The following is a 72,089-nucleotide window of genomic DNA, read 5'->3' as shown; positions in this document are numbered from 1 at the left end:
ATAAAGAGTCAGTTTGAGAAGGGGTAAATGAATGATTCTTAGTCAGTGGGCTTAAGACAGAACATGTTTGCCACTTAAAGTGTTTTCTAACCTGTTTCCAAATTTTAAAAGTATTAGAAACCACTGGATTGTTTAATCGAGGTGTGGGGGTGGTGGATAAGGCTGAGTAAAGTAGAGCTGGCCAAGAGGAAGGGGAACATGACTTATTTTCCATGTCACCCCAATCTGTTAATTCCTCCTTTATCCCAAAAGAAAGTGCTCTTATATTACATGCCCAGTAATACAACTGAAAATGTGGTAAACTCATCCCTCCTTTCATTTTAATTCTTTGTAAATATATCTTCTTGATTCTAGGATTTGTTTTATTCCAAATGTATTGGGTAATCATTCTATCTATTTTCTTAAAAAATGATTTGTTAATAAATACTGGGATACATTGGAAAAGAAAAAGATATTTGGGCAAAATAGTCATTTTTACTGTGTTAATACGGCCAGCTAACGAAAGAGGAAGATTGGTCCATTTTTTAAAGAGTCGTTCAGTGTTTTCATATAGTTTTAAGATATTTTCTCTAAAGAGTGAAGAAAAAATGTTTTGTAATGGTAATCCCTAGATATTTAAATGAATTTACTACTTTAAAAGGAAAAGTTAAAAATGATTCTACTTGACCTTTAGGGTTTATTGGATATATAACGCTCTTGGAAAAGTTTATCTTATATCCTGAGATTTTACCAAATTGATCTAAAATTGAGATGATGGCTGGTATTGATTGTAGGGGATTAGAAATATATAGTAAAAGGTCATCCGCATAAAGTGACACCTTGTGTTCTCTTCCCGCCCTCACTATTCCCCTGTAGGCCATAGATGTACGTAAGGCTGTTATGGGAAGCAGACGGACAAGGAAGGTGAGTGAATTATTAACAATGTTTATTTGCAACACATGAGCACATAAGAAGAACGGAGGAGAAGTGAGTGGAGTCCGGTTGTGCGGATGATCCTTGGTGGCAGGCTGGATGACTGATACTGAGGGAGACCGAATGCACACACCAGAGGGCTTGCGGGGAAGACAGACTGATGACAAACACAAGGCAGACAGGACACCGGGAACACTGGACAAACTAGGAGAGACAGAGAGCAGATAAGTACAATATACTGAGATCGAATGTTAGTGATTACCAGGAGGTGTTCACTCAGAGTCCGCTTCGTAGGAACGAGACCAGACACTGAGTGAAGTGAGGTGTGTGCTTATATAGTGACTATAAGTGATTGGGTGCAGCTGTGTGTGGTTAATACTCAGGTGATGGTGATCTTTGCGTGATGCTGGTGGAAGAGCCTGGCCAATCCGTGACATTACCCCCCTCCCCAGGGCCCGCTCCTGAGGGCCTATACCTCCGACGCCGGGGTGGTCTACCACGTCCACGAGGTGCTGGAAACTCGGGGTGATTGGAGTGGAACTCTTCCATAAGTGCAGGATCTAATATATCTGATCTGGGGACCCAAGATCTCTCCTCTGGACCGTATCCCTCCCAGTCGACAAGATATTCCAGTTGACCACCACGACGTCGGGACCGTAGAAGGTCCTTGATCTTGTAGATGGATCCGACTTCCGACATCAGTGGGGGAGGAGGTTCCTCTTCATGGCCAGGCTCTGTGGAGGGAATCAGAGGGTCGTGAAAGGGTTTGAGGAGTGAAACGTGGAATGTGGGGTGGATTCTATATTGTGGTGGTAACTGTAACTTAAACGTGACGGGGTTGACCTGCTCCAGGATGGTGAAGGGACCAACAAATCTGGGACTAAGTTTTCGGGAGGGCAGTCGCAAGCGGATGTCTCTGGTGGAGAGCCAAACTTTCTGCCCCGGCGCATAGCTTGGACCTGGGATCCTCCTCTTGTCGGAGACCTCCTTGGCTCTGCGAACTGCCCTCTGGAGATGGTGATGAGCATCGTCCCAGACCCTCTCGCTCTCCCGGAACCAGTAATCCACTGCGGGGACATCAGAAGGTTCGCCATCCCAGGGAAATAGTGGAGGTTGGAAGCCCAGAATACACTGGAATGGCGTAAGTCCGGTGGTAGGTTGCCGCAGGGAATTCTGGGCGTATTCCGCCCAGCCCAGAAACTGGCTCCAGGAGTTTTGATGACCGTGACAGAATGTTCTGAGGAACCGCCCCACTTCTTGGATCTTCCTCTCTGTCTGGCCGTTGGTCTGTGGATGATAGCCAGACGAGAGGCTGACGGTCACACCTAGGAGTCTGAAGAAGGCTTTCCATAGTCTGGAGATGAACTGGGGTCCTCGGTCCGAGACTATGTCTTCAGGTAACCCAAAGCATCGGAAGACATGGTTGAATAGGGTTTCGGCGGTTTCTAGGGCTGTGGGCAGACCCTTCAAGGGAACCAGACGGCAGAATTTGGAAAATCGGTCGACAATGACTAAAATGCAGGTATTACCTTCAGATGATGGTAGATCTGTCATGAAGTCAACTCCTAGGTGTGACCAGGGGCGGTTTGGGATGGGCAAGGGATGGAGTTTACCTGCAGGTAGATGGCGAGGACTCTTTGACATAGCGCACTCTCTACAGCCTTGAACGTATCTCCTCACATCCCTCGCCATGTGCGGCCACCAAAAGCGTTGGGATAGCAACGAGAGGGTGTTGTTGGTCCCGGGATGCCCTGTGCCCAAAGATGTATGGGTGGAATGAATCAGATCTACCCGTTGGTTTTCAGGAATGAAGCGACGATTGGGGGGACAGCCCGGCGGAGTCCTGGATTCGGGAGTGGCGATGACTGTAGGAGCGGACCAGGTGATTGGACAGACCGTGATCTGTTCTGGGAGGATTCTGGCTGGGGTCTCCATGATTTCCGGCTGATCATATATACGGGAAAGTGCGTCCGCTCGGATGTTCTTTGACCCAGGTCGGTAAGATATTGAGAATTGGAATCGGGAGAAGAACAGGGACCATCGGGCCTGACGAGGACAGAGTCTTTTGGCTTCTTTGAGGTACTGGAGATTCTTATGGTCTGTAATCACCTGGAAAGGATGTTTGGCTCCCTCCAGCCAGTGTCGCCATTCTTCCAGGGCAAGCTTGATAGCCAATAGCTCTCGGTTTCCGATGTCATAGTTTCTCTCCGCCGGGCTGAGCTTCCTTGAGAAATAGGCGCATGGATGGAGTAATGCTGGTGTACCTTGATGTTGAGACAGGATGGCTCCCACTCCAGTTGTCGAGGCATCTACCTCGACCACGAACGGGATTTCAGGATCGGGGTGAGTCAGGAGTGGAGCTTGAGTGAAGGATTGTTTGAGGGTTTGGAAGGCTGCATCGGCTTCGGGAGGCCAGGAGAGTTTCTTGGGGTGGTTTTTGAGTAGGTTGGTCAGCGGAGCGGTAATGAGACTGTAGTTGTGGATGAATCGTCTATAGAAATTGGCAAACCCTAGAAATCGCTGGAGTTCTTTAATGGTTGTTGGTTTTGGCCAGGAGACAACGGCAGTCACCTTCCCCTCGTCCATGCGAACCCCTTTCTGATCAATAATGTACCCCAAGAACTGAACAGACGGTAGGTGGAAGGAGCATTTTTCAGCCTTGAGGTACAATTGATGGTCTCTGAGGGTTTGTAGGACCTCCGCAACGTGGTGGCGGTGTTCGGCCTCACTTCGGGAGTAAATCAGGATGTCATCAATGTAGACTATGACGGAGATATGGAGGAACTCCCGGAGGACTTCGTGAATGAAGTTCTGGAATACGGAGGGGGCGTTGACCAGACCATAGGGCATGACCAGGTATTCGTAGTGTCCTGTAGGGGTCACAAACGCCGTCTTCCACTCGTCCCCCTCACGTATTCTGACCAGATTGTAGGCGCTGCGGAGGTCCAACTTCGTGAAGATCTTGGCGGATCGTAGTTGTTCCAGGGCCGCAGGGACGAGAGGAAGGGGATACCGGAACTTAATTGTTCCTTGATTCAGAACTCGGTAATCGATGCAAGGACGCAGCCCTCCATCCTTCTTGGCCACAAAGAAAAAGCTTGAGGCAGCGGGTGACGTGGACTGGCGGATATACCCCTGACTCAGTGCTTCCTGAATATACTCCTCCATGGCCTTATTTTCCGGAAGGGACAACGGGTAGATCCTACCTTTGGGCATAGGAGCGTCTGGCAGCAGGTCTATGGCGCTGTCCCATGGCCGATGTGGAGGTAGCTGGGAAGCTCTCTTGGGGCAAAAAACGTCTTCAAATGCGGAGTAGATCTTCGGGATTTGAATGGATCGTTTATTGACTGGACTTTCGACAGACGTGACATAGATGGTAAGTGGTTTCTGAAGTTGAACAGGTAGGTCGGGAAAACATCTGGTTTTGCAGTCCTCACCCCATTTCTTTATTTCTCCTGTGCCCCAAGAGAGGATGGGATCGTGCTTCACCAGCCACGGGCGCCCTAGAATGATGTCCATGGATGCACCCTCCAGAACCAGAAATTGGATCTCCTCCTTGTGGAGCAATCCCACTTGGAGATAGATAGGCTCACATTTGCGATGGATACGTGCCTGGGAATGGATTGCGTTGGTTATGGGTTGGATCTGGTAGACGTGCGTCGAGGCTTCGGTGTTAAGATGGAGGTGGCGACAGAGGGCGTACGAGATGAAATTTCCAGCTGACCCGGAGTCGATGAGGGCCGTGACTGAAACAGATACAGAAGGGGTAGTTAACTGGACATTGGTGGTGAGAGGATGCATTTTTTCAATGGGAGAACTGAATACACTCACCAAAGGACGTGCTGGACGAATGGGACAGTCCAGCCTGACATGTCCTGCGGCACCACAGTACATACATAGACCCCGGGTCAGCCTCCTCTGTCGCTCAGTGATGGTGAGTCTACCAGATTCCACGATCATTGGTTCAGGTTCTGGAGGGACTGCTGGCTCTGGCGAACGGATGAGTGCTTGGGGAACAGGTGGAAGATCGTGCTGGTAGGCCCTCAGACGATCGGAACAGCGGAGGGATTGTTGGATGAATTTCTCCAACCCCAAGGTATCGTCGAGGGCTGCTAGCTGTAGTCGGAGGCTGGGCTAAAGTCCGAGCCGGTAGGTGGTGAGGAGAGATCGCTCATTCCATCCGCTAGCAGCAGCCAGAGTACGGAACCGGAGCGCATAATCCTGAGTGGACATGGCTCCCTGTTTGAGATGGTATAACTGTTCTCCAGCTGCTACTTCTGCATCTGCGCGACCAAAAACCTCCTTAAAGTACTTGATGAAAGCTTGAATGGAGCTGGTTACTGGCCCAGACTGTTGCCAAATGGTTTCTGCCCACCGAAGAGCCGATCCAGAGAGAAGGGAGATGATGAATGCGATTTTGGACCGATCTGTGGGATATAACTCAGGTTGCATGGTGAATATGAGAGAACATTGCAAAAGAAATCCATTGCACTCCTCCGCCCCGCCAGAGTAGGGCGCTGGTCGAGCCATGGGACTGGATGAGTGGGTGGACGGTGAAGAAGTGCTCGGTGCTGGTGGTGCTTCGGGAAGTGGAGTAGATGGTAATAAAACTCTCTTCAACGAGTCCACCAACTCTTGAATGGGATCGTGAGTGCTCATGCTGTTGATTGTAGAGGTCCGGTCTTCTGTTATGGGAAGCAGACGGACAAGGAAGGTGAGTGAATTATTAACAATGTTTATTTGCAACACATGAGCACATAAGGAGAACGGAGGAGAAGTGAGTGGAGTCCGGTTGTGCGGATGATCCTTGGTGGCAGGCTGGATGACTGATACTGAGGGAGACCGAATGCACACACCAGAGGGCTTGCGGGGAAGACAGACTGATGACAAACACAAGGCAGACAGGACACCGGGAACACTGGACAAACTAGGAGAGACAGAGAGCAGATAAGTACAATATACTGAGATCGAATGTTAGTGATTACCAGGAGGTGTTCACTCAGAGTCGGCTTCGTAGGAACGAGACCGGACACTGAGTGAAGTGAGGTGTGTGCTTATATAGTGACTATAAGTGATTGGGTGCAGCTGTGTGTGGTTAATACTCAGGTGATGGTGATCTTTGCGTGATGCTGGTGGAAGAGCCTGGCCAATCCGTGACAAAGGCTATTGCTAAAGGTTCTATTGCCAAAGCAAATAGAAGGGGGGACAGAGGACAACCTTGTCTTGTAGATCGCTCTAATGGAAAATAACTAGAACTGTTATTGTTTGTTTGCACAGAGGCTTGTGGATGGACATATAGTAACTTAATAAATGAAATAAAGTTTGAACCGAATCCAAATTTAGCAAGGGTGGCAAAAAGATAATTCCACTCTACCCGATCAAAGGCTTTTTCAGCATCCATAGAAATAAGTATTTCAGGTTGAGTGGGACTATGATTAGATGTATAAATAATGTTTAATAGTCTTCTGATATTAAAAAATAAAAGACGATTCTTAATGAATCCTGTTTGGTCTGTGGAGATAACTGCGGGAAGAATTTTCTCAAGGCGAGTGGCTAGAACCTTTGCCAAAATTTTTTGGTCCACATCAAGAAGACTGATCGGCCTATAGGAACCAGGATCTAGGGGATCTTTGTCTGTTTTGTGGATTAAAGAGATATTAGCCTGGTAGAATGTTGGCGGTAAACAGCCCTTATCAAATGATTCATTAAAAACGTCCAGAAGCATTGGCGAGATTTGATCACTAAATTTTTTATAAAATTCGGTTGTGAAGCCATCTGGGCCCGGGGCCTTAGAACATTGCATGTTAGTTATAGCCTTTTTTATTTCCTCAATTGTCAGTGGCTGTTCTAAAATTTCTTTGTTTTCTGTGTCTAATAAGGGTATATTAAGTGATTCTAGAAACTGGGTTAAATCAGATGGGTTGTTAGTAGATTCAGAGGAATATAATTTGACATAAAAGTTTTTAAAAATATTATTAATTTCTAATGGATCGGATATAACTTGTCCTGTATTATTTTTAATTTCCATTATTGTTCGTGATGCTGCTATTTCCTTAATTTGCCAAGCTAGTAATTTACCTGCTCTCTCTCCGTGTTCATAATATGTAGCCTTTGCCCGTATCAAACGATTTTTTATTTCTGTAGTGGATAATAATTTAAATTCTGACTGGAGAGAGAGCCTTTCCTTATATAGTTCTGCTGATGGGGAAATTGCATATTTTTTATCTATTTCTAATAGTCTATTAGTCAATTTAGCTTTTTGTTCTCTTTGCTGTTTCCTAATTGAGGCACTGTGAGAAATGATTTGTCCACGCATATATGCTTTAAATGCTTCCCAAATTGTAGATTTGGAGACATCTGTTGTGTTATTTGTCTCCAAATAGAATCCTATTTGAGCCTTGGTTTGTTCTATAAAGTTAGTTTCTGCTAATAAGTTATTATCAAATCTCCATTTAATCATGTCGTATTTCGACTCAAACTTTATCTTAAGAATTAAAGGGCTATGGTCCGATATTACCATTGCATCATAATCACAATGTGTTACCTCTGGCAAAAGTTTGTGATCTATTAAAAAATTATCTATTCTTGAAAATGTATGATGAACGGGTGAAAAAAATGAATACTTTCGTTGGTTTGGGAAAGTGTACCTCCATGGATCTATTATTTTAAATTTGTTCATAAACATTTGTAGCAATTTGGCTGATTTTGGCAAAGGTATTAACCTATTTGATGATCTATCTAAGATAGGATCCAGCACAAAATTAAAGTCACCTCCCATAATCAATTGGTGAGTATCTAAATTAGGCAGGATATTCAAAATAGAGGATATAAATCGATCATCATCAATATTGGGGGCATATATATTAACAAATAATGTTGGTGTGTTGTAAAGTTGTCCCGTTACAATAACATATCGTCCATTTGAATCCGAAATTACTTTTGTGGCCGTAAATGGTATACCTTTCTTTAATAATATTGCCGTACCTCTAGACTTAAAATTAAAATTTGAATGGAAAATTTGTCCGACCCATCCTCCTCTTAAACGGTTCTGGTCTTGGTTCTTTAAATGAGTTTCTTGTAAAAATACAATGTCTGCCCCTAATCTCCTAAGATGAGCTAAAACATTTCCTCTTTTTATTGCTCCATTAAGACCCTTACAGTTCCATGAAATAAACTTCTTAGTCATGATCCGAGTTTTGAGAAATATTGTGAGAAGCAGTTTTTAGAGTGTACAGGGAAAAAGAATGAATAAATAATATAAATAATATAAAATAAACAAGAGAGTTGGGGGGAGGAGGGAGAGAAGAAAAAAAGAAAAAAAAAAAAAAAAAAAAAAAAACCTGAACCAACAAAATCTGAACAAGTTGAACATAACTCTGTCCATTGTGTGTATGAACATCACACAAAAAACAGCAGAGTAAGTTTAGAAGATTTCTGTTGTTAACGTTACTTATTACTTCAACCAAAGGGTAGTAAACCATTTGACTTACCACTTAGCTCCTTTACAAAAACAAATAAGGTACTCATTAGACCAATTTACATGTACTATTTTCACTTTACTATAATCATTGCGGCTCTTTTTTTTTTTTTTTTTTTATAAATAAAGTTATGTATATGTCCAGCAATATATTAATGTTATTTTTTCTTAAGTGTCCAAGTCTGATAAAAATAAGAACAGACACCGCATTTCTTTTCAGTCAGATGATCAAGCCTCACAGTTCAGCAATCTAGGTTTGAGACTTCTTTTCCAGAAATTTATCAGCTTCTCGAGGGTGCTCAAAAGTGTACCTGATTCCGTCCACAGTAATTGTTAATCTGGCAGGGTAAAACAGACTGTAGGTTATTCCGGCGGCTCGCAGCTTGGCCTTGACTGGATTGAACGCAGCGCGAAGTTTGCCGACTTCTGGACTCATGTCAGGGAAGATGTGTACTGGGGATCCCTTATAGTAGAGACGGCCTTTATGTCTGGATAACTTAAGAAGTTTCTCTTTGTCCGCATAATAGTGGAAGCGGACGATTAATGCCCGGGATCTCTCTCCCGTTGTAGGTCTCGGAGCAAGGGTCCTGTGCGCTCGATCCACCATCATATTAGAATCCCCAAGTTCGTCAGCTCCAAACAGCTCCAGTAGCAGGTCTTTGATGAATCGAACCGGATTTCCCGCTTCAACCCCTTCAGGGACTCCAACGAATCTTAAATTTTGTCTCCGGCTACGATTCTCTAAATCCATACACTTCTCTTGTATTTTTTTGTGTTCTTTACTAATGCGTTCGTAAGACTGTTCAAGTACTGCCACTCTATCCATCGTGTCACTCAAAGTTTTTCCCATCTCTGTGCACTCCTTCGCCGAATCGGTTTGCGCTTTGTGCAAGGTTGCCAGTTCCGGGAAAATTTCTTCTCGTAGCGCACGCAAATCCTCTTTCATCTCTTCGCGGTTTTTTTTGCATCTCCAGGTGGAGGTTTTCCATTTGTGATTTAATGTCCTTAATCACCGCTTCCCGATGAGTTTGTAGCTCTGATCGGAGTGTTGTTAGCGAGATGGGAGAGCCGCCGTCTTTGTCATCCATTTTGTTATCACTGCCTTCTGCTTTTGTATTACGTTGAATTGACGATGTAACTTTCTTGCTCGAACTCGATTTCATGTCGAAAAGTTCGTTATTATGATTATTTGACTGACCTGTGAAGATCTCACGGGGTTGATAGGTCTGTTGAGAGATAAATGATTATTTATTTGAGGAGCTCCCGTCTTTCTGGCTCACTCCATGCGGGCGGAAGCGGAAGTCCCTGATTTGTTTTTTTAACATGAATTCACATGTAAAAAAAATATAAATCGAAAATAATAAATTGTTTCTAAAACTGAATCCTGACCTTACTTGACTGCTGGACTGCTCCATGATTGGGGGTGTCAGAGAAACTTGCGTATATGTTTTAATTATGTTAAAATTTAATTAGTTAGACCCTCACAATAGAAAACATCATAGAAAACGATGTTATCCTCCTAAGGCTTGAATGTCCACATACATGGACAGCATATTTTAGCTCATAAGTGGCTAATTAAAATACTTGGTTTTATATTTTGTTACAGACACACAGTGTCATCCTGCAACTATTTTGCAGCATATGAAATGTCCCAAATACTAATTTTAACTGCAGTCCAAAATAGAAAATAAAAATGTTTTACTCTGATAGTCAAAGCGATTAAAAAAAATTTCTGTTATATATGCATTAAAAAAAATTTCAGGAAAGTGTTTTATGTAAATTCGGACCACGAGTCCACATATATGGACATCATTTTTCTCTAAAAGTACATTGTATCAAAAGATGATGCTTAGGTTTTTATTCTAGTTAGATTCTAATAAGCCCAAATAGCAAAGAGAAATTAAAAAAAATGCATGTAAAAAACACCTTGGGCCTTAAGAGATTTTGTGTAGAATTTATACTTCTAGGTTTTTATTGGGCTGCCCCCAAATTTCCTGGGGCCTTAAGCGGCTGCTTACTTTACTTACTGGCTAAATCTGCCCCTGCTCTGAAGGGATTAGAGCAGGATGAGCCCTTCCGAATTGAAGGCAGTGTGTGACACCAAACAACTTCCCTGCTCAAAGGATGAAGGCCTGAAGTGTCCATCAGTTATATTTGTAAAAACCCTTCAATTTTTTAAATGGCCATTCGAAAAGGCCAGTTTTGAGCAGTTTGGTTTGGAACAACACTACAATATGGCAGCCTTCAAAGGGCAATATATACCATTTGGAATGCACCATGAATCTTTGCATCAGCTTAAGGCAAACTGTGTTTCAAGTCCCATTTGAGAAATAATTCATTAGCAAAAATGTATTAATTATTTTAGATACTGTTTTTTGGTAGCACTTTATTTGATATATGTTTAATATACAAAATATGTACTCACAGTCGTTAAACTGGGTAAACCTTCCCGTTAACCCAACCTTATATGACCGATTATTGTCTTAGGTAAGTACACTGCCAGTACACAAAATGTAAAATTGAATGCAACTTTACATTTTTTTAAATAACCACAAAAAAATTTTGTTTTTATTTGGTGAACACATATCTATTTAGTTTTTAGTTTCAGTTTAAATTAATTAGAGTTTAGCAGAGTTATCAGAACATGACCAGTGTCAACCAAAGCAAAGATAAAACATTTTTAGCTTTATGTTTATATAGAAAATATGTTTGTGTATATAATCATGCTCTGGACTGATGTGTTTGGTATTTCTCTAAAAAGCCACAGGTCAGATTTTCCACCACAGAATGAATGCTTATTAAATCTGAAAACAATTATTAAAATATCCCAGAGTAGTTGGTGGTCCATTCCGCTGTGGCAACCCCTGATAATATATATATATATATATATATATATATATATATATATATATATATATATATATATATATATATATATATATATATATATATATATGTTTTTTTTTTCCAGTAATTTTATTGTTTGTTTTATATGGTTTTTGTGTTTCATTTTTTGATTTCGAGATATTGAGTTTTACATCATTTATTCAGTTAATGACTTTTGACAAATAGTTTTAGTTTAGCTTTTGTTTACAAAAAAAAAAAAAAGAAATTCACACCCCACAACATTTATACTGAAATCCATAAAAACAATTTATTATTTAATCGTACATCTTACAAAAACTCATGGGCTCACAGCACGTAGACCACCTTAGGGTGCACGATTCATACCATTTTACAAAGATGTAGAAAAAGATGAAAAAGTGGTGGCTAGTATCATACAAAGGCCAAGGCACTGTCAAACAAAAGAAAAAATCCTAAACAGAAAGAGTATGAAACTGTATTCAAACAAACAAGAGAGAAAGAAACAAGCATATAAAAAAGTTAAGATTATAGGTCTGACTAACCATGGTGAAAATACAGTACTGAGAAGACTTTGCTGAGAGGAAGAGCTCAACTCATCTGTTTGTAAGCCTGGTTTACTAACCCTTACACACTACATGTCTTTTACACCAGTTCCAACCAAACTAATGGTGCCTCGTCAAATCCCAGATGAGAAATGAATCTGCTTCTTTAGAAAGTTTGACCGGTTCCTTCATTATTCAACAATGAAATTATTTGGTTGTGTAAAAACAGATCAGCATGGCTCAGTAAAGTTTAAAATGATTTTAGGTCACTAGTTTTGTCCATCCCTGCTGTAGGAGGAGCTTGCTAAAACTCACACATACTGCAGCCAGAGTGCTGATTGGCTGGCTGCTCCACTCAACTGCTGCCTTGCCACTTCACAGGCTTTAGAGGCTCATCTTGTACCTGGAAATACAACTCGCAGACATTTGGAAGCCCTTGCAGTGGAGACCGTGAACCAAGAAAGAAGAGGAAGAGAGGAGAATTATCAGCGGAATGCAGCCTGAGCCCATTCCTTCTCTTTTAAATGGTGTGTTCCTCCCATTAAAATACATATATATTAATGATCAAACATCATAAATGTTTATCAAATAGAATTTTGACTGCATGCACAATTATCTGACAAAGAAAAACAGATTATGAGTCCTAAATCAGAAATTGAAATAATGCTAATAAATTAAATCACATACCGATATATTCTTTTCTAGATAGCCAGATAGCCCCAAACTAAAAATAAATACCTAAAATGAACCCTAAACCTAAACGCTTGCGCATTAATCTTTCATTCTCAGTGCAAATGTATTCAAGATTTGAAGCTGAACAAGAAAGAGCACAGACTCTGGAGTAAAAAGAGTAGCTTTAACCATCTGCAGCTGGCTGAACTCTCACTCTTTCCTCCTCTTTCATTGGGTTGAGGCCGTTTCACCTCTCAATGCTTTTTGTCTCCAACTCTTTCTCTTCCCTCTGGTCTTTCTGTTAATCTTTTGCTGGTCTGCTTCACCCTCTGTTCACCGTCTTAACTCTCTTTTATCTCTCACTTTATCCACCTTCCTGCTACTTCACATTTTGCGAATCACCAATGCTGTGGTGATAACTCCAGCGAGGAAAACTCCGATTGTCTGCCAGGTGGGGGTGCCAAAATAACCGCGGATTCCGTCCTGGAGGAGAATAACAAATAAGGTTTCAGTGTGGAAAAGTGCAAGTGTAATAGTTTCCCTTCATATTCGGTTTCACATTAAGTTATACGTTCATGTCCTTTTGTTTATCATGGAATCAATCGATTTGGTAAATATCCCACCGACACTTAACATTTCACATGACTTTAAAGAACTGATTGAGTTACAGTCATGACTTACCCATCCACCCTGTTCCCTGATCCAGTTAATGACGTGTTCCTGAATGTAGGACATCGTCCAGCTTATGATGGTTCTGATGATGTCAGGAACCCTGGTTGAAATAGCCTAGAAGTACAAGAATAAAAAAAAGACATATTTAAAATCTATCCCCAAATTACTTTCATTCATTAGCAGAGAACTAATGCATCTTTAATTAAATAATTCATTCATTCATTTTCCTTCAGCTTAGTCTCTATTTCAGAGGTCGCCACAGTGGAATAAACTGCCAACTATTCCAGCTTATGTTTTATTCAGCGGATGCCCTTCCAGCCGCAACCTAGTACTGGGAAACACCAATACACTCCCACACATACACCACGGCCAAATTAGTTGATTCAATTCACCTATAGCACATTCTTTGGATTGTGGGGAAAACCGGAGCAGCTGGAGGAAACCCATACCAACACGGGGAGAATATGCAAACTCCACACAGAAATGCCAACTGGTCCAGCCGGGACTCAAACCAACAACCTTCTTGCAGAAAGGCTGCAGTGCTAACCACTGACCCTACATAGATGATACTACAAAGTGTGTATACAGATTATTAACAGAGGCCGGAGAACAGCAAACTAAGGGATGGAGGTGTGTGGCTAAGCGGCATCATCAAAGAATGAATGTCATTCTAAAGCTAAGCAAATAATCCAATCCTGATATAAGATTACCAAAATAAACAGTCCTTTTTAGTCGACCTAATGCTTAGACTTAATTTAACCTGGTTAAATTAAAAATGGTTAGAGAGTTGGACTTGGGATCTAAAGGTTACATGGTCGAGTCCAGACAGCAGCAGGGATTGCAGGTGGGGGGAGTGAATAACAAGCACTCTCTTCCAACCTCAATACCACGTCTGAGGTGATTCCCTTGAGCAAAGCTTCAGATGTGTTTTCATGGGTGCCGCTTTGGATAAAAGTGTCTGCTAAATGCACAAATGTAAATGTACTATTAAAGGGAACCTATTTTGCACCGTTTCTAAAGATTTCTTTTGTCTTTTGTGTCTGCAGAGTGTGTCTGTAAAGTTTCAGCTGAAAATACCGATCAGATTATTTATTATACCTTTCTGAATCTTGGAAATTTGAGATGTAACATGCACGCACGCCTGTTTTAGCACAGCAAACATGACAGGATACACATTAATATCCACTGCTGTATGGATATCCGTTATGTTAAATGTACAAAATAAACCTGATTTAACGACCACAAATTACGATTGAAGCATCTTCTTTTATAATTGTACAGACATGCTGCTGTGGTGATGAATTACAAAGAACAGAGAGTTGCCCTTTAATTCAGTATACTTAAAAAAAGATTTAAAGATTAAAAAAATAAGAGTAAAATGTTTGTGTTGATTTAATTTGTGGATTATTCAGATGTTGAAAAAATATGCAGCTTAAGTCTGGCCTTAGACAGAGAAGCTCACTGTTCCTGATGCATAAAATACTGGAAGAAAATTCTAAATACTGCTCAGAGATATAAAAGTGTATGTATAAAGAGAACTCAGAAGAGTTCAAATGGTATTATTGCTTTAATAAGTATATTAAATACCAGCTCTTTGTTTACAGTCGTAACCAAGGAAACACTAATATTCCTATTGTTCAATAAGTCCCATATTTTGCCTGTAGAGAGTGAATTTGCATTTCTATTCAGCATTTAACTTCCCAAAAGTCAAATCATTATCTAGAAAATCATCTTTATATCTTAAAATTATATAATGCACTTTCATTTTTCAGAAATGTATAGCTAATTTGCTTGTAAACACTGGAATTGGCAATAAAAAAAGCTTGATCAATGGATCACTAAAACCTATGCAAGCCCTCACCTTGATGACAAGGCGACAGGCAAAGTAGAAAAGCGCCACAACTCTTCCCCAGTTGAACTTGCCATCAGAGAAGATCTCACGGGCCACTCTGATGAAGACGTCTTGAGTCGGCTGAAGATCAGAGTTGTTTAACATGCTAAAGCAAAACCACAATAGAGACACATGGATGAGTTGCAGCACATTGCCATCCAGTGGGCCTTTCTGATCATAGCAGGAGACGGTGGTGATGTCATCATCATTACCTTTGCAGCTGCATGTTTCCATCCAGCTCATCCCCAATCTGCTGCAAACACTGCGCGAGGCGTTTATGGCTGGGGTCACACAGCTCCACGCCCCCCAGCTGACTCCGGGTCACTTCAGCATCCCTGTCTCCATGCCGACGAACACGCTCATACACAAAGCTGCAAGAGGCAGAGGCCATGAACAAAAACAAATGCAGAGAGCACAGAAAATGAGGTGGGGGGATAAAAACGATACTCACTTGTTGAGAAGTGCAGCTCCCAAGTCAAGTATCTGGTCATTGCCACTGCCTTCAGAATTACAGAGAATTTAAATGATTTAAATCAGCACGATATATGAGAGAAACTCATGCACTTGTAGTTGAAAGAAAAGGAGGTTTAGCTGATTAAGTATAAACATAGTAAAATATGTATTTAATGCCATATTAAAGTTGCTATATTGATCTCAAAATAAACAGTAAATGCAGTATTAAATTGTCTTAAAAAACTGTTAAATCAAGTAAAAATATTGTTTTGTTTTAAAATTCTGATGAAATAAGGGAAATTAAGAGTTTAAGAGTTTTTTTTCCTCAAAACAAGCAGGATTGCCTGCCAGTGGGGTAAGTTAAATAACTTTGAAATGTAGATATGAAGACTAAAATTCTAAGTAAGAAAAACTTTTTTGTTGTTCTTGTATGAATCTTATAAAATTCATATAAATTCTGTATTTATATTTCATAAACACAGTGTTTAAATACAATTCTGTAGCTCCTGGTTAGGCATGGGCCGCTATAAGTTTCTAACAGTATGATAACCTTGGATAAAAATATCACGGTTTCACAGTACTGTGATTACTGCTCTACAATATATCATTTTTAATGTCTGGGTAAAAACAAGCACTTTTGTCTACTTTGAACACAATGGCTGCATCCAAAAATCACATACTATATAGTGTGCTAAAAACAGTATGCGAGCCGAGTAGTATGTCCAAATTCATAGAATTCATTCAGAATTTTATTTTATTCTAAAATATTTTATTTTGAGAAACATTTAAAACATTTTGGAGCCGTAAACATGTCAGGGTAAATAATTGAAATAAATCATCAACCTGCTGTCTTTATTAGTTTCAAAAACACTGATTTCTTTAGAATTTAAAACGGCATCTTTGGATATCTTTTCTGCTGGAACCTTGACTTTTCCAACCTGTGTTATACCTTGAAAACTGTTATCATCCCATGCCTACTCCTGGTCAACTATAATGCAGACTTAACATTGCATAACTTTGCGATTTGACTTGTGGATTTGCACACTGCAATATCTATGCTGAAATTATATTTTGTGCAGCCCTACTGCTTAGCGTGTAAATTAACTGATAATCAAAATAAAACCTTATAACAAATGTACATTAATATGCTTTTTTAACCAAAAATATTATTTAAAATGCAAGGCTAAACTTGTTTTGTGATAAAGTAAATTTAAAGTTTTACGTTAAATAATTTAGTTCTGGGGGAAAAAGAAAAAAGAAACAGGCAAGTAGAAAATAATATTTATAATGATTCTTTGAGGAATATCAAAGTAATAATATTATCTAAAGCATACTCAACTTTCTGATACTGGTGTTCCTATTATGCAATTAAATGGAATTTAGCTTTTTTGAACCATTTTCCATATGTATTTTCAATGTTTTATGGTTGCTTTTTTAGTTAGATGTAGTACAGTGAGGTTTTATGACACCTTGAGTTCATTTTTAAATCAAACTATTAAATAATGAATAAGCAAATATTACTCAACAATAAACAAGTTATTTTACCTAACTTACAAAAATATATTAGACATTTTTAAAAAAGCTTAGTGCAAAACTTTTATTACTTACGTGAAATTAAATATATTTTAAGTATTTTTTCCCCATTGTGAACACATTTTTTTTTTCATACTAAAGAAATTCACAAATTGGTTTTATGTCTTTGGTGACCAATTCAACATCATCTTAAATCTTTGTAGAAATCGTTTTTTAAGCAATAACAATTAACTCCTTAATTTAGTACTGGGTACACCTCATACAGTTTGTTAGATGCATTCGTTCCATTAGCCATGCATCATAAATGTACTGAATCTATATAGGCTTAAATATCAGATGGTGGTATTTTGTATTTTCCATTTTTAACTGAACTGCTGTTTTAAAAGCCCAGAGGTGAACTTGAAGTCGAGCAGATAAGCACCTGACAGTGGAACTGTTCCATATTGTTTGCTACATGACTCAGCAGTGTATGTATAATTTAACACATTTGGTTTCAGTTTCCTGGTGAGTAATGCTGATGTAAAGAAACTAATATGCATGAATTTTCTATGGAGAAATAAAGTCGCTTAAACTTAAATAATGCCTCAAGCGCAAGTTATAAAAGACTCTCTCTTGAGTACTGTACACACATTTGACTATTCAAATAAAACAAAAGGGCTCAGAAATACCTCAGATTGCTGAACCTTCACTTCACACGAACACACTGCTGTTTCTAGCTGTTTACCGAGACAGCATTTTCTGCATTTCATACATTTTCGATCCTATAGACACAACTGATTTATATGGTGCTTTGTTAATAAGTTAATTTTGGCTTTTGTTTATTTATTATTATCTGGCTGGCTTAATCTGGCTTATGTTTTAATCGCATGAAACACCATTTTAAATTTGTTTTATTTTATCTTTGCAAGTTTCTTCTCATTTAAAATGTCATTTGTGTGAATGGAAAGTTTCTAAGATGGCTGTACATATTTTGTGGTTAGGCGTCACATTGAACCACATTAGTTTCCATGAACTTCAACCCCCCCACCCCACCTCCCTAAAATAAAAAACTAAATCTGTAATCACAGGCACTTATGTCTTATGTAAATAAAAGAAAAGTGATTTTACAAACTTTAGAGAACAAATTTTTGGAAAAAGTTAAGAGACTCTGGATTTTCTAGGCAAAAGTTTGACTACAATGTTTTATTACTCTATAAATGTTTGATAATTTCAAGTAAAAATATGGTCATTTAGACCAATAAATAAAGAAAGCTGTTTAGTAAAAGAAACATATTAATTTATTAAAATTTATGAACTCTTCTTAACTTAAAACGTTTATATAAATGGAACATTTTATTTGATTTTGCTCCAAAAATGCTCCAAATGATCAAAAAAAGACATCATTAGTTTACAAAATAAAATAAATATATTTTACTCAAACACATAAATATAAACCGGAAATTAAATATCAATATATTCTTGAAATAAAGAACAATTTTTCATGTTATATATATTTGCCAACACCTACATATACACTCACCGGCCACTATTTCTAGTACCGGGTTGGACCCCCTTTTGCCTTCAGAACTGCCATAATCTCCCATTCCACCACATCCCAAAAGTATGGTCTTCTGCTACTGTAGCCCATCCAGCTCAAGGTTGGACGTGTTGTGCGTTCAGAAATGCTCTTCTGCATACCTTGGTTGTAACGAGTGATTATTCGAGTTACTGTTGCCTTTCTATGTCTGGCCATTCTCCTCTGACATCAACAAGGCATTTACAGGCATCAACAAGGCACAGAACTGCCGCTCACTGGATATTTTCTCTTTTTCTGACCATTTTCTGTAAACTCTAGAGATGTTTGAGCGTGAAAATCGCAGTAGATAAGCAGGTTCTGAAATACTCAGACCAGCTAGTGTGGCACCAACAACCATAAATCACCTTTCTTCTTCATTCTGATGCTCAGTTTAAACTACAGCAGATCGTCTTGACCATGTCTACATGCCTAAGTGCATTGAGTTGCTGCCATGTGATTGAAAATTCGGGTTAACGAGCAGTTGGACAGGTGTACCTAATAAAGTGGCCGGTGAGTGTATATTACATGATATTATAAATATTATTTCAACATAAAGGTCTATAATTACCTTGACAGTCAACATAACATATCAATGAATCAAAACCCTCATAAGTTGTTAGACAACCTCAATGACCTTTCATGACTGTCTGGCACGTGATGTAACAGATCTTGTTATACAGCTTATCAAGTATGTTTGTGTGTTTCTTATCAAGTATGTTTGTGTTTCAAACCATGAAAACAGTGAAACAACAACATATTATTACGATTCAACAATGACGTAATTTTGTGCCTTTACAACAACACTGTGCCTTTAAACAGGCATCACCCCAGCTCAGAACATTGTTTACAACCCCTGCTAACAGCAGTAAAAAGATGATGTCATACTTTGGATATTGGGCATGTGAATAACCAACACGCACGCACAGAGGCTCTGCCAATCACACAAATGTTTTTAACCACTCGATCGTTCAAAACATGATTCCCAATAATCTGTTTATTATTAAGCAAAGTATGGTAAAAATGCTGTTTGGAATGCGGTGCCACATTCAGATGCTGCCAAAAACACGACATTAGTTTTATTGCTGGCTTGTTTGATTGCTGTCTGTCTGTCTGTCTGTCAGTGGCTGTGAGCGGATGATGATCGGTATTTGTACAGACATGTTCCTGACTAGACAGCGGGGCTGAGACTGAACAGCACTGAGCAAACTCGTATTTTACACGAGAAACAACCTTCTGTTGTATATGAAAGCGTTCGTCTAGATGCTATATTAGTCGTTTGAGTTACGAGACGGACAAACAGGCGAAAATCATTAATAAAACATATAAGCGGCACTTACCCGTATCGCCTCCACCCGACGGCGCTGCCATATTAGCATGAAAATATGCGAAGACGCTTCCGCCGCGTGACGACAATATTTTACAGGAAGGAAGTCAGTCTGATTTAGCGCGCTTCAAATGATCACACGAATTTAGAGGAAACATTCTTGAGCTCGTATAAACTTATTATTGATTTACAAGAATTTCTGTGTAATTCTGTGTTTTTATTATGTAATTAATAACACATGGAACAAATTGCATATTTATTCTCAGTCCGGGGTTCACAACAACTGCATTTTCCCCCTCGAGTGTGTGTGAACGTATTCTTTATACTAACGTTATATAAATCATACATGTAAACCATAAAGGCTAGATATTAAATATGATTCAAACACAAAACACATACTTTTAAAAGTGCATTTTCTTTACATATTCTGTATATAGAACCTTGCAAGCTTTAAAAAAAAACAAAAAATAAGAGTCCACTTAAAAAATTTAGTTTCTCTGGATTGTGCATGGGAGTGAGTAAAATGTTGATATACACATGTTAAATATTGTTAAGGTATGAAGGAACACTATTATTCTAAAGCATCATTATTTTCTCAAAATTTCACACAAACAAAAGATATATATATATATATATATATATATATATATATATATATATATATATATATATATATATATATATATATATATATATATATATAGTAATTATCAACAACTGTTACGTAATTCTATGTGTTTACTTTAATCTATAAAATTAAGTAACACTGGCTTGGAATAAGCTGACATGTTGACATAAAATAATATATCTATTTTTTTAAGTTTACGAGGTCCTGTTACTTTTTTAATTGAACCAGCACAATTCATATATATAAAATTTCCTTGCTCTGTTAAACATCATTTGGGAAATATATATATTTTTTAAATTCAAAGGGGGCTAATAATCCTGATTTCAGCTTATTCCAAGCCAGTGTTACTTAATTTTATAGATTAAAGTACACACATAGAATTACGTAACAGTTGTTGATAATTACTCACCCCTTTGATTTATTAGATCATACTTACGCTACTTATCTTTGTTTTTTGTACTCCCATCTGTGTATATTCATATTATGAAGAGTTATATTTATTATTTCTGCCAGCATCCATTGCTTTTAAATTAAACGTTATGTCAAAGAGCTTAGAATCTATGACATTAAAACGATTCAAAAGTTATTTTATTGTAAAGGATATAAGCCCCGCCCATGCTTGTCGTCATATCCGTGAGAGACTCTCTTCCGTCTGCCTCGCGCATGTGTAGTCCTCTTTACGACTCGGCTGGCGAAGATGGCGGACACTCAGGTATGTGACTCTGAACGGCGTGGTCGTGAAAACGCGTTCAAATTAAGGTTAAACTTCAATCGAAAGCCGTACGTTCTGGTGGAATAGCGTAAAATAAATGCGCATGGAGCCAGCCATGTCTAAAATACACCTTATTCAGCTCTATAATACGCGTTTTCTGTTCCGGCTAATGTGTAGGAAGTGTTGCTGTACGGGAACACGAGCGGCCTTACTTTACTACACCAGCAGAACGTGGCTTCATAAACACTGTTCAGAGTTATAAGCAGATAAATTAGCAGTGTTTAAGTAAGCTGGGGTGTCTGATTAACTCTCTGTAAGTAATAAAATAGACCAAATGGAGCAATGCATTTTTTCTCTTCTAATGCTGATAGTAAAAAGAAATACTTTCATTTTGTAACGTCATAAACCAAAAGCACATTGCTAGGTTATTTTTAAGGATTCGTACACATGTACTAAATACCCACGAAGCTGCAGATGATGTTTTTTCTCACGATGGTCTTCCAAGTCTGTCAGGCTCTGACGACACTGCCTTATGGCTTCACTGATGCAGCATAACAGCCCTAAACCATTAGGCTAATAACTGGAAACGCTCGACTTTGATTAATCTTTAGAAGACGACAAAAAGCAGGCTTTTATTACTATAATGTTATGTCAACACAAGGATTGTGACTGACTCTGCTTGCGCTTTTCAGAACGAGAGGGCTTATCAGAAACAGCCCACCATCTTCCAGAACAAAAAGCGGGTTCTGGCAGTTGAAGGAAGTGGCAAAGAAAAGCTCCCTCGTTATCACAGAAACGTTGGATTGGGCTTCAAAACCCCCAGAGAAGTGAGTTTGTGTTTGTATGCATGAGTGTAACCTTGTTGCAGATGATGTCTTTCTCACGATGGTCTTCCTAAACTCTTAAAGAGCTCTGAGGAAACTGCCTATGGCAATGCTGATGCGGTGGAGTATAAATGTAGTTTAACCCAGTTAAGTTCAGTTGACTGATGTTCTTGTACTTTATTTTCACAGGCTATTGATGGCACTTATATTGATAAGAAATGCCCCTTCACTGGAAACGTGTCCATCAGAGGCCGGATTCTCTCCGGTGAGTCTTTGTGGTCCTTGGCAGGATAATTGTAGTATTGTTGGGGTGCAGGTGATGTCTTTTCTCACGATGGTCTTCTGAACCCTTTGGGTTTTGAGGATGACGCCTTTTGGCTTTACTGATGCTTCCCTGTCATTTTGGGAAATCAAAGCTTAACTGTACATCTCAATTACGATACACAACATGAACTTTTTGATGTTTTTTTTCTAGGTGTGGTGACCAAGATGAAGATGCAGAGGACCATCGTCATCAGACGGGACTACTTGCATTACATCCGCAAGTACAACCGTTTTGAGAAGAGACATAAGAACATGTCTGTGCACCTCTCCCCATGCTTTAGGTAAAATTCCTGCTGTGGTACTTTCATTTAGTTGGCTAAATTATAATCCAGATGCGTTCAGATGAGTTTTAGGATATCATCTGAATTTGTAGACTGCTGCAAATGATGTTTTTTCTCACGATGGTCTTCCAAGTCTGTCAGGCTCTGACGATACTGCCTTATGGCTTCACTGATGCAGCAGATAATTTAATATTATTTTTGTGGTTATAATGGGTTTAAGATGCATGTTATTGGTTAATCCTTTATTTTTCCCCTTTGTATATCACCAGTATTAATAATGTTCTCCATTTATTTAGGGATGTGACTGTAGGTGACATTGTTACGGTTGGAGAATGCCGACCTCTTAGCAAGACCGTGAGGTTCAACGTCCTGAAGGTCACCAAGGCAGCTGGAGCCAAGAAGCAGTTCCAGAAGTTCTAGAACTGTTGTTTTTACAATATGGCTCCTCTGTGTTGTTGGAAAATTGAATAAAAAAAAATAAAAAAAAGAACGTTGCTTGATGGTTTATACTAAAGTCTCTAATGCCTTAAGCACAAGCATACTTTATATATATATATATATATATATATATATATATATATATATATATATATATATATATATATATTATATAATATAATTTTTTTTTTTTTTAATGGCCCTCGACATTTCATTCTTTTGGATGTCCTTTATTTGATTTAAATGATCGTAAATGTACTTGTTTATATAGCAACACTTCACAGTCTCAAAGTAGGTGCACTTGAGGTTTAATACATTTTTTATGTGTTGGTTGATGGCAGAAAGAGGTTTGTTAGTTTTTTTTGGTGTAAATGCATAATACTTGCACTTTGCAACTTTAATATTAATTGAGAACTCATTTAGGTGTCTTAGTTATTGCTGAAATGAACATTAACCCCAAGTACACAAAATGCAGGGTTTCACAAGTCATTCATGTTGTCCCAACGCAAATTAAGTTATAAATTTAAGTAGATTGATCACAAAACAATTAAGTTCAACTAAAAAAACCACAAGAATTTCAGCTCATTTAAAGTTTGGAGAAGCAGCAAAAATATATCTCATTTACAGTTGGCTCTGATTTACCGTTAATATAAACAACTTTATTTTTGGGAGTTCCATTTGCTTCATAAGTTTAAGTTGGCACTGGCTATTTGTTTTTTAGTTTTAGTAACTCAAGTGGGTTTCACTTAGTTCAAGCCAGCATGTCTTATTAAAATATACATGGTTATTTGTATGTTTTTGTTATTTATTATTTTCAGAAGGATAAGATCTTTCTGTATTCATTTGCCATTACTGCTAGGTATATTAGTGCAACTCAGTGGTGTTCAAACTTTATTTTGAAGGTCCGCCTTTAACTCTTTTTGGAACCCTGATGCACTGGCACCTCAAAAGGTGGTTTTCAGTCTATTCAGGCTTATTCATATGATCTACACTAACAGTATTTACACCAGTTTGCTGTAATTAGACCAACCTGCACATTAGGAACAACCTCACAGTAGACAATACTAAAATAACAGCAGCATGCAAATGAAGAAATCCAATGGACCACCAACACAATAATCACTAAATAAAAAGGAAACGTTGCTTATTATTAAAACGTTTTATTACGCACTAAAACGGGGATATTTTTTAACATGACATTGAAACATTAAATCTTTATTACATAATTTGAACAGTCGTTATGTCGATCTAGTATAATGTGAATGAAATGGAATACTTGTATAGTGAAAAGCGCATTATTTTAGGCGCCGATATTTTAGGATAAACGGACACTTCTTACCTTCTCGAGTAGTTTGTTGTACGCCAGGACACATCCAGCAGATGGAGCCACTTCCCCGGTGTTTTACGTGACAACAAAACACGTCGCTCGCCTACGTCACTCACGTCGTACGTGTTTGAACGTGGCGGCGCGAAGAAAACGAGATTTATACTCTACATTCGGTATATTTCTCTTTCTACACATCTAACAAGATCAACACCTTCAACAGGCAGTTGTTTAAGTTAGAAACTTTCTTCTGTCGTGATACAGATGTGCTCGTATTATTAACAGAGCAGGCATGACAGCCACGGTAAGCTACAAACAATTAGCATGTTTAACTTGCATGAACTATTAACTGTAAATCTAAAATCAACATCTCCTTTTCATTGAAGAAATAATTCACTAAACATTATTGTATTGATATGTTTGTTGACACAGGCTTGTAGTAAATGGAAGGGGTTGTTCAGCGTTGGAGAGTTTGAAGATGAGGTTTGAAGTGTATTTTTCATTCGTTTTAAAATTAATTTAAAATATTTTAATGCAGTTATGACGCAAACTAAGTTTACAGTAGTTTACAGTGTCTAGTTGAGTAACACGTATCTTGTAGACATCATATAGTGGTTAGGGATTATATGAGCGATTGTGTATTTAAGTATTTTCTTCTAGCTTTTAGAAATGTTATTCACAAATGACAACAATGTTGAACTTAATTTTCGTCTATATTTTCGTATATATAAGTATTGTACCCCACAGAAATATATAGCAACTGTTAAAAACTTGATAATAATGTACTGTAATCAAATTTATCGCATTGAATTTGACCCAGAAATGAACATTTCTCACCATTTACTCTCCCATTTCATCTTCATTCCATCTTCCACTTACTTCCAAGTGCAATATGTCACTTGAGTCTGGGTAAATGGTGAAGAAATGTTAATTTTTGGGTTATTTTTTGGGGGGAGTTGTTTTTGTTTTTCATAATATAGCAACATGTAAATGTAATTTTAAATTGAAATAATATTTGAAAATATTTTTGCTATTGTATTTCACTTAATTACATACACCCAGGGCCATTTATATCAAAGTTGATATTTAGCTGCACCATATTGGTGTTTTGTAACAGTTTTTATGAGGTGAGTTGTTAGCTCAACCCCCAATCTGGAGGACAAGGACATTCATACATACATACATACACTACGGACAGTTTAGCTTACCTAATTCACCTGTACCACATGACTTTGGACTGTGGGGGAAACCAGAGCACCTGGAGGAAACCCATGTGAACATGGGGAGAACATGCAAACTCCACACAGAAATGCTACTGACCCAGCCAGTGCTTGAACCAGCGACTTTGCTGTGAGGCGACAGTGATACCCACTCCGCCTGTTATTGTATTTTAAATCATCTTAATGCAAGCTTAATAAACAAAACGCATATACTGCTGCTCATTGCTAGTTCATGTTAGCCCGGTTTCATTAAATAACATTTAATAAAACATTAGTCAAATACCAAGTTATATTTGTTGACGTTGAATTTGTATCTTTGCTTAGTCATCATTGATTTTTCATCTGCAGGATTTGCTTGAAGCAGATTGGATGTGTCCACCAAAACCCACATCTTCTACCACTCCTTCTGGAACTCCACCATCTGCATCCTCGCATGTAACAGCTGAAAAATCCAATCATGCTCAGCAGAGTTGTGTTGGCATGTCATCAGATTCTAGTTCTGTGGCGACTCTTCGTATCCCAACATATGGCACTATCAGTCTCCTACCAAACCTCACTTGCCATCAGCCGCTCTCTTCCTCAGTTTCTTCCCTCCGAGCGCCTGCGTCGTCCCTGCAACATTCCTTCAACCCATTAAACCTCCCACCCCCAGCACCCCTCAGTGTCCCGCAGAGAGACCTCCCTCCTCAGGATGACTTTGACGACTGGGATGTGGATTTGGAAGAACTGGACAGCATTCCTCAGATGATTTCTGAGCCACCAAATAATCAAACCTCACAACTGCGCTGCATTTCGCCTGCTAAACGAATGAGACCGGCAGCATCGGGGATGTTCTCTTGTGGCACATTTGCTGCAACCTGCTCATCGCCAATTTCACAGCCTTTAGTCAACACCTCATTTGCATCCACCGTTCATGTCCCCATGCATCCATCCACCCCCATTCAGAATCAAAATCACATGCACCGCATCACACAAATCTCACGGTTTCCCAGACCCATGACTCCCAGGCCTCCAGGAGTGTCAGCTGTGTGCCAGAGGAGCATTTCGACCCCGAGGACCCCACTTCAGCCCAAAGGATCTCTTTTTCACTCTGTGTCCTCCACTGCTGATTCCTCTTCCACATTTACACCTCGTCCTCTCAACACACCTGTCCTGACCAATCACCTGGTCCAGCTGGTGTCTGCAGCTAATAAGACACCCCAGAGACCACAGAGCCGCATGATGCCAGCCAAAGCTCGCCGTTTCCCCGGGCCAGCAGGAGCATTGCCACAGCAGGTCAGCCAAACACCGTTTCAGCTGATTATTGTTAATTACACCAGTATGTACTGCCTGATGTACTGTTTTGTTACGTGTATAATAATGTTCCTTAACCTGGGGTTCTCTTTCTGTATGTGGAATGTTCAGTTGGAGTTGATTAATTATGATTTGACACAATCCGGCATAGTTTTGTTCTTTAAAACTCACCCAGGAGTTGGTCATAGAAACCTGTTCGAGGAAAAGGCTTATTTTATATAAACATGATTGGATTCTGTCATTTTAAGCAAAGGCGATTAAAGTTTCTAATAACGAGAGCTGGGCGATTTGAAATCTCGTTTAATTGAACATTTTAACATGGTTACGATTAGTTCACCGACAGGTTTTGTACAGTAAATATGCTTACATACAGTATTACAAGTGGGAGAATGAAAGGTGCATTGTTTGATTTTAAAATAATTGAACGAAACACACTATCTATTATCTATGACTATTTATTGAACCTCAGCGTTGAACAACTGAAGTTTAAAACACACATTGCCTAAAATCAACAGTCACTTATTTTTTTATAAAAAAGTGAAACTAAATAACTTGTACTTTTGCAAACAAAATAAATTATTTTCAATGTTTTTCATATTAAAAGTAGAAAATAAGCAGTATCTTTTTTTTAAATAAATTCATGTATATCCTGTAAATAATATTTTAAACAGTGCTTTCCTTGAGTCTTCTGTAAACAAAGATTTTAATGTAAATAATAATTTTATTGTAATGGAAAATATGCTCTCTCTGGTGCAGCTTCTAATCATTGTCAGTGTAGTGCAAATATGCAATGTGTATTTACATATTTTGAAGGATGCACGAGACTATTAGTTTTCGACGTAGATGTAGATAATATTTCAACAATTGTACTGTGCTGCTTTCAAAAACTGGACGAAAATGTAAGAAGTTTGTTTTCATTCAAACATCTTAATTTTAAATCTTATACAAGAATTATGACAAATAATGCACATTTTATCAATATTTCAGAAACCACATTTGAATATTACCAGTATTGAATTCAATGAATCGTATTAAAGTTCTTTAAACATGACAGTTTAAAGCACTTTTTTTTTTATTACTCATTCAAAACATAATTTCTGATATTGTGATGTAAATATCAGGGTGTCCGTAAGGGTCTTAAATTTCCTAAACAAAATTTTAGCCCTTAAAAAGTCTTAAATTCACAGATATATTGTCTTGTCGGTCTTAAATAATTAATCAGGTCTTAATTTTAGAAGTTGTCGAAGTAATATTACCCAATCCGGCAGACACCCATCCAATTACCAACAATCTTTCTAAAGTTTTATATAGATGCATATTATTTTATATATCTATTAAGTTTATTGCAAAGAGATGATTATTTCACAACAGCTGTTAGACATTTTACTGAAAATTTGTTTAATTAAATTACCTACTCGGGGAAAAGAAAGCTAAAAACAATTATACAATTCCTCTAATAATAATAGCAATATATCCCTTTAAATAATCTTCCATTTACACAAAAACTATTTACAGAAGTAAGTATTAGTGGACAAAATATTTATAATGAAACTTAAGGTTTTAAAACAGAAATGCATTAGGTTGAGTTATACTCATTTGGACTAAAAGCAAACATATATATATATATATATATATATATATATATATATATATATATATATATATATATATATATATATATATATATATATATATATATATATATATATATATATATATATATATATATATATATATATATATATATATATATATATATTCTGAATATTCGTGTAATTTTCTTCATAATAAATATACATTTAACACATTAAAATATGTGGTTAAGAAATAAGTATATTTGTTTTTTTTCAATTCCATTGATCCACATTTAAGTCTAAATCTCATTCATAATGGTCTTGAAAGTCTTAAAATTAACACCATGAAATATTAAATGTAAATGAAATGTTAAGTACAAAAGGACTTGGCACTATGCTGGGGTGTGAATTACAAAGGTGCTTGATTTTAAAATTATTAGTGATTTAAAACTTACTTTAATTTGGTGTCTGTGAAAAAGTGGGAATCCTGTAAATCTGTAATCAATGTAATCTAGTCCTTCAAAATAAACACAAGCACATGCAGCAATCTAAGATAAATCCATCCAGACCATCATTAAAGGATACAGGATATATCAGATAGTCTCTGATTTAAGCGAGGTGCAATGAACCATTCCCTGGAATTTTTGTATTCTCATAGATTGCTCATTGTTTGTGTGGCTTAATTGTCTTGTAGGTCAGTGGGCAGAGTCTTGATGACATTGTTGTGTCAGTTCCTCAAACACCTGCACATGGAGCTGTTGCACGTCTAAGAAGTGAGGTATGTGAATGTAAATTCGAAACTCTTGCTTGTGAATTTGAGGTTTGTGGTGTTATATTTTACTATTATAGGTATTGTATCTTATTTTACTAAAACTAAGCACGCGATTAGATCTTACTGAAATTATTTACTGACAAACATACATAAAATAAAAAGAATACTCTCATAAATTTTTTTTTTGGCATAGACTCAAAAAGATATTAATCCATATTGACATGTCATCATGACACAGTTGCTGCAGGCTTGTGGTTTACACGCCCCTAATGTGTATCTTCCGCTCTGACACATTTCAAAGGTGCTGTATTGGATTTAGATCTGGCGACTACAGAAGCCATATTTGAGTTGAGTCTATTGTCATATTCAAGAAACCAGTTTGTGATTATTTGAGTTTTGGGTCATGGTGTCTTGAAGTAGCCATCATGAGGTTGATTCATTGTGGCCATAAAGGGATGAAAACTGTCAGCTACATTACTCAGACAGTCCATGGTGTTTACATGATGCTCGACTGGATATATTTTCTGTTTGCATGCTTGAATAGGTTATCTAAATCATTCTTGAAAACTGCCACCAACAAACATGCCACAATTAATGTCTCTTGAATCACCTTTCTGCCATTGTTATTAACTTATTAACTTTCTGCAACTTATTAACTCATTAGCTTGCCATATGATTTTCTGATTAGATATTTGTGCAAAGAGCAGTAATTAAAGTGGCCTGTGAGCATACTATAAACGGATGGATAGATCAGTTTTAAACACTGTTGTTATAGGGGCAAAAACAAAATGTACAAAAATTGCTTAAACTTTGAGTAAAATTCAATCTAAGCATCAACATCTTTATCTAATATCAGCTGATAGCACCCAACTAAATCTAAAATTGTTTGATAATTGGGTAACTCCTAATTTTAAGGTGTCCTTGTTGCATAATTCCCATGTACTTACTATAGTATATACAAAAGCTCCATGCAGCTACCCCTGACAATATCAATAAATAGTTACACCTTAGAATCAAGTGTAACCAATCAAAGCTCCTAATTAAAATGCTACAATGATAATTTGTTCTTTTTTTTCATGCCATTATGTTTTAAAGCTCTACATTTTGTGTGTATTCACACACATTCACACTTTTGTCTCAAAACGCCCTCAGACTTGCACTGCTTTTCTCAGCAGGTCTCCAGCTCTCAGGTGAGTGAGGAAGAGGAGTTCAGCAGGGGGCCGTGGGCAGTGATGAAGGCTGAGATGGGATTGGATGAGAAGAACCCTTCATGCTTCCTGCACTCTTACAGTGTTGTCATGGTTCTTCGCAAGGTGAGCTATTTAAATCTCACGGCACACTGTATTACAACGAGCTTATTTTATGGTTTGTGCATGCAATCTTGTTAAGCATAGAACATTGTTGGTCTGATGATTTCTTCATTTTACCCAGATTCGAACAATAAACATTTGCATTGCTTTTATTTACGCCTGAAGTGGAAATCCATGACTGTAATCAGGACAAATGAGGATTCTCAGCTCCCTAAATGATTAACACAAACATAATCACCGTTGTCATCAGTCACCTTAAAGTGATTATTAATGTAATTTTAATGTGTTTTGCCCAGTGTGTCATAACGATCCTCTGCTAATGGTACACGTGTGTTAAATATTCATTAGGCTGACAAATGCTGATTAGTTTTTCACTTGATTCATTATCAGTGGCCTTGAGGCTGAGCTGCAACTTATGTTTTTTTCCCATTCAGTTTCTTTCCTTTTCTCGTGTTCTCTTGGTGCTGCTTTGTAACTTCTCTCTCTCCCTCTCAATCCTCCAGGCTGCTCTCAGACAGCTAGCTAAGAATAAGGTCCCCAATATGGCTGTGGTCTTGAAGAGCATCACGCACACACATGCAGATGCAAAAGCTGTCTTCAGGGATCCCACAGGTACTACAGATAATTAGGGTGGGATGTACACCACCAGCCAAGTTTTAGAAGACCAAAATTATCTAATGACTCAACAAAATGAAAACTGTATTTTAGCTGTTTCAAAGTGGCCACTTTTTTTCATAGTCAGCATTTATAGAGAACATTTTATAGAACGCATTCTAATGTGCACATCTGTTGCTTAGTTTCTGTTGCTGTTATTATTATTATTATTATTATTATTATGTTATTTTGAATATTGGGAAATGTAATATTTAGCCAATTGATATTTTTGTGAAAACTGATTTTTTTCTGTTAGTAGTTAGAACATAAAACACCTTTTTAAAATGTTAAACTGGCTTTAAACTTAAATTGCTTGCTTTTACAGTCTAGTTGAATGATTATTCACTTTATCCACTTCAGATGTTTACTACTACTACTACTACTACTGCTACTAGTACTAGTATAGCCTGTCTTATGCGTATAGTTAATTATCTTATAGCATATGTTAGTTATGATTAGTTTTTTTTTTTTTTTAAACAGCCCCAGTGCCCAGTGTTGTGTTTGTATTTATGATTAATTCATGTAGCACTGTGGTCCTGCGAGACACGACATTTCGTTCCTCTGTATGTCTACACATGTAGCGGAATGACAATAAAGCTCAACTTGCCTTGACTTACCAGTACTAATAGTACTAGTTTCACAAAAAATATACAGCATCTACTATTAGCTAATCAAATATTTATTAATTATTTTAGGACAGCAAATCAACATATTAGAATGATCTTTGAAGGATATTCAAATACAACACATTTGAACATTTCCACAGTATTTCTGTTTTCACTATATATTAGACATCAAATGAAAGCAGCTTTGCTGAAAATGAAAGACTTATTTCTAAAAGATGGAAAAATTGTATATTTTTTCAACACTTTTATCCCCAAGCATATGAGTACTTGATTTGTATTAATGATTAGCTTTTATATATTTTCATGTTCATGTAAAGAAATTAATACTAGGGTAAAAAAATTATATTTATCGACAACAGTAATTTTGTAGTATTTAAGCATATATTTTTAGAAATTGGCTAAGTCTATAATATATAAATTAAAGTTCCATTTTCAGTGGTTCAATTGGTTCCCATGTAGGACTGGGGGATTAAAATCAAAATCTAAATTAATTGAACATTTTAACGAATAGTGAACAATTATTTTATTTATTTGTCCTTCTAGTTCACTGACAAGTTTTGTACAGTAATATGCTCACAAATTACAAGTGAGAGATTTTTGAATAATGGGTGCATTGCATTTTAAAATAATTGAAGGAAACGCACACTATCTACTATCTATGTCTATTTATTGAACATCGACGCTGAACAACTAAAATTAAAACATACATTGCCTGAAACGAACAGTCACTTTTTTCTTATGCATTTTGGAAAGAAAATAAAACATTTTCAGTGTTTTTCTTATTAAAAGTTGAAAATAAGCAGTATCTCCTCTAAATGAAATAACGTTTGTGTAATCTGTAAATAATATTTTAAACAGTGCATTTCTTGCAAAAATTGACCTAGAAAAGTTGTATCGATTATTGGTTCTGATTGTCGATATCGATTACTTTTTGATTAATCACCCAGTCCTATTCCCATATCCATCTCTCTCACACCAACACAATCATGTTTACTTTGAAATCAGGAGCTCCCTGTCTGAACTGGAGCTCTTGCTCTGATTGCACACTCTTGTTTGACTCCTCTCTTTCTGTTTCATTTTCTTTATGAAGGTGAGATGCAGGGCACAGTTCATCGTCAACTGGTGGAAGAAAGACAGGGAGAGCTCAAAACAGGAGCTGTGTTACTACTCAAACAAGTAACTATCTTTTAGACCTCATTATAAATGCACTTACAGTAAGTATGCAGCATCAAATGACCATATACTTGGTTTGATTGGCCAACCTGGGCATTTCTGATAAACTGCCATGTCATATCGACTCATTGTATGTCTTCTCCTCAAAATCAATAATCTACATTGTCTGAGTGAGGTAAAAATTAAAACTAGCCTCACACAGGACAAGAAACACTGTGCCAAATTGCACTGTGCCACATTACATCCTTAAAATACGAACACCGTATTTTCTATGGATGTGCAAAAAGTGCTTACATTTTTATTAAAATTTTACACTTTAACAGCTAAGTGCCTAGGTCTGTATTCGACTATATTCTGATTATAAAATAAGCGTTACACCTTAAGAGCTGTTAAAGGAACTGTATGAATCTGAAGATACACATCAAACTTTCACTGTTTTGGCTAGCTTAAAGCGTAGACTGTAGAAGATATTGACGTAGTATCTGTAAAGTCACCCATAGGTTTCTGAAGAAAGCAAAAGAAGCTACAAGTGGGCGTGGCCAACCGTCGACATTTTGTTCGCGCATCATTGCACCAACAGGGGGATACCAAACAAGGGCAAAGAGGCGATGCATGAGTGGAGCTACAGCCTGCTAGCATTTTGCTTAGACAGGCTTTTCTTTAGGAGAAATGCTTAATACTTTATTACCTGCTACTCGTTTGTGTTCTGACCACATGTGCTTGGTTGTATACTATATCAATAAAGTGTTTAGACTTTTAAAAACACTGTTGTAATACATTGAGCAACTAAGCATTGTTCTTATGACGTTTTCCTACAGGAGAAAAACGCAAAATTACTTCCTAACACTTAAAATACAGTCTGTGTTAGTAAATGTATATAAGTATATAATAAGTATATAAGTATATAATTTTCACTCACCTGGGAAATTGAGGCTACGTGAATGGTTTTTGAGCACAATTAAGTGCACACAGCATGCCATATTAACTGATAATTGTAAGAAATAATTCTAAAAAGCAACTGACTGTGTAAAGCTACATAAAACAAAACAAAAATATGATTCATATCCTGAGTTCAGCAGCTAATCAGCCGGAATCAGCTAAGGTGATGTGACTGCGACCAGCGAGACCTAGCTGTCACTCAAGTGGCTCCGTCCTTAATTATGCAGGCTTAATATAACTTAATATACACAAAACGGATGAGTTATAAAAAAAAATCACCCCCTCATAGTTGTCATGAAGGGTAATATTAGCTATATGAACCAAAGTCTTTCTTTGTACCATGCTGTAAACACCTTTTTTTTCTGATGTAAATTGGCCGTTTTAACAGAATAGAAATAGAAATGTGCTCTATTATGGAGCCAGGACTAGCAGAATTTTGATGAATTGCAGTTTCAGTTACTTCTGTATTTGCTTCTTAAGGGAGAGCCGGAGGTTGACGCTTAGCTTAAATGCACCGTATGCAAACTTGCATTTTTTTTTTCATTAAAATATTTAAAACTCTATTGTTATATTTTGCTTACTTATTTGCATACGTTCAAATTAAGAGAAATTAGCAATTTTAACGGCGTATTCACACTAGGTTTAGTTGCCTTGAACCGTGCTAAAGTGTGATTTTTGTACTCATTGAAAACATTTTAATGTTGTGTGTTTTATTAGACTGGACAGAACAGCATGATAACAGAACCCTAAAATGTATCTAGTAAAAACAGTGCGAGTGATTCAGCAAAGGGGTGTGCAATTAATCGAAAGTTCAGTTTCGATTTCGGCTTCTAACGATTATGAAAAAGCATTAATCGAGATAAAATGATTATTGCATCATATACCGCCCCCTTTCTAGTTGTACACATTTGTTGCTCTGCAAAGCTCAGTTTCACTGAAAATTACTAAAAGCATGTACTATAATGTAACTTTTGCAGCACGGGATGCGCATCATTCATTGATCTACATTCAAATTATTCATGTTTTTAAAAGCGCGAATGAGATCGCATGCTGTTGTGTGTGTGTGCGCGCTCAGCCTAAGAGACAAGCAGAGCACAGGCATCTAAAGTCATCTTAATGTGAGCGCTTTAATGGTTATATATAGGTGTCAAAACATGGTGTTTAGTGAGTATTCATATTAACCCTCATTTGTGTAATAAACAAACGCACTGCTCTTAAAGTGACAGCGCACAATATTCATGCTGCTGACTGTTTTTATCATTAATCAAGCAACCAAAGGAGAAAATCACTCAGTTTTTTTTCTTACAGTGAAGATGCTTAAAGCACAGTTTGTTTCATATTTTCATTCTATTGTATTTATTTCTCTTTCCTTATTTACAGGGAGGAAAATAACTGTGTATATAAACAGTTAAAGTCAGAATTATTCGCCCTCCTGAATTATTAGCGACCCTTTCCCCCCGTAATTTCTGTTTAATGGAAAGATTTTTTTCAGCACATTTCTAAACATAATAGTTTTAATGACTCATTTCTAATAACTGTTTTCTTTTATCTTTGCTTTGATAACAGTACATAATATTTTACTAGATATTTTTCAAAATACAAGCATTCAGATTAAAGTGCGATTCGAAGGCGTAATTAGGCAACTGATTGTATAATAGTAGTTTACAATTAAAAAAATATATTGCTTTAATGGGGCTAATAATATTGATCTTAAATAGGTTTAAAAAAAATTAAACCTGCTTTTATTCTAGTCAAAATAAAACAAATAAGACTTTCTCCAGAAGAAAAAATATAGCAAATACTGTGAAAATTCCTTGCTCTGTTAAACATCATTTGGGAAATATTAATTTAAAAAAATCACAGGAGGGCTAATAACACTGACTTCAACTGTAATCGTTTTGAATAATCGTGATTACATTTATGACCAAAATAATTGTGATTATGATTTTTCCCATATTCGAGCAGCCCTAAGTCTTACTTTGCTGTTAATTTTTACAGCTCATCCATGAACTTGATTGTCCTGTAAGATGTAATGAAGACCACAACTCTCATGATTCCACACTCAGTCACGGCAACATCAAACTACTACTTTTGTTTTGGTTTTAAATACACACCAGCAGAAAAATAAAGTACATACTGTGCCTTCAGGAATGTTTCTTGCATATGGTCAATTGATAACTTTTTCCTACTTTAATTAAGCTCATCTTAACGGAGCTATGCCACCTTCATGGCCATTAAATCATAATCACAGTATTTGCAGATCATTTTCTGCTCTCTTCTTTATTGTTTTCAGATTTTCAGTGTAATAAAAAAGTAAAAAAAATATATATTTTTTTAAAGGTGGGTGTTTTCTCACCATCACACCGAAATCACTACCTGAATGTTACACCCAACAATCTTCTCCGCATATACCCACCTGATGGGATCTTTCATAACACCCAGCCATCCAACCTTCTGCCGGTGAGTCACATTGTTCTGCTTTCCAATGCATTTTCCAGTTCTGTTTTTAGTTATTTTCCAAACCCTTTCCTCCAGGTGTTTAATGAACCTAATATGCACTGAGGAGATGCTCCCCATTTAAACCACTTGTTTTTGTATTGCTCAGTCCTTTCCTATTGCGGTGCACACACACCCGCAGGAGCTTGCATTGCGCTGCGAATCCTCCAGGCCTGCGGGGGGTCCTGTTTCTCAGATGGAGCTCCACTTTGATGAAGAAGACGACGGTGAAAATGCAGTTGAGGAAAGTCGTACGGCTGATGGTTTAGACATCTCAGCTGTCTCTAATGAGCCCTGTCAAGCATCTGAAGTGTTGGAAACCGCAGAGGACACAGCGTGGGACGCAGGTGTGTATGTTGCAGGATCGTCAATTAAGAAATGTCATACAAACTAGAGTGCTGTTTTAGTCACAAAGCAACGCTGGTGTGCAGCAGCAGTATTTGTGCGTGAAGTGGAGTGAGGATTATTTATGTATATTCGCCTGCTTTTCTGTAGACACTGCAGCGTTTAATTCAGGTTTTCTATTGCTGCTGCTGCTGCTGAGAAAAATGGCTGGGATGTGCATTTTGCATATTGTGACGTAACCCATTTAACCACTGTAGAAAATAGTAAACTAGTCACAAATTTTTCTTAAAATTGAAGCATTATTTTTATTAGACGTATTTATGAAGCAGTATTATTTATTTTTATTGTATTTAAAAGTCTGAATCAGAGTAGTAAATCTTAAATCAGAGTGGAACGTTGTCTTCATGAAATCTATGCAAAGACTAAATAATAAAAAAAAATTGTTATCAAATACAAATATCTAAACTTCTTTAAAGATAGATTTACTTGACTTGAAGTCTTGTTTTCTGATATACTGGGGTAATGATTAAACAAAAGTATCTGTCAGTGCGGTATGAAAATGGCTACATTTGTTCTTTTTTTTTTTTTTTTTTTAATCCAAAACTTGCACTTTTTTGCCTTAAATTTGTTTTAGGAACTTTTTCCAATTAAATTCATTTTAATATAAAAACAAAACTTTGCTGTGTTGCTAATAATTGTGTGTTCTCCCTATAATAAGTCATATATATATATATATATATATATATATATATATATATATAGATAGATAGATAGATAGATAGATAGATAGATAGATAGATAGATAGATAGATAGATAGATAGATAGATAGATAGATAGATAGATAGATAGATAGATAGATAGATATATATATATATATATATATATATATATATATATATATATATATATATATATATATATATATATATATATATATATATATATATATATATATATATATATATATATATATATAAATAAATAAACATTTCCGAAATGTGTTACCACATTTTCTTTACTTTGTGATTGGGGGTGTGGCGCCCTGTGGCTTTCAGACTGACACAGACACAAACACAAGGGGTTATGGTGTTAATTTGTTTCTTTTAATGACAGCAGTAAATAACTGAACAATTATATTGTTTAACTGTACAACCGAACAAGCTAAACATTTTACATTTTTTTTATTTTTCATAATTTGTCTTGACCTGCAAATACATTAACTTTTAAAATTTGCTTAAAGCAGCAAATGCTTCTGTAATAAGTATTTATTACCCTGTTCATGGTTGGGAAGTCCCTCTAACAGTTTACACTGCTGAGAGGAGCACAGACGCTCTTGATTCTGGAGGTCATTAATAATATATTACCACTAATACTGAAATGTTAACGTGTTTTAGAATGACCAAGACAACATTTCAGATGTTTTACAGTGTGCTCAGTTACTGGTTTGTCCATTCACTCACATGCTCTCTTATAACAAAATCACATGACCTTTGTTTAATGTGCTTACTGGAATTTGTTTGGTGAAGTGTTTCCATCGCAGTTTATGCGCATCCTCTCTTATCGAATAAAAAGTTTATCCTACTCAGTTATGCACATGTTTTTTTTGCACAATAGGTGGATGAAAACATAGCTACTAATCACACTACAAACAAGTCATGACTAGAATGCTATAAGAGAAAATAATCATTTATTGTTTACCTGGTCTTTTGTCTATGATTATGTCAGCTCACCTTTTCTAACAGGTCTTCAAATTTGAGCGGTTCGTTCATGTCACACTGACAGTCCCATTTAAGCTTAACCAATGCACACAGTCTGAGCCGAAAGAAGCCATAATTAGTTCACCTTTCAAGTCTTCTGGTTTTTGAGTTATTCGTTCATTGTGTGACAGTGTGTAATGAGAGATGACTCAAACCCGAGGACTCGAGAAATGAACGGATCAAATCTTTTTCCAGCTCTAAATGCATATGATCTTCTGTCTTTCACATAATGAACGAACGACTCAAACCCAATAGAAGACTCGAAAAAGAAACTATTCTTTTTCTCCACCTGCACAAATGTGCGCGTGCGCAAATGAACGAAGCACTCCCTGAGAGAACTCCTCGTTCTCAACTAACATAAAAAATTTGTTCAAAATGATTCGCTTGTCAGATGTGTCACTTATACAGCAGAGAGTGGCTGTGTGGAACTCCACCGTGCGCGATTCAGAGAGCAGAAATTTGTAAACACGCGACCATGTAGAGACAGAAAGGACTTGCCTTTGTGTAAATAAGATATTACAAACGGCTATTTAGCTTGTTTACTAAAAGAAGTTGTTTTCTGGCGCTGTATAGAAAATAAAATTAACTTGACTTCAAGGGGGGCAGGGTAAGCCGTTGGAAGGGCGGGGCACCACCCTAATATAATGGTAGGAGAAACCCAGCGTTGTTACAGACTTCCTTTTTAGACCATAAATGACTCCATACTGCCTTGACAAACTAAACTGTACTGAGGAAAGTGTTATGCCATCTATGTCAGATTCTTTACAAATATTGAAAATGGATTTAGTGTAGTATCACTGTCAGGCCTAGAATGAGCTGATGTGATTTTTCTGAATATAGACCAAATTTGAGCAGATCATGATAAAGTTTTGCTTATCACACACCCCTAAGCTGGATTCATTTTCATTCGGGAATTTTTTTTTCACATCATTTGAGCTTTTATTTAAACTCACGATAACAGTTTTTCTGATAAGAATAATTCAATCATCGTAATGGTTTTTATCAGGAAATTCACTTGACTCTATCAGATTTCAACAAATAATGTTTTGTATTCCAAACAGTGGGTGGCATGCTATTCTGAGCTCTGTTTGCTGTTTGAAAAGGGAGATAATTTCTTGGTGTCTGGGCTTTTCTTCCCATGCCCGAGTCCAGTGCCTTTAAACTGCAATTTTTAAATTTGTACATTAATCTCTTGCTTCCTTTTTTTAAAGATGACCTTGATGAGCTGCTCGGGGAGTTACCTGTGGAGTCATATGATGGATTGCACTAATCACACAGTCACTTTAAACACTAAGTATACTTGTAGAGCTCATATTAGTACATGCATCAACTGTATTCACCGTTTAAAAAACATCACCCACTAACCAAAGACTTCACTACATTTATTCAAGCTTTATGTGAACGGTTGTAAATATGTACAAAAAAATTATTTGTCACAGGCATACATTGAATTAATAAATTACTGACGAGACCTGGAAAGATGTGTTCAGTTCTTTTTTTTATAATACTTTTTTTAGGGCTTTTCACCTTTATTTGATAGGGCAGTAGAGAATTGACAGGAAAGCATGGGGAGCATAGAGAAGGGAAGGATCAGCATAGGACCGCAAGGTGGAATCGAACCGGAGTGCATATGTCGACGCACTAACCACTACACCACTGGCGCCGACAGATGTGTTCAGTTCTTGAGGTATGCTGACAAAGGCAGTAGCCATGACACCTACTATTACAATTAAGGGTGATGATATAAAAACAGGTGTAAACGGGGTCTAAAACATTCTGAGCTTTTCCAGTTGCAACCTCTTCCACAGGTAGTTGAAAATACATTCGATAATGTTGCATTTTGTGGTTGAATGTTTAAAAGGGCACAAAAAGCAAAGCGTAATACAGGGACATGATTTCAGTCACTGAATTGAGTGTTGAAATGAATGATGTAAATGCCTGATCCTTTGGACGAAGTTAATGAATACCTTTTTTGAAACTTAAATTTATATGTAGACTATAATGCATGTACATGTTAAAGGGACAGTTTTACACCCAAAACTAAACATGTACTTGCCCTCAAATGTCCAAATCTCTGTTTACACAAAAGAAGATATTTTGAAATACTATGACTTTCATAGTAAGAGAAACAATGCGATGAATATTTTAATCAAGTTTTATATTAGAATTGTTCCTTTAACTAGGTGGATATGATTCTGAATGATCCAACTCCTTTTTTTTTGTTTCCACATTAAAAACTGCTTCCCTCTGGTAGGAGATATAGAGTCCCTAAGTGCAGGTTGAACCGATATAAGAACTCCTTTGTACCTGTTTCAGTGGGTTTATTTAACAAGAGTTTATGTTAATTAGCATTATAATATAGATTTTCACAACATGTTACTGTAATTTTTCACAGTTAAATACATTATCACTTTTACAGGATTTAACTGTAAAAATTCACAGTAGTGCGTTGTATTCATAATTTTATTGTGAAGTTAATCAAATAAGCGTGATTACAGCAAATTACTGTAAAAGGATTATATTTGCATGTTAGTTATAGGAGTTCAAACTCTTTATTATATTCAACGTAGACATTATTACAAATGAACTTTTATGCTAGTATTAGCACTTTTTTGATATTTAGAAATAACTGAATGTTATTGCAGCATCAAAAACAATTTGGTTACATCTTCAAAAATAACTTGAAAGAAAATCCTGTTTTAAAACGACATGAATGTCATTGTAAATTTAGATTTTTTTTTTGGGTGCACTGCACTTTTATTTAATTTTAAAAGATTAACATGGAAATGTGAAATAATTTTTTATCAACAAAACTTTGTTTCGCCAAAAACCTAATAAACTAGAACAAAAGTAATTGATTCATTTACATTGTCATTTAGCAGACGCTTTTATCCAAAGCGACTTACAAATGAGGACAAGGAAGCAATTTACAAAACTATATAAGAGCAGCAGTGAACAAGTGCTATAGGCAAGTTTCAGGTGTGTGTAAAGTCTAAGAAGCTAAGAATTAGTAGTGTTTTTTTTTTTTTTTCTTTTTTTTTTTTTGAGAGAGAGAGGCAGTTACAGATTAGGAAGGAAAGTGGAGACTAAATAGTTGAGTTTTTAGGCATTTCTTGAAGACAGCAAGTGACTCTGCCGTTCTGATGCAGTTTGGGAGTTCATTACCAACTGGGCAGATTGAATGCGAGAGTTCGGAAAAAGTGATTTCTTCCCTCTTAGGGATGGAACAACGAGGCGACGTTCATTCACAGAACGCAAGTTTCTGGAGGGCACATAAATCTGCAGAAGAGAGAGAATATATAAGAAGGAGCAAAGCCAGAGGTTGCTTTGTAAGCAAACATCAGAGCTTTGAATTTGTTGCGAGCAGCAACTGGCAGCCAGTGCAAACGGGTGAGTAGCGGAGTGACATGTGCTCTTTTAGGTTCATCAAAGACCACTCGTGCTGCTGCGTTCTGAAGCAGCTGAAGAGGTTTGATAGAATTAGCTGGAAGCCCAGCTAGTAGAGAGTTGCAATAATCCAGTTTGGAGAGAACAAGAGCTTGAACAATGAGTTGAGCTGCATGTTCAGATAGGAAGGGTTGGACCTTTCTGATGTTATTGAGTGCGAATCTGCAAGATCGAGCAGTTCTAGAAATGTGGTCAGAGAAGTGTAGTTGGTCATCAATCGTTACTCCAAGGCTTTTTACCATTTTGGATGCAGTAACGGTTGCCCCATCCATCTGGATTGAAAAATTATGGTGTAGAGTCGGGTTGGCAGAAACTTCAAGCATTTCCGTTTTCGCGAGGTTAAGCTGAAGATGATGATCTTTCATCCAGTGTGAATTGTCTGACAGGCAGGCTGATATGCGAGCTGGAACCGAGGGATCATCAGGGTGAAAAGAGGTATAGCTGGGTATCATCAGCATAGCAGTGGTAGGAAAATCCATGTTTCTGTATGACTGGTCCTAAAGATGTCGTGTAGATGAAGAGAAGTGGCCCAAGAACAGAGCCCTGAGGTACCCCAGTGTTTACATGCTGTAGGTTGGACACCTCTCCCCTCCAAGACACCCTGAATGACCTGTCAGAGAGGTAAGATCTGAACCATTGAATAACAGTGCCTGTAACGCCCTGTGACTCAAGCGTAGATAGCAGGATCTGGTGGTTTACAGTGTCAAAAGCAGCTGATAAATCCAGCAAGATGAGGACAGATGATTTAGAGTCTGCTTTAGCCAGTCTGAGATCCTCCACGACTGAGAGCAGGGCAGTCTTAGTTGAGTGGCTCTTCTTAAAGCCAGATTGTTGTTGTCCATGAGGTTGTTTTGTGTAAGAAAGTTTAGGACTTGATTCATAAAACCAAACACTGTTAAACACCCAAAATTATTTCAAAGTCAGGGTAAATGTCAGAATGACTAGCCGAGGAAAGCCTGCTCACAGTAAAATATTGTTAATTCTACAAGATAATGCTGTGAAATCGTAGTAATGGACTTCACTATCTACTGTGAAGTTACACTATATGGCTGTAATTTCGCAGTAATTTAATGTAACAATCACAGTAAATTACTGTTAACTACCTCACAGTAATTTGTGAATTTACATACAGTATTTTACTGTGAAAGTAATGCAATTATTAGCCAGTAATTTACTGTGAATTTAAGGTCAAATCTTTTACAGTGGACTGTATTTTGTATTGTTTTTGTTTGTTTTTATGGTATGTCTGCAGCAATATGGTGATGCCCATAAGAAATTTCATTTCAAGGACAATAAAGTTTACTACTACTACTGATAATAATAATAATAATAATAATAATAATAAACAAATCTTATGGAAGTCAATGGTTACAGTTTTTTTTTGTTTAACAGAAGTCAAACAGTTTTGTGACAAGTGAATGAGGAAATGACAGAATTTTCAGTTTTAGGTGAACTTTCCCTTTAAAATGGTATAAATACTTTATTAGTTACTGCACTTTGTATAATAATTATTTTTTTTTTAAGTGGAATAAAACAAGGTGTAAACGGGTGTGTGTGTGTGCATATATATATATATATATATGTATATGCATGTATATGTATATGTATATATATATGCATGTATATAAATGTATATATATATATATATTGTCTACTTGCATTGTGATTTGATTGATCAAAATCCCTATTTATACCAGGTGTAAACAAGGTGTTAGCTAGCATTAGATGGGCTGAAAGAACATCTTCGTAGATCAATGTTAATTTCATGCTGAAATTAACCAGTAATCTGATGTGTTATTTTTTTGGCAAGCCTTCCTTTTGAATTTAAATCATCCATTAAGGCTACAGTTTGCCAGCTGGATTCCTTCTTGAAGGACACAAATGGCGTAATTAGTCATTTCTGATGCACTGGTGGAGTGGCTGGTTTGTTCATGCTGTTTAAAAGCTTTTCCATGCCTTACCGTAAGATGTCTTGAGTGCTTGACATTATTTGATAATTTCATTGATTATAATTGGAAGCCCTTGCCTGTTGCTTTGTCTTTCACCAGCCTCTTTTGATTTACATTTTTACCTGTCTTAATTAATCTTTATATTTTTTCAATTGCTCTGTACGGTCTTGGTCTCGCTGTCTCAACAGCATGTCGCTCTGCATGCTATTGATTTCTAGATTAGGTGTATTCACCGGGAATCATTATAAAGTCATGAAGGAGCAATTACTTATTCAGTCATCCCGGCATACCTTGTGTCTAATTAATTGATTAAATATTAAATTTCCTGTCCTTTCTGCATAACTTATGACTTGAAGAGAAGGAGGTTTAAAGCCATACGCTGGGGCTATTGCCCCTTCGCAGAGAGCCATGACCGTATATGCATGTAATACAGAACTGTGCAAAAGAAAATATGGGAAATATGTACACACAATTTAAAAAGAACACTTCAACAAAAAAAGTTGTTTAATATGACCTCAAATTTTTGGGGGGAGACTGCCAAGAATTTTTCATGAATAAGGCACTAATATTGTAATATCAGGCTTCTTTCAGCACTTCATAGAGTTCTTTACATTTAGGCTGTCATATCTTTCTTTTTTCCAGATGATCCCACAGTGTCTCTATAGGATTGTGGTCTGGACTTTGTGGAGGCCATTTCACGACTGATGAGAGAGTTTTTATTAACGTTAATGTTTTTAGTAACGTTTAACATTAACATTTTTATTAACAGTTTTACCCCAAACATTGTTTCCCTAGATTCAATGCAGTTTGTTTTAGATCACTGTAGTGCTGGGGAAAACATTACCAATGTGGTGCTTTTTAGAAGGAATGGCTTATTAGATTAAAATCTGTATTTTTCAGAATGTGCAATCCCATCAGTTCAGACAATACTAAAAACAGCACTGGCAGAAAAGTGGCCACAAACCAGGACAGAGCCTCTATCATTTTTTTTTTCATAGAAGGCTGCAAGCACATTCTTCCATCTCTCTCCAACTGTCTTTCACATGTCTTACACAATTAGTCCAAAATAGTCCAAATGCAACTTCTTGTTTCCTAATAAAGAGAATGAGAAATAATAATATTGGTTCATTATACCATCATTAAAACAACAAATGTAATGGTGGCTTTTGTACAGTGCTGATATAAACTGGTAAGTTAAAGTTTATGAATTTTTCACAACAAGGCACAGTACATTAATCAACGTTCACCGAGAACGTAAATGTACCCAAAATTAGCCAAAAGACTAGTTTTCTTTGGTAGTCCCTTTGCCAGATGTTAAAGGCCATACCTTTTAAAAACAATACTCAAATAAACAGCAATCACAAAGCCTAGTGTTCACACATTGTAAAAAATTATATGATCAATTAGTCATGACAGCATATGTTTTTAGGTCATTGCAACTTATTAATCGATGTTAATCTTATTAATCATGTTCTAACTTAATTTTATAAGTTACGCAAGCTGTTTTAAGTCAGTTTAACATAATATAAGTTCAATGGACTCCTAAGGTTAATTTGAATTAAATATTTAAGGCATGATTTTTTTACAGTGCATTGTTGATTAATAATAAGCCATTAAAATTATTCTTAAAAGATTCACATTCTCTAACAGATTGCGGTACCATATTCCACTGATGTCATGCTTTAAAAGAAAAACAAGCTTGACCAAAATAAGTTTTTGTAAGTGGAATAATACAATCAGCTCTAACTGCACCCCTAGTCACTCTGTTTTCTACAGATTTAAACTGGAAAAAGTCAGATAGAAGGGGAGGAGCTAAACCATGCACAATCTTGTAAGCTACACAACCATTTTTAAACTTGATGTTTTCCCAGCTAAGCAGGCTATGGGTTTTTAAAATAGTACAGTGATGAAAACTAATCTGCATTTTATCAAAAAGTGTAGGGCCAGACAGAATCTGCTAACATTTTTTGCTATTTCTGCACAGAATTTTGCAAAAAGCCTGCAGATTTATGCAGAATGATTTTGGGAGTATTGTAACTAAAAACTTAATATACGAAATAGAAAAGAATAGCTTTTTAACTTTCATTTAATGTTTACAATGCAAATCCAATTAGATCCACTTATTTGGTAAACAAAGCAAATCTCTTATATAATATATCTACTAAAAGACAAAGTATTTCTTCATGAACAGTATTGTAAATAAATCATTTTCATATTAGTCAGTAACACACCTGTCAAGACTCCCGTTTTTTTCCTGGGAGTCACCCGTATTTCATTTCCTGCCACCCTCTCGTTTTGTTATTTCTCCTGGAAAACTCCCGTTAATCCACTTTCATCTTTTTGGCACAGTCTCCAACAAGTCTCCCAGTCGTCATCTTTCAGATCTTTCCGATCGCCTCCATTGCCCGAAACCTGGTACATGGTAGCTTACAGTCACAAACCCCGGTTCTCAGATACCCCCTACACCCCCCGGTCTCACAGAATTTCGGAGGTAAATTTTGGCAGGTATGGTCAATTATATTACTGAATTGATTTTATAAGCTGAATAAATTAAATTTTCACAATAAATTAATAGACTTAATGATAGGCTAAAATCTACAGATTTCTGCGTGTGTAGATTTTGTGTGGGCCTAATGATATGCCAGAAAATGATAACACATGCCTGAAACACTGTTAGTCCTTCACCAGCTGCCAAAATATCTTTATGGTTCTTAGGTTGAGCTGCTCTGGATGGTAATTGTTGGTTCAGCACATTTTACAGATGCTTAAATGGATTGACATGTTGGGAATTTGGAGGCCGGGGCATCACCTTTTTCTTCAACAAATTCTTCAGATCATTCCTGATCAATGTGTGCAGCAGGGTGTATTATTCTGCTGAAAGAAGCCACTTCCACTAAGGAGCACCATTGACATGAAAAGGTGTAGCTAATCGGCAACATTTACTTAAGATGCTTGTCACAATTTACATCTGCAGCACATTTGCCAGGCCACAGAGTTTCCCACAAAAGCACTCCACTGGTTTATTGTTGTACCAAAGAGCATCCTGGTGCCATTACTTCATGTGTACATGCAAATGTATAGGGGCTTTTGGACTGCGTGCTTATAGTAACGATTCAGCAGGCCAATGCACAAAAGACTAAATTTAACCACGTTTTCTGGGTTGCATTTGCATCATCACCAGGAATTCTGAAGCATCATAAGCTGGCCAACATTATCATCAAATTCAGCATTTAACAAAATCTACATACTATCATTGCATATCATTGAGAAATAAGACAAAATCACAGACAAAAGGCAATGGGTGGATCCAGCTAACATTAGCTTTCTGAAAGTGTATGTTTTGTAATGCATCAATAAAACTGAAGGGTGTTTGGTTTGCTTTCACTAAAACAATGCACTACAATCACAGAGTATAGACCTTTTTCTTAGAATGCAAAGTTTGCGTGTGTGCGCAAGGAGGATGCTAAGAACTTCCGGTCGGCAGCTGATGCTTATAAACAGTCACGTTCGGACAGCTTTGAAACGATAGATTTAATCTATTTTACCTGCTTCTAACGTCTTTGAACTAATATTGCTGTCGATCAGCGCCCCCTCCTGGGCTAATTATTTTAATAATGCGATCGAATGGGATGGAAAACAACTGCTTCGAGGCACTTTTCCCTCGTTGTTGGACGGCTTCTTGTGCCATTTAAATGAAGCCTCGTCATTGTTGAGGTGAACATTTTCTCTTTCTTTCAAATATATAACCAACCCAAACAAATGTAATTCACCAAAATGTTTGACACAAGCACACACATGTACTGTCCTAACACATTGATTGAATAAGTGTCACAAAGTGAAATAAAGTGGCATTTTGAAATGACAGAAAAACATGTACCGTGGTAAGTACTACATAATACTAACTAAATGAAACATAACGGCTCCCAATTCGAATCAACATGCAAATCAGCCAGAATAGTATAAATAACGGACTTTTATTGGTCATTTTTGGAAATTGCATGGCTTGCATACCTGCTAGTTTCATGCCAGTATGGTTTGCTCTTTATAATGCAGTGAGGTATTGTGTGTGTGTGTGGGTGTTTGCATTGAAGAGTCACAGAGTACATTATAACAGCTGACCGTTCGGGAACACTTCCTGACGGCAGACACTGAATTAGGAGGGTGCTTTTCTCTCGCACTTGAACCACATCTGACAGAAGCATAACGGCTTTAGCACACATCTTTCTTTCAAAATTAAAGTTTTGCATCACAAAAACACATTGTAAGCCACTTAAAACAGCATGGACACCCAGTTGAGAAACGCTGCTCTGGCAGATATAAAAATTCTTAAGGGAAGTTAAGCAGCCCCCCTCCATGCAACAACAAAGACAAAGGTTTATAAACATGGTTGGTTAAACCCAACTCTGAAGTAGAATCTTCTGATGTACAGGTACTTCCACCAATAATTCTAGGAACAACAGTCCTTCAAGCGATTTTCTTCCACTGCTTCATGGCTTAACTTTTCAACTGTGACACATTCCTTCCAAAACAATTATTAAAATTTAGTTTCACTTGTGTCACAGTAAACCTTCTGGTGACGGACAGCCTTCATTGCCCTTATGCATTGATGAGCCTTGGGGGGCCCAACACTCTGTTGCTATTTGTGTTTTGTCCCTTCTCCTACCACTGTCGGTAAATTCTCACCACCGCTGACAAGGAGAAACACACAAGCCGTGTTGGTTCAGAGACATTCTTACCTGCCTGCCTTTCCATTACTGACTATTATCAATCACTGAGTTTACATTACAATTCACCAGCATGGATGCCACATTTTGAACTAGACTTTACTGTAGGAATGAAAGAGATGGTAAGGGAACAGTGGGATGAAGGGGAAGGGAAGTAGGAGTATAAACAGTGAATAAACAGTTGATCAGGCATCCTATGATGATGCCCAGAGACTCAGAGTGGGGGTACCGCCTCTGTAATATTTTGGTAAAGTGATTGGACCCCCGGTTCAAGCCTCGACAGGGTCAGTTGGCATTTCTGTGTGGAGTTTGGATGTTCTCCCTGTGTTCCCGTGGGTTTCCTCTGGGTGCTCCGGTTTCCGGTTAAGGAGGCAAAGTGAGACATGGTCCCGCTGCCGAAACATTGTTAACAAGTTAACTCCATTTCAAGTGACCCAGCTGCAGTTTTAACTACTATGCAGCAGATTATATGATCATGGATGCATAATGCTGCAGTCACACTAGAATTTGTGCATGTGAAATTATGTTGTACGGCACAACAAAAAGGGGCGGGATTAAACAAGATTATTAGACATTATTGGTCCATGTTTTAAATTTCTGTCCAGAGAGGTCATGTTTGGATCTTCGACTGGTCTCATGCAATCATGTGATGCGATTTTGCAGGCCAGAGTTCACCAAGTTTGAACTTTCCAATGCAGCGAACTGCGAAACTTGACGCAAGAGCTTGCGTTTCCGGTGTGACGCATTCGCATGTGTATGAATGGAAGTCTATGGGGAGAAAAGTGCAGTGTGACCACAGCTTAAGAAGGAAAAAAACACATGGATTTATATATTGTCTGATTGGTTTCAGGCCTCATTCTTGCCTTTAAATTAATCTGGGATGAATCAGACATGTGCATTAGCCATGTAAATGGACAGATCAGATAATCCACTGTCAAAAAGAGTTGTGTCATTGAAGAAGTGATGGTGGGCAAATAGCGGCAACTCAGGTGCAAACCAAATCCAATTACATGACTTTTTAAAGACAAAATAGACGATGAAGACTTCCAGATCAGATTTTGTTCAGTTGTTTGTAATGAATTTGAACACATATTTAACCATCTACAGCAATACAAGGTTGAACAGCTGCACAATTATTTCTTCTATCACACTAATAATTACTATTGGTAATCTGCTTCCGAAAGATCTGCATGTTTCATCAAACACCTTGGAGTCTTTAAATAGCTAAACACCGCATTAGCAGCTTTTGATTTGAACTATGAAATCCTCACAGGCATTTTCACGCGTTAATAAACCTGTTCTCGAGTTTGACACCGCTTCAGCGTTGAGCTCAACAACAAAGACGGGATCTGATATAATCTGTCAGCATGTCACAGATGTCTCTTGTTACGCTGAGAAAGAATGTGTGAGTTTTATCCGGGGCCCAGAGGAGGAGTAATCCATGTTTAAACTTTGCTCATTACTGCAGCTGAAGGGACACGGGGACCTTGCCTTATTCGCTTCATTAAGTCATTAACAGTCTGGAAGCCCTACAGCTGTCAGCAATATCACTGGCCTCCAAAGAGATATTGGTGTGAGACGAGCTGTGAATGGCATATGTGAGTGATGGAGGATGGGGACTGGCAGTAAATATAATATGGCAGCTTTTCATTTGGACTTTTTCCATGTTAAAAGCCTCTAAATAGGCATAATAAGTATTTTCTTTTATAAAGTGAGAGAATTATTTGCTTATCTACAGCAGTCTTGGCTCGTCTAAGCGTCTGTCAGATGAATCACTACTGTAATCTCTTTTAGATGACTTTTTTTGTTTTGTTTATGTGCTGTAGGATTTGTTTCCGTCACTAGGGGGCGACGTGCGCACTAATGATCAGCCTGACTGAGAAGTGAGCGTATTTACTGAGTCGTTACCAGGCCTAATGTGCTTCCACAAGGTGTTTAGCTCCAGTCAATAACGACATAACTACTGTTCCATCCCTTTTCTTTAGGTCTTAGTAATTTACCTCGAGTAATTAACTGATACTTTGAACGGAAGCCAGATTTAATCAGCATCGGGTCTTCTGTCAGGTTGATGAGCTGTTCATTGTTACACATGGAGACACTTGACGGATAAATCATTCACTTCTTCAGAATTGACTAGAAGACCTTCACCACCTGAGCCTCCATCTTGCTTCTGTGAATGCGGCAGGTCTATACAATTTCCAGTATTTATTTGTATTGCCACTCAGTGTTGTAAATCAATGAAGCTTGGTTAATCTGCTGGCAAATCATTAGTCTAAAAAGACAAGTTTGTTCTCGCTGTTTATGTATTTTAGGTAGGCTATCGTGATGGATTTGCTGACATCCAGTGTGATGTGAAGGATCTGACCCTGCCTTCTGTCAGCTTGCTGTTGTTTTACACCAGGTAAGTAAAATAATACAGCTTTGGAAAAATAACTTCGACCTCCTGAAAGATTCGTTTATCTGGATTTACTAAGTCTGATATGGCCATACATTATAGCTAATGTACATATATTTCAACAAATATGTAGGTGTACATGTAAGTCCAAACTAAGGTTGAAGAATATATATATATTTTTTTTGCAATATTTTAAAGTTGCATATGTGACATATTTTAGGCAAATTTTTGATCCAAACATGAACATCTATGCCACCCATGCCCAAACTCTGTTCTTTAGGGCCAGTGTCCTGCAGATTTTAGCTCCAACTTGCCTCAACACACATGCACGGATGTTTCTAGAAAGCCTAGTAAGAGCTTTATTGGCTAGGTGTGTCTGATTGGGTTTGGAACTAAACTTTGCAGGACACCGGCCCTTCAGGACCGAGTTTGGGCACCCCTGGTCTATGCAATGTATGTAATATATTGCCATATCAGATTTCTATGGTTTGAGTAACATGTGTGCCAAAATGTGATGACTAAAATTATTGGTATATATTCACCAAATATTGGAGCATTATGTTTATATATAAACACACAACAGTTCTGTCTGGTTCTCGAATTTGGTTGTTTGTCTGATAGCTGTGCAATATTCTGCTATATCAGAACTCGTACAGCCTCCTCACCCTCCTGTAATACAGACAAAGACTGACAGCTGATCAATGAACTTAGTACAGTTTGACAAATATTGCAGATGCTGGACAACATTGTTTTTTAGGCGAGAATGTAGTTGTTTAGATTGCAACTATACCGTTTATTTATAAGGATAGTGCCTATTGTAAATTTTATAATTTCTGAGATACAGCACATCGGCATCCATCAGCCTGTCATTGAGCAGAGCAAAGATGGTTGACATTGTCCATTCACAAGATGGCGACAGAGACCACATAAAAAGCCCTTGGGGGAGAAAAGATTGCCATATTTTCAAACTACAGCTGATCAAAACATTATAAAATTGGTTAGTGACACTCTTAAGTCGATCTATATATATGTATGTCATAGTAACTGTGGTGTATTGAGATAGGACTCGCATATCAGGAATGTATGTATTTTTGCAGTTGTATGGTTGGCCGTCTGTTTGTTTTTAATGAGTCTCCTGTTTAAGTTTACAGCGGGCTAGTTCAGTAAACAAAAAGAAAGAGGAAATGCCTGCATGTGTTTAGCATTTGTCCCTATTGCAGACACAACAGTAATCTGGTAGTGATTGCGTTGCTTTGGATTTTTTCGGGGTTAATTATTGTGATATCCCGATTGCAACAGAGAAATACTGGGAAATGTCTCTAGACTGATGGCATTTCATGCCGTTCAGCCTTATAGTCTTAAAATGTCAGCAAAATCACCTGTGTTGTCATCACAATATTACACTAGAGAATCATTCAAATACTAGCTCTAAAGTGACTTGTGTAAAGTAGCAATGGTTTCTGCTGTTCTGACATCAGCTGCAGATGAGAATAAATGGCGGAAGAAAGTAGTTCCTCATACAAAAGGATTTTTAGACTCTCCGTGTTTAATTTTCTTTTTTATATACACGATTATGCCGCCAAACTATCTATCTATCTATATATATATATATATATATATTATATCTATCATCTATCTATATATCTATATATCTATCTATCTATATATATATATATATATATATATATATATATATATATATTGAAAGAAATGCCTACAGTAGTTCATAGATAATAGTATTTTGTCAAAACACACAATTATAATTCATGTGTATAAATCAATAATTTTTAATACAAATGAATGTACACAAGTATTTTTACATATTTAAATTTTAGCTGAAGTTAGAATGACAAAACAAATGAATCTAAATTATTATTAAAAACTATAATTTTGTCAGTGATATTTAAAACAACACTGCAAATCAAATAGAGTTTTCTAAGGAGAAACGGAATATCGTTCCATAAGTTCAACACAACAGGGCTTCTCTGGCACCTTTTGCAGTGTAACGGCTGTTTACACAGGAAGAATTGCTGTTTAAAAAACACTAGATGGAGAGAAATAGAGTGATACAGGACACAGTGCTGTCAAGGTACATGTTTAAAAGTTGAATTAGTTTAAATAATGTCATTTCTTTTGTGTTGAAAGATGCTTAAAATCAGTGGGATGCAACAGAGCGGTCAAGGATACATTGTTTAATTGAATTTTAATATGTTCCATTTATTAGCCACAGTAATTGGCTTCTCAGTATCCAAAATCAGTGCATCCTGTTATATTCAAAATAAGTTTCAATAAAGTCTGCAGGGTTAAGGATAATTCAAACATTTTTACTAGTTATTTCAATGGAATAAAAATACACATGAATTCACCCCGTTTGGCGATTCTGGCAGTGCATCAGTGTGATGTCATTCTTCATAGTTCATATTAAAATGGCACTTTTGAGCATTTTTGAGTACGAGCATTTTTTTGGAATATTGCATAAAAAATATGCTTAATGCTTAACGATGCGCATGCATTTGGAAAATGGATTTAAAAAATGCATGTATCCAATGGAGTAGGATAAACTTTTTCCGATAAGAAAAGATTTTCATAAACTACAACATTTAGTTGTACACATTCAGTGAATACATTTCAGCAAGTGCGTCAGAAAAAGTCATGTGATTTTGTTTAGCACAGGGGGTCTCAAACTCAATTTGGCGGGGGGCCATATCAGTGACTGACAATTCATAGGAGAGCCGTTTTAACATTTATGCACAAGAAAAAAAGCGGAAACCTAGTGTAATTGATGCACTCGTACATTCTTCCCCAGAGTATCAAAGCTCCTTTTTGTTTCTTGTTGTACATATTGAAGGTTTAGTTTAAATTGATATGAAAATACTATAATTTAATAATAGGCATAATAATAATAATAATAATAATAATAATAATTATTATTATGTCCCAATCAATTGTTGCTTAACCAAAAGTTTGACTACAACAAAGAGGGACAATGTATGTATATATTCACATTTACTTTAACATGTTCAATTCAGCCTGCAGTAAAATTTTACTTATGCACATTTTTTTATACAAATTTTAATATGCATATGAGGGAAATCGGCGATGTGGTGGCACAGTAGGTAGTGCTGTCGCCTCACAGCAGTAAGGTTGCTGGTTCGAGCCTCGGCTGGGTCAGTTGGCGTTTCTGTGTGCAGTTTGCATGTTCTCCCCACATCCCCGTGTGTTTCCTCCGGGTGCTCCGGTTTCCCCCACAAGTCCAAAGACATGCGCTATAGGTGAATTGGGTGAGCTAAATTGTCTGTAGTGTGTGAGTGTGTATGGATGTTTCCCAGAGATGGGTTGCAGCTGGAAGGGCATCGGCTGCGTAAAACCTGTGCTGGATAAGTTGGCGGTTCATTCCGCTGTGGTGACCCCAGATTAATAAACGTAATAAGCCGAAAAAGAAAATGAATGAGAAAATGAATGTATATGAAGGAAATCTATTAATGAGACCATTTGAATCGAATATTAGCAAAATGATCATATTTACACCACCAGCTTAACATGTAAGCCAGGAAAAAGCATTTGTACAACAAAATACAGGTGGTGTACAACTAGTAATAATAAAACGACCCTTGAATATTTACAAAAACAGAGCTTTAGTAAAATTAGAGAACTAATGGACATATATTTAACGTTTAAATCAGCCCCAGAAATAATCTGCATGTGTTTTACTCTCGACCGCACGCTGAGAGAAATTGAAAGTTACCCGAATGTATAGTTCAGTACTTTAAATGTCCAGTACAAATGGCCTGCAGGCTGGCAGTTTGAGACCCCTGGTTTAGCAGATTGTGATATAATAAAAATGGGAAGGCATTAATGGGGAAAATACAGAACAAACCATATTAAAAAATATATGTTGTTTTGGTCATTCTAGAATCCCTTAGCAAAAGTCCTTTATCAAAATGGTGCAGTATTATCACCTCCTAGAACTGTCTTGAATGGCTGTGCTCTTATGAGTGGTCTCACACCTCCAAATGCCACCGCGTCTTCATTGCATTTCGTCTTTATCATCTGGGGTGCAAGTAACTTATTATATAAAAAACGGCCACAGTGGCTTCTCTCATCACAGAAAAATGGCTACGGTTTATTAGGAAATGAAGATATTGTTCTTTTTGACTCTTTAGACTTTTTGACTGATTGGATCGAAATGGTGCTTAATTTGCAAATGTTTTACAGTATTCGTGTTGTGTCTATAAATCTATTTCGCATGTTTGGATAGAAACATGGCTAGTATTGTCAAGTCCACTTACTTGGTGGATTGATGAGGAAGAGACATTTAAAAAAAATTGTCATGAAAAATGACTCGCCAACCATTTTTCTTTATCAAACTAACCAAAATTGCAGCTGAGTAGAAAAGTGTACATAGGTAAAGTAGTGATAGGAGTTAAATAATGAAGCAACCCAAAGAGCAATAGCTGATTTATTGAGGGTGTCATTAGGTTGAACTCTTTCATCCATGCATTCATTCATTCATTCATTGATTTTCTTTTCGGCTTAGTCCCTTTATTAATCAGGGGTCGCCACAGCAGAATGAACCGTCAACTTATCCAGCATATTTTTTAGCGTATATATATATATATAGGTATATATATATATATATATATATATATATATATATATATATATATATATATATATATATATATATTCAGCGTATGCCCTTCCAGCCACAACCCAACACTGGGAAACACCCGAACGCTCTTGCATTCACACACATACACTACGGCCAATTTAGCTTATTCAGTTCACCTATAGCACATGTCTTTGGATTGTGGGGTAAACTGGAGCACCCGGAGGAAACCCATCCGAACACGGGGAGAACATGCAAACTCCAAACAGAAACGGCAATTAACCCAGCAACCTTCTTTCTGTTCTCACCGTGACGCCCATTTGGTTGAACTGACAATATTCATTCCAAAGTTTGGGGTAAAATTTTAAGATAGGAGCCAGATTAACCATTTAAACATTGATAATATGAAAAGTAATGTTACTTGAGCACATGCCACATTCACAAGTTGTAACAACTGTAATTTCGGGAGAACAACTGGTAATGTTTTCACTCATCACTGTTCACTGTTCTCTACAGACTTGGAATTATAGATTTCTGTGACAGCATTTAAATGGTTATGTGGTGGTCAGTCGGTACAGTGATCACATGCAAACTGGTCATTTTTTGAGAGCTGTGACTTTGGAAGTTGTAATTACAAGTTTTACAAGAACATGAAGTCTCTTTACAAGTCGTAATATAGTAATTACGACATGCCATGATGGTGCCTATAGGAGTGATTTTAGTGGTGCCTGTTAGAGTGCCTATTAGAGTGATTTTTAAGATGAATCATATGACACTGAAGACGTCTATATATATATTTTTTCAGTTTTAATATTTAGTTGTTTTTTTTTAAGTTACATTCAACATTTATTCGGATGAGTGAACAAGATGCCTCAGGCAGTGTGTATTTTCTGTCAGGTCATGACTGTGTACCTTACAGTATGTGCCCTTTACTCCTCCAAGCAGCTTTAGCTGAGCTCGTGCCATTACAGTCTGTCAGAGCTCCAGTATAAAGTTCCAGCCTCATCTATTGATCTGTGTGCCGAACATTCTCCATGCTTAGAATCAGAGCTGTGCGTGTGTGTTTTCTCTGCTCTCATTTTGCGTAAATGTATTTGCAGAGGTTCATAAATTACCTCTTTGCTCGTTCCCCTTCTCTGTTCCTCACATCTGCGCACCCAGGGCCGAAACGGATGAGAAAATCAGGGAACTGGAATGAGGGAATGAATGTGTTCGGGAGAGAGACTGATGAGGGAGAGGGAGAATGAAATGGGTGTCAAGGGCAATGAAATAGAGAGGAACATTTTCTCCATCTCACCTAAAAAAAACATCAAAACACAAAGACGTTTACGGTCCTGTTGTGAAGGAGAAAACAAACATCTTTCCTTTACGTCTGCTTGATCTGGGGAGCTTTATAAGAGGGGTGAAGGGAGCTCAAGTTCTTTAGGTTTTGCTGTCTCAATGCAGTTTGGTGTCTCCGGTCAGATGAGTCGTGAAAAACGTGCCATAGATGATGTCATTTCGCAGTACAAGCCCGTCAGAAGGAAAGATGAAAGAAATAAATGCAAAAATATTGTAGGATGACTGGCGCTCAGAGATGGAGCAATGACATATTTTTTATATATAAATATATCAAATCTTTCACCAGCTGCTCTCATCCATTTAAATTTTATTTTTATCCCCTTCTGGCAAATCCTTACTTTCCTCCAAATTCAGCTCCCCCTGTCATCTTATTTTTCATCTCACAGTCCCTGCGCTCTCTTCCTCTCTCTCTCTCTTTCTCTCTCTCTTTTGTCCTGTCTGTTTGCATTACGACACACACTTGTAGCATCTCTCTCTCTCTTCATCCCTGTTTTTATCTCTCAGTTTTTTCTTGTCTATTTCTTTGTGGTTTATTGCTTTTCTCAGTCTCGTCTCCCTCCCTTGAATGTTGTGCAGACGCAAGCGTTAAACTTAAAGATGCCTCACACAGTTTCTATTACACATCTTCAATGTGGTGATGATAGTCGCCCGCCGGGCACCAAATACAGTATCTGTCTGTCAGCTCTCCCCTTTGTTTCTCACTCTGTGCTCCCCTCCTCTCTCCCCCTTTCCCATTTGATTCTTCCCAGTCTCTCCGTACCTCCTTTTCCCCACAATCTGCTTCTTGTATCCATCCATCACTCTCTAAGCGGAGAGGAGTGGAGTATGAACGCACGCGGGAGGAGAGGAGAGAAAAGCGAGCGCGCACGCGAGGAAAGACAGCACAGCATCTCGTGAAGAGCAAGAGCGAACGAGTCACTCTCTCTCTCTCTCTCTCTCTCTCTTCTTACCTCAGTGTGCGTTTTACATGTGAAAGTGTGCGTGTAGCTCACATCTGTACCGGCTCGGCTGTCTTTCGTGTGGATACAGCGGGAAGAAGAGCGGGAAGCGCTAGGCGCAGGATGGTTTGACTGGACTAGCGAGGGAGGCGCGCGACTGGTGGAAGATCGCGCTCACGCACTCCGTCGACTCAGGATCAACGACAACATCTTCTCCGGCCCTCTCTGACCCGCCTCCCTCTGCCTCTCTCTCTCTCTCTCTCTCTCTCTCTCTCTCTCTCTCTCTCTCTCTCTCTCACACACACACACTCATGCACGGCTGGATGTTGTGTCGTTAGGCTGCACGTGAGGTGCTTAGAATTGCCATTGGATGTCCAGTGACCGTGTGTTTATGTGTGTGCACGTGCATGACTTTGTTTTGATTGTGGGGTTGGGGTTGTTTTTAAGCGGTGTGATATTTTGAATTCAGATATTTGGCAGAATCGTAATCGTAAGTGCCAAACTGTTGGGATTCTTTGCTTCAAAACTAGTGGGAGAAAGTTGGAAAGAGATTTTGCTAGATGTTGGAAAGAGGAAGCAGAGGAGGGAGATTGTGTAGAGAGGGAGGATCCTGGCATTTGGAGGGGCTGAAGTGATGGAGTGGGTGGAGAGACAGACGGAGGGAAACCCTTGGGCAGCATCTTCCACTTCATTGCCACCCTCTCACACTGCTTAACTGGAGCAAGATCTGTTCTTTCCTTCACCCAGTGCTATGTGATGTGTGTGTGTGTGTGTGTGTGATCTCTGGTCCAGCCTGATATTTATTTATAGAGGCAGCTCAGACTGCTAGTGTTCAATGGACCTTGTCTTTCTCTCTTCTGTATGTGTGTCGCTCTCTGATTGGACAAGAACAGTTTGGCAGTGGTTTCAGGGGAGTTTGTACCTTGATTTGTCTCTGTTTAAACATGTCATGAGTAAATATGTTGGCTTTTTTTTTTTTTTTTCATCTCGTATTGTTCACAATCTTATCTCTTCATTCTCTTCATCTTTGCTTTCTAACTGTAATCTCTCTGACTTTTTTTTTACTTCGTTCTCATCTTTTATTCTTATAAAATCTTATAATCATGTTTTCATTCTATCATATTGTTTCTCTTTCTGTCTTCTTTCCTTGCCTATCTTATGTCCACTCATTTCTTATCATTTTTATTCCTTCTTATTTTCACTTTTTGTTATTTTTCTCTATCACGTCTTCCTTCCTTCCTTCCTTCTGTACCTTTGTGTCTTTTTTTTCCATAATTTTATTTTATTTTCTTCATTACATCTTTTCTGTCTGTCTCTCCCTTACTTGGCTTTGTCTTTCTCTTCTTCCATCCATCTCTCTTTTCTTCATTCTCCATTTTGTCCTTTATTCCTGATTTAAACCCAAATTTGGACTTTCCTTCCTTCCTTCTTTCTGCACCTTTGTGGCATTATTTTAGTTTCCATTATGTAGTTTCCATTGTTTTATTTCTTTTCTTCATTATATCCTTCCTGTCTGTCTTTCCCTTACTTATCTTTGTCTTTCTCTTTTTCCTTCCTTCCTTTCTTCCTTTATTTCTTCTTTACCTTTGTGTCTTTTTCCTTTTACTTTACACCCCCTCTTCCATCTTTTGTCTCTCCCTTACTTAGCTTTGTCTTTCTCTTCTTCATCCATCTCTCTTTCTTTGCTTCTCATATTTTCTTTTTCCCATTTGTCAATTCTTCCTTATTTAAGCCCAGTTTCTTTGCACCTTTCTTCCTTCCCTTAACCCTTTTTTCTGCATGCCTTTCCTTTTGTCTTTTATTCTCATTATCTTTTCTTATTCTTTCCTTCCTTTATCTCTTTTCTTAACTTTATTCTGTCCTTCTTTAACTTTTATTTTTTTTCCTTTTTTCCTTCCTTTATTTCTTCCGTAACTTTGTGTTTTTTTCTGTTACTTTACATCCCCTCATTCATCTTTTCTTCATTACATCCTTTCTGTCTATCCCTTTCTTAGCTTTTTCTTTCTCTTTTTCCATCCATCTCTCTTTCCTTCATTCTCATATTGTCTTTCTCCATTTTGTCCATTCTTCCTAATTTGAACCCAGTTTCTTTGCACCTTCCATCCTTCTTTTTCTTTCCTTCTGCATCTGTCTTCCATTAGTTTACACATTATGTCCCCTCTTCCATCTTTCCTTCATTACCCCCTTTCTGTCTATCTTTCCTTTCCTTACTTTTGTCTTTCTTTTCTTTCATCCACCAGTGTTTTCTTGATTCTTTCATATTTATTTTGTCCATTTTTCCTTCCTTCCTTCCTTCCTTCCTTCCTTCCTTCCTTCCTTCCTTCCTTCCTTCGTCTCTTCGTCCCTTATCTTTTTTCTGCCTTTCCTTTATTCTTTTATTCCCATTATCTTTCCTTATTCTTTCCTTTTCTTTTTTCTTCTTTGTTTCTTTCTTTTTTACTTCTGTTATCTTTCTTCCTTCTTTGCTTACATATTTCTCTTTCCTTCCTTTTTCCAATCTTTTTTCATTCTGTTTTTTTGTTGTTGTGTCTTTGGTCAGTAGGACTCAAGTTACATAAATCCTCTGTCTCTCTCTCACTGGTGTCTACATTCAGTTTTATGCTTTTTCATAAAGCCTTACAGTGTCACAGTGCCTCTTCATGTTTGTGTCAAACCCGCCGCTTCAAGAAAGGCTCTGTATTTCATGATATATTATTGATGTGCCTGTGAAACTCTAATGAAGTGAAATATAGCCAGAATCAGATGCCCGAAAGTTCCTGGGCTTAAGCTGACAATCACTGTGTGCTGATCTGCCCGCAGGTGTGTGCATGAATGATGGACCTGAAGGAGGGCTGTGGAAGCGAGGCTAGTCGTGAAACTGAGAGCGGGGGCATGGGGAGTCTTGGAGGCCACTCATCTTGGCAGTCCTTTGCCCACCGAAGCACCCTTCATGGTCTGCGCTTCATCTTCCCCTACTCTTCATCATCATCTTCCTCCCCTTATCGCTCCACTTCGCGCCGTCTGCTCTGGAGTGCAGCCTTGCTGGCCAGCTTAGTCCTACTGATCCTGGAGAGCACCGAGCGGCTGGCCTACTTCCTCTCCTATCCGCACGTCACCAGCGTGGACGCAGTGGTTTCTGGCAGCCTGGTTTTCCCTGCTGTCACCGTCTGTAATCTGAATGCCTACCGTTTCACACGTCTCACACAGAATGACCTCTACCACGCGGGGGAACTGTTGGCCTTGCTGGACGTGCACCTGCAGATCCCTGAGCCACACCTGGCTGAGCCCCACGTGCTGGCCTTTCTCACAGAGAAATCCAACTTCACTAACTACCGGCCCAAGCCCTTTAGCATGCGGGAGTTCACAGAACGAGTGGGACACGACCTGAAGGAGATGATGCTCTACTGCCGTTTCCAGGGCCAGGAGTGCAGCCACCAGGACTTCAAAACGGTGAGTGTCTGCAAGGTATTTCTTCTATAAGGCTTGATAGATCTAGATGAAGTGTGTTTAGCGACTGTGAACTAAAGCAGTGGTCCTCAAGCTTTTTATTACCGCGGACCGGTCAACGCTTGACAATTTTTATGTTGGGGGTGGTGGGCTGCAGCTCTGATACAAGTTTTGTTTATGGGAAAATTTACAAAGCACTGCAATGTTTGGGTGTTCTGTGTTTGTCTGAGATGCTTAGTCTACTGAAATGTGTATGTGCTATAAAAGCTAAAGTTGATCGGTCAATTCTTGTCATGTGATTTGCGGTGCTTTCGTGGAATTCATTAGGGCTGCAACAACGAATTGATAAAAATTAGTTACTAAAAAGCGTTGGCAGCAAATTTCATAATTGATCCATTTGTGGCGCACAATGCGGAGACGTTTGATTATTAAAACAGCTTTACTTGAGCGTGGAGCGGAGTGAATGCATTCTGCCTCTCTCACGCACTGATGCCAGAGTTCGGTGCCTCATAGACAGGACGGAGCAAAAAACGAGCGTAGGTAACGTTAGTGGAAAGATACATGGCGCAACAGCAGGGTGAATCACTACAGAATCCTGCTTTTGTTCCGTTTCGAAGTGAGGAACGTAAAGTCCCTGGTGCTGGTGTTTACAGCTTGACAAGCATGACGTGAAAAATTCAAACTGAGCTTTGGCACATTGGCTAGCGCTAAACCAGTGAAAGACGTATCATATTATCACAATTATGCAGTGTTTTTAACCAACCAATGCTTATTTTATGTTTTAGACATGTAAATACACACAAGTACTAGTAAAACAATATATTTAGAGTTTCTAAAACACACAAGAAGGTCTATGGAAGTCTAACAATCCATTCAAATGTAATTTGCTGATGCATATTATTCATATGAGATTCACATAGTGAAAGTAACAATAAAGTTCAATCTATTCTTCTCCCAACTGGCCAGCCACTTGCTTGCATGCATTTTGGGGGTAATTGATAAATTTACGGGCTGAATCCTGAGTATTTTGCTTTTATGAAAGAGGCATGTGCATGGCCGCAAGTAAACATGGCGATGCCCATGTCACGTTATAGATCACGATCAAAATCATTTATACGGCTTTTAAACAAACAAACAAAAAAAAAAAACACTTGCATGTTTTTGTGAATTGGAATATCGGGTAGTTGATGACATATTATGAGCAAGTGTTTGAATATGTTGAATTAAAATGGAAAAGCTTAATAAAATGGACACATCTGTCAAACACTGTATTGTGGCTTCAGTGTGTCATGTGACAAACATGACGCTTCGCAACGCAAACATAAAGAGTGAACATTCTCAAATAATGATCGCCTAACAAAACTTTCTCCTGGGGCCAGATATAATTTTTTTAACTCACCAGTAAAAGGGTTAACAGCAGAAGTAAAGCAGCGGTGGTATAGTTACTTTGCACTTTTCATTGCAGGACTTAAGACAAGTTTTTATTCACTTTGTGTTTTTTGCATTATTAATTTTTTCCATTGGTTATCATGTATAGTAACACTGCAAAAAATGTTCTTTCTTAGTCATTTTGTCTCGTTTCCAGTCCAAATATCTAAAAAAATCTTAAATCAAGACTAGACAAGAATAATGGCATGAGAGAATTAAGTGATGCTTAACTTCTGTTTGAGATTAGATCTCATTAAGATAATTTTTCTTACCCCATTGGCAAATAATTTAGCTTGTTTTAAACAAACAATCACTTAAGGTGTTTAAACAAGACATGATTTCTCATGCTATTTCATCTGTCTAGTATGTATCTTGATTTAAAAAATTTTCGATATTTGAATTGAAAACAGGACAACACTATTTTTTGTTTTTATTTTGTGATTTTATTATTAAAACAGCTCAGGGATGTTCAAGGAGCAACATGTTTGTGCACATTCTAAAGATTTTAGTTATGTTTTTGAATAAAGGGTTGGAAAAGAATGCTTTTTTAAAATATATCTGATTCATCGATTAATCAGAAAAATAATCAACAGATTAATCGATTATTAAAATAATCGTTTGTTGCAGCCCTGGAATTCATTACCTGTGTGCGTCTGGAAGGCATCTGGAAGGTGCAAGCTGCACACCTTCATTGGAAACAACAAACATGGGCGAATTCTAGAAAAGATGTGATATGTGAAGGCCCCTAAAAGGCTGCCTTCATTTGCGATCTCCATCAGTTGACTTCTTGCACAGCCATGCTGGATTCACCTGATTTGTTGACAATAGGGTTGCGGATCCATTGCTTGGCTGTTCGCGGGTCTTTCACTGGGCCTTTTCCCCTTAGCAAAAAAACTTTCCAAAGACATCTGTTTCTCACTCATTTTGCTGCTTGTGGAATAAATTTGTGTGCTCAAATGACCGAGATGTAACCGAGAGAATACGTTCATTTTTCAAAATAAAAGATTTTTCAAAATAAAATACCCTTTCAGACTCAGATAATAAATAAAATGGAAATAATTAATGATTTCTTGTGCCCGGTACCAATTGATCCACGGACCTGTACCGGTCCGCGACACGGTGGTTGAGGACCACTGAACTAAAGCATTATGAGATCAGTGTTGTTAGCTCTAAAGATTATCCTCGTTGTTGAGCTGTTTCATACAGTTTGTAAAGAAATGGCATTGGTATTGATTCTTGCGGATGGTGTAATTCTAGATGCTAAGCTGTGGTTTGAAAAGTTTTGCTACTTCATTAAGCTACCCTCTAACTCTGTATGGCTGGAAAAGTTTATTTTGACTCAAGGTGAAGCTGCTTTAACCTTGACTTGATTCTGTTTTTCCAATGCTTAAGCAATATGATGGGCCTGATCGATGATGTGTTTAATGTCTAGGATTCAGTGCATCTCTTTTCAGGTTTGAGAAGCGTTTCTGCTTTAGTATCTTTTGGAATATTAAACAAATTTCTCCAAAATTTGATGTTGGTTTTTGAATTTTAGACATGGTGGCTCTGTCTCAGAACGTACGCCGACTGTGTACGCCTACATAAACCAGATCGTAACTGAAACAGAATATCATAAGCCACTGATCTGAGACCTACTTCACAAGCAGCAACTCTTCCAACATCCACTTAAGCATGCGGTGTGAATGGTGGTCCTTATGTGAACCCCACGGGACACCCTGACTCTGGCATCTCATTCTGATGTTTACATACAGCCTGCTAATGATTCTGGAATAAGGCAAGCCTTTTATGTAGATGTTACCAGCATTTCCTTCAATGTTGCTGCCACATTGCTTTTTGAAATGCATTTCATCTGCAAAGGATGCAAACAAAACTGATTCCAAGTACCTTTTGAAGCATTGTTATTGAAGCAGCCTTGGTGTCAGCAACACCAGAAATAGTTGTGAGACAGAGTCACTTGCTCTCACACATCAGAAACAGGAATTGACTATTTGTTGCTCTTAATATTTCAGAAACACTGGGACACTCTAGAATGTTCTCTGACTGGTTAAAGTGGGTTTAGTGGAGTGGAGATGTAAATGCTGGCTGCAGCTGTGTGTAAAGAATGGGTTTTGCTCGGTACTGAGGGCTGAGATGATGAGGGTTGATAGCTGGTGTGATACTCCATTGGAGTGCTGCTATTCTCCTCAGGGGTTGAGGTCTGTTTATCCCTCCCCTGAGTCACTACACGTGTGCTCTCAGTCCTTCGAACCGCACACAAGCACATTATAAACAAACCTCGCACACACACGGTTTGCTTTGTGATGTCTTTTTTTGTTTTCATTGATGATGGGCTGTGTGAGTCACTGTTTGCAGTGGATAATATGCATAATGGCATTCTTTTGTATCTCATGGTTAAATAAGGATATTATAGTTAACTACAGTCAAGGAGACCAATAAAATGTACTTGCCTAGATTGGAGCTTTTTAAAAAGGGTCTGTGTGTGAGACTTTTTATGTATTAATCGCTTTTTTTGTGCCACTGTGTGAACAGCTTGCAGTGAAAGCGACCTTTCTGACGTCTTAGGTTGTCTATGAAAGCTTGTAGATTGATTTTATTTTATTTTTTTTAATAATTTAATTTTATTTTTATGTGGAGCACTTGAAATGTATTTGTTGAGAAAATCTAAAGGATATGACGTTTGCTCATGCTCCTTTTTTCTGTTACACTTACAATTCAGTTCATAAAAGGCTCAGTATGATTCAGGAGTTATTCTGTACTGTCAAGGTGTCATGCAATAGAACAGCAGGGTGTCCGCGGGGTATTAAAATTTGATCAGTAAATTTAGAGAAATTTAAGACCCTTAAAAAAAATATTAAAGTCTTAAATGCTATTTTACAAGGCATTAAATTCGATATGAGCTATGCTAAAGTTTACCTGAATTTAATCTTTGAACAGTGGGATGCTCGGTAGTTTATGAATCAAAACAAATCCTGCTAGATTTGACATCACTCTGCTTTGTTTACTGCAGTAACCAGGGAAACACTGTCATTCCTGCTGCTGTGAAGGTGGCACCTGCTGGAGAAAACATTTTTATTCAGTATATAAATACAGTTTTAGTTTAGGATTCGGTTCTTGCAATCAGTATTTAGTAAATTTACTGCAAGTTAAAATGTCAGCAATGTTGCTGGTTGAAACCTGAAGTAGTGATGAGGTCTTAAAAGGTATTGAATTTCAGTCTCTGATTCCTGTATATATATACCCTGAAAAGGGATTAATTTGAACTAAAGCTTTACATAGTCGAAGTTGTTAATGCTTCCAGATTTTAAAGAGTACCCCTACAATGACTGAAGCCACAAATTAGAGGGTCCATTAAATGGCATAACATATTTTCGGCCAAAACATTTTCAGTGGCAGAAAATTCAGTGCATCTCTAATATCAACACATTTTTAGATTCCCCATGTTGCACATTTTTTGGCCCTTAGATTGGCTCTTAGATCAATATAGAGTAAAAAAAGCCCAGAGCTTATCATTGTTATGTTGACAAATTTTATCGTGATTTGAAATATCATAGTTTATCGGCCCAGTCCTAATTCAGGGTTTATAGGCAGAATATGCTGTGTTCCCTTATTACAAGCAGAATAATTTTTGAGGTTATGTCTGATGTGAAAGGCATAGTTACTACAAGGTATCGAGTAATAAGAAACAGCATCTTTATGTGATATATAAGAACATATTATGCAAGGGCTGGTCAGTTTAGCATTAAATCAAGATCTCAATTAATTGAACATTTAACATAAATCATTTACGATTAATGAATGATTATTTAGTTCATTAATTAATCTTTTGTCCTCATAGTTCACTGACAAGTTATGTACAGTAAATATGCTCACATATCACAAGTGAGAGATTTTTAAATGAAGGGTGAAAATCAACGCTAAACAACTGAAATTAAAACACACATGGCTTAAAACGAAGTCACATTTTTCTTATAAAAAGTGAAAATAAATAACTTGCACTTTTGGAAACAAAATGAATTATTTTCAATATTTTTCATATTAAAAGTAGAAAAAGCAAAATCTTTTCTAAATAAATGAACTCTTGTATATACTGCAATAATATTTTTAACAGTGCATTTTTTGTATCTTCTTTAAGCAAATATTTAAATGTAAATAACAATTTTAATGTAATGGAAAATATGGCAGCTCAAGGCATCTCTGGTACAGCTTCTAACCATCATCAATGTAATACAAATGTGCGACGTGTAGTTACATTTTTTTTAAAGCTACGCAGGTATGTGACTGCACAAAGACTGCACCGGACCATACATGTACACACAACGTAGAAGTATAAATCAGCCTTAATCGAGCAAGGTCACGTGACTCCACACGCAGTAGGGAAAATAATTGAAAAATTTGACCTGGAAAAATTTGATCGATTATAGGTTCTGAATGTCGATTTCGATTAATCACCCAGCCCTAGGTTATGCAATACTTAAAATACCTAAGTATACTCCAAGAAATTGTAATTTATCAAAATGTGTAAGTAAGGGAGATCATGCTTCAAAAGTTTACTTTCTGAACCTCTTAGAGTAAATAGTATTTTTTTTTTTTTTGATGATTGTATAAAATATATCAACACTTTGATCCATACTTCTACTATGCATTGGGGGCTTTTTCAGTAGAGAGATATTAAATGTCTTGCCAGCAGCATGGCAAAAGCCATTACCCTACATAAGCTATTCATTCCTTAAGCTCAATATTTTCAGGACTAAGATAGCTAATAGGGATTCAGGTTCAATAGGAAAACCATACAAATCTCTAAATGATTTTAGAGACCCCACTGTTGGGCTGGACGAAAGCATGTCGCCAGTTATGGTGTTAATGTAAACATCTTTGAAGGCTGGATTGATAGTGTGATCTATCTTGGACAAAGAGAGCATCTTTTTTATATATTACAATAGATACAGGTTTTTGCAATGGGTAGCTGATGCAAATACATGCAAGAAACTTCTTTAAGGTTGAAACATAAAGCTATTTTGATACAATACAACTAATAGAACACAGTACCTTGCATAAGTATGCTGGACATGGGTTCTGTAAGTTGTAGGCAGTTAATTAGGAACTACTGTTCATGTAACCTGATTTAATGAAAAAAAAAGGTAAAATGCCAATCAGGGACTTTTCGGCCCCAATTCTGTGATTCTTCCCCCACCCCCCAGATTGGTTAATTAAAATAAACTGTCAAAACAAACTAAATATTTTTATATATATTTATATAGCATGATTGCCTCACAGCAAGAAGGTCGCTGGTTCGAGACCCAGCTGGGTCAGTTGGCATTTCTGTATGGAGTTTGCATGTTCTCCCCATGTTCGCATAGGTTTCCTTCAGGTGCTCCGGTTTCCCCCACAAGTCCAAAGACATGCGCTATAGGTGAATTGAATAAGCTAAATTGTTCATAGTGTATGTGTGAGAGTGTATGGGTGTTTTCCCGTGTTGTGTTGCCGGCTGCATAAAACTTAATTCTGGATGAGTTGGTGGTTTATTCCGCTGTGCAACCCCTGATTAATAAAGGGACTAAGCCGAAAAGAAAATGAATGAATTGACTAATGTGTTTGGATGTGTTGGTCATATTTTCCACCACAGAATGAGTGTGTATGAATTCTGAAAACTATTATTTTAGCTATTTGTTCTTTTTTATTTAAGTTTTTCACTGACTGTTGTTAGTTTCGTTTAGATTTAGTTTTTCATTTATTGTGTATTTTTATTGTGTATGACTATTAAGATGCATGAATGTTGGTGTGTCACAATATATCAGTATTGATGATAATAATGGTTATATTAAATCAAATAAATATTATGTTTTTGTTAATATAAAAAATATAATCTATATAAAAATATAATATAATGATAGTATACGCTATGATATACACTGTAAAACCCAAAAAGTGAAGGTAACTCAAACCATTTGAGGAAACTGATTGCAACAGACCATTTAAGTTCAAAAAATAAATCCTAATGAGTACTGTTGACTTAATCCTTTTGAGTTAACTCTTTTCAAATGAGTAATATTAACTTTGTAAATTTTGAGTTAACTACACTCATTTCATTTGATAAAGTTGACTGTTGGGTTTTAGTGTATAATTAAACTCTCTTATGTAATTAGTTTCATTCAAACTCCATTTCAGAGAGAGACTTCACACAAATTATATCAACAAGTGAGGCTCATGACATTATCATTATATGGAAAATTGCAACCAGCAATGATGAAAAATGAAGTGAATCAACTCACTATTGCAGCAGTAGGGTGTATAGTTTATCTGCAATCATAAAAAAAATTAATTCAATAATAAATAAATATTAAATAACAAGAAGAACAAAATATATTAAAGATACTTAGCATTAGCATTATTTTTTATTTATTATAATTTTTTATTAGTAGATATCAACTCTAAGTTATGATTTTAGTGGATAAATCAACAAACAATTCTATGTAATTTTAAAGGGCACCTATGGTGAAAAATCTACTTTTCAAGCTGTTATATAGCTGCTATAGTGTATATACCATCATATTGTGGTGATATAAACTCACCACAGCCGTATGTCAGAACAATTATAAAAGAAGACGCTTCAGTCCCAGTTTGTGGCTGGTAAATCAGGTTTATTTTGTACATTAACATAACAGATATTCATACAGCAGTGGATATTTACGTGTATCCTGTCACATTTACGTGCAAAAATATATTGCGGTTTGGTCAATAACTGATTGGATAATGGAATAATTGTCAATGACGTATTTGATACTGAAACTTCTGCGCGTGCTCCTCCCGAAATTTGTTTACAAAACATCACTATGTGAGATTGCACTTGTGTGACTTTGGTAAATTAAATGTAATTGTTTAAAAACACTGACAGAGACATTTCTGAGTATTTTTAAAGCACTGTAAAATACAAGCCTACATAAAACATAGAAACGGTTTTGCTATTTTGGCGGAAACTTAATTTTTTTTCATGGCAAGGTTGACATTTGCATAGAATTGCTCATTAGTAAATGTTGAACTATTGTTAATAAATGCTGTACAAGCATTGTTCGTTATTAGTTCATGTTAGTAAATACATTAACTAATGAAAACTTATTGTAAAGTATAAACCATTCATTCATTCATTCATATTATTTTAAAATCATGTAATACATTTTTTTAAAATTCGCATTTAGATTTGTATTAAAGAGCTTACAGGAGTTAAATTGAAATCGATAACTGTCTTTGACACTAACAGATCCAACCGAGTATAAATCTCCATGGTTGTAACCTCTCTACAGTCAATCCATAAAGATTTAAGCTTTTCTTTATGCATCTTCAAAGAGAGCAAACGTATTATCACCTGAGTCAAATGTACATCCCGTCTATATTACCGAATTGCCCTCTCTATATTCTCCTGACCCTCTGTCCACCGGCAGGCTGTCTTACTGAGAGGCCAGCACATCAAATGGCGGTGCATGGCGCTTTACTTTGAAGATTGCCTCCATTTTAAAGATAAGTGCTTCACGTGTAGGCAGCAGATATCAAAGGCCGGAGTGCGTCTGGTATGCCAGGAGCTGATGAAATTCTCCACATGCAGAGTTTACTGTGAACTGATGTTGTGTGTATTGTTTCTGCATGGTCCTTACGCCCTGCGTGTGGGCTGATTCGTTAAGTGCTAATGTATGGTAATAATCTGGCACTACAACATATAGAAACACTCATTCTGATTCCACAAGCTTGGATCAAGGCGCACTTTTTCTGTGTAATTATTCACTGATTTCTCAGCTCAAACGTGGCCCAGGCTGTGCTGTTCCTTGCATGAAATAAAAATTAAGAGGTGTCAGTCAGCAGTCTTTTTATCTTTCATCTCATTTGTGTATTTCTAAATTTGGTATTACGTCTTGAATTATACTGATTTTCAATATGAGTTTCAGTGCTACATGGAGAATTTGCCACAACATTAACAGTAGAACCACAGAGGTTGTTTTTAAGCATTTAAAAATATATATTGCATGTAATTACTTGCCAATAAGGTGCCATATACTGCATTGATTCAGTACGTACAAATTTCTCTGTTTCTAAATGAGCATAAATCTTTTATGGAATAATTTTACCAGACATCAGAGGAGTTACTCCTAAAATCAGAAGTTCCTTATTGACCATATTTGGAATCTTCATGAACATTAATGAGCTCGTATCTAATGCTCAGGCACTCATAAAAACACACAATTTTATGTACTCATTATCATATTTCGTTTGTCAAAAAAGTTGTCTTTTGAGTTTTATTTTGAAGCTTAACGGATATGAAAATAAACAGTGAGGAATTAATATCAACCTCTGCATAAACAGATAACATTTTAAGTGTATTGCTGTTCTTTCACTCCAGAAAAATAACAGTATGAGCTGAGTGATATGACACAGTGCATTAAACACAACACACAGCACTCTACATGTATCATTACAAACATATGCTGCAACTTAGAGTTGCTTAGCAATGCAAATAAAACAATCTGTAAAGACAATTTGGTCTCATTTCAGAAGGTGGTCACAGTAAACTGATTTCTATCAGGGTACGCACACCGGAGCTGCAAGTAGGCAGCTGTCCGCGGCGCCCTGCTACGACTCAGGAGACTGTTCATATTTCTGCCGTGCCACAGAGCGCCATCTGAACAGTTTCTTATTAAATCACAATATAATGTGCCCGTCTGTTGTGTGATACTTCCAACTGTCATGTATGCATCGAGTTGCGCCGCTGAGTGACCCCTTAGAGGCAGACTTCAAAGATGAGTCCATCAAATCCACACAAGCAGAATCAGGCATTTTGAAATGAGACAATGTAGCCTACAGAGGACAGATCTAGTCACCTAACAAACATAAAAGCTGCAGTTAATAAATTTTGTAATGACTTTTTTCAAAGTGATTTTAAAACTTATTTTAAGCGATCTGAAGGCAAAGCAAGGTTTACAGAAGAATTTCCTTTGATCCATACATGTACACATAAAAATGTAAATTATCTATAAAACGCAGCACCCTTCGAATGCATCCTTTGGAGGATGCAACCTCTGAAACGAATTGTGCAGCTGGCTTTATTGCTCTTCCTGCTTCTCACATTTTAAAAATAAAAGTACCACATGCATACAGTTGAAGTCAGAATTATTAGCCGCCCTGTTTATTTTTTCCCCCAACACATTTCTAAACAATAGTTTTAATAACTCATTTCTAATAACTGATTTATTTTATCT

At 37.2% G+C, this 72,089-nt stretch overlaps 4 protein-coding genes and 4 non-coding genes across 10 annotated transcripts; 7 read left to right on the top strand and 1 right to left on the bottom strand.

Moving 5' to 3' along the window:
- Positions 1 to 11,517: 11,517 nt before the first annotated feature.
- On the bottom strand, positions 11,518 to 19,968 carry LOC130221513 (apoptosis regulator BAX-like). The gene is made up of 6 exons (XM_056454045.1): positions 19,910 to 19,968; positions 15,483 to 15,531; positions 15,244 to 15,402; positions 15,002 to 15,137; positions 13,150 to 13,254; positions 11,518 to 12,951 (listed from the first exon to the last, which is right to left on the bottom strand). Exons 1-6 carry the CDS (start codon positions 19,938 to 19,940, stop codon positions 12,853 to 12,855), a joined length of 579 nt encoding a protein of 192 aa, XP_056310020.1. The 5' UTR covers positions 19,941 to 19,968; the 3' UTR covers positions 11,518 to 12,852.
- A 1,219-nt stretch (positions 19,969 to 21,187) lies between these two features.
- Positions 21,188 to 23,128, top strand: rps11 (ribosomal protein S11). Its single transcript, XM_056451921.1, is given in 6 exon segments — positions 21,188 to 21,217; positions 21,219 to 21,236; positions 21,929 to 22,063; positions 22,250 to 22,325; positions 22,536 to 22,665; positions 22,962 to 23,128. Coding segments are annotated over 6 exon segments (513 nt in total). The 3' UTR covers positions 23,086 to 23,128.
- On the top strand, positions 21,706 to 21,790 carry LOC130221836 (small nucleolar RNA SNORD35). Its single transcript, XR_008836323.1, has one exon. It is a non-coding gene; the product is annotated as a small nucleolar RNA SNORD35 (small nucleolar RNA).
- LOC130221838 (small nucleolar RNA SNORD35) lies at positions 22,100 to 22,185 on the top strand. The gene has a single exon (XR_008836325.1). It is a non-coding gene; the product is annotated as a small nucleolar RNA SNORD35 (small nucleolar RNA).
- LOC130221839 (small nucleolar RNA SNORD35) lies at positions 22,372 to 22,456 on the top strand. The gene has a single exon (XR_008836326.1). It is a non-coding gene; the product is annotated as a small nucleolar RNA SNORD35 (small nucleolar RNA).
- LOC130221837 (small nucleolar RNA SNORD35) lies at positions 22,763 to 22,847 on the top strand. Its single transcript, XR_008836324.1, has one exon. It is a non-coding gene; the product is annotated as a small nucleolar RNA SNORD35 (small nucleolar RNA).
- Positions 23,129 to 24,370: 1,242 nt separating the features above from the next.
- On the top strand, positions 24,371 to 40,066 carry hrob (homologous recombination factor with OB-fold). 3 transcript variants are annotated; one of them, XM_056454043.1, is made up of 10 exons: positions 24,395 to 24,731; positions 24,860 to 24,910; positions 25,996 to 26,922; positions 29,209 to 29,292; positions 30,462 to 30,599; positions 31,100 to 31,208; positions 32,967 to 33,052; positions 36,329 to 36,448; positions 36,594 to 36,831; positions 39,799 to 40,066. In XM_056454043.1, exons 1-10 carry the CDS (start codon positions 24,720 to 24,722, stop codon positions 39,855 to 39,857), a joined length of 1,824 nt encoding a protein of 607 aa, XP_056310018.1. In that variant the 5' UTR covers positions 24,395 to 24,719; the 3' UTR covers positions 39,858 to 40,066. The 3 variants fall into 3 exon arrangements, with proteins under 3 accessions (XP_056310019.1, XP_056310018.1, XP_056310017.1); XM_056454042.1 differs by having other exon boundaries at positions 24,396 to 24,731; positions 30,459 to 30,599; XM_056454044.1 differs by lacking the exons at positions 36,329 to 36,448; positions 36,594 to 36,831; positions 39,799 to 40,066 and adding an exon at positions 35,987 to 36,302 and having other exon boundaries at positions 24,371 to 24,731; positions 30,459 to 30,599.
- A 17,941-nt stretch (positions 40,067 to 58,007) lies between these two features.
- Positions 58,008 to 61,449, top strand: LOC130220569 (acid-sensing ion channel 2). Its single transcript, XM_056452803.1, has 2 exons — positions 58,008 to 58,340; positions 60,790 to 61,449. Exon 2 carries the CDS (start codon positions 60,802 to 60,804, stop codon positions 61,447 to 61,449), a length of 648 nt encoding a protein of 215 aa, XP_056308778.1. The 5' UTR covers positions 58,008 to 58,340; positions 60,790 to 60,801.
- The last annotated feature ends 10,640 nt before the right edge of the window (positions 61,450 to 72,089 follow it).

This window comes from Danio aesculapii, chromosome 3 (genome assembly GCF_903798145.1).
Source record: "Danio aesculapii chromosome 3, fDanAes4.1, whole genome shotgun sequence".
Classification (NCBI taxonomy): Eukaryota; Metazoa; Chordata; class Actinopteri; order Cypriniformes; family Danionidae; genus Danio; species Danio aesculapii.
The sequence above is the reverse complement of the archived record's forward strand: the minus strand, read 5'-3'. Positions and strand labels throughout refer to the sequence as shown.

Coding starts and splice junctions, on each gene's coding strand:
- LOC130221513 (XM_056454045.1), bottom strand. CDS start 19,940: ATGGCAGCGCCGTCGGGTGGAGGCGATACGG. Junction 15,403..15,482: donor GGAGCTGCACTTCTCAACAA/GTGAGTATCGTT, acceptor TGCCTCTTGCAG/CTTTGTGTATGAGCGTGTTC. Junction 15,138..15,243: donor GGAAACATGCAGCTGCAAAG/GTAATGATGATG, acceptor GTTTTGCTTTAG/CATGTTAAACAACTCTGATC.
- hrob (XM_056454042.1), top strand. Junction 24,911..25,995: donor TTGGAGAGTTTGAAGATGAG/GTTTGAAGTGTA, acceptor TTTCATCTGCAG/GATTTGCTTGAAGCAGATTG. Junction 36,449..36,593: donor AGCCATCCAACCTTCTGCCG/GTGAGTCACATT, acceptor TGTATTGCTCAG/TCCTTTCCTATTGCGGTGCA.
- LOC130220569 (XM_056452803.1), top strand. CDS start 60,802: ATGATGGACCTGAAGGAGGGCTGTGGAAGCGAGGCTAGTCGTGAAACT.